This window comes from Populus nigra, chromosome 6 (genome assembly GCF_951802175.1).
Source record: "Populus nigra chromosome 6, ddPopNigr1.1, whole genome shotgun sequence".
In the NCBI taxonomy this organism is placed as follows: domain Eukaryota; kingdom Viridiplantae; phylum Streptophyta; class Magnoliopsida; order Malpighiales; family Salicaceae; genus Populus; species Populus nigra.
The window spans coordinates 18,546,362-18,618,450 of record NC_084857.1 but is presented as its reverse complement, the minus strand read 5'-3'; the positions used below and the strand labels follow the sequence as shown (position 1 = coordinate 18,618,450).

The window sequence follows — 72,089 nt, the reverse complement described above, 5'->3', positions numbered from 1 at the left end:
GAGTTATTACTCCATGTTTGTTGTCAGATCCCTAAAACCCATCACTGCACCAGATCGCTAAGACCCTACTATTTTTGGTACCAAAAGCTCGCTCACTCCCGTTCTCTTACCATCCCACACCCCCTTCATATAAGCGACTGATCTGGTAATCTTCCTTTTTATTTAAAAAGATTTTTATCTATCAGTAATAGTAACCCCTCTGTCTGAAGAATTTAGTTATGTGATTCTAGATCAGTAATATGGGATCTTGTATTCATTCCATTTGGTTGCTTGTTTGTTCAATGATTACCTTAGGCATTTTACAGGCTTTGATGAATTTAGTTATGTGCTTGTTTGTTCAATGTTTATCTCCTTTCTGTTATAGCCTGCAAACTGTTCATTCAACTCTCATACGGTTCTGAAGAATAATGAGCAGGCACCGACGTAAAAATTATGTGTATATTTTTCTTTGCACTCTGCATTTCTGAGACAGATTTTGAATTTTTGGGCATACACTGGTTGTTGTGTGGAATTTTGTTTAAGCGAGTCTTGAGGTGTTGAATTGAGAATTTGCTGCTGGTGTACTTTGTTTACTATTTATAGCACCATGTTATATCATTCAACGTTCTAAATTCTAAAGCTAATAAGAGTTTTCTGCAATTTTGTCTTCTTGGAGTGTATATCATTTGCAGTGTTGTTGTTCTACCAAAATGATATTAGTGGCAGTGGTTTTATGTATTAATTTACCTGGCTCAGCTATGTTGTTTACAATAAAATTGGTGCTTGTTTTGTCATATAACCAAGTAGCTTGTATTCATATTTTTAATGATAATATTTCATTGTTCATGTAGCTCTTTTCAATTTGTCAGTGTATGGTATATCTGGAGAGGTTATGTGTTTTTTATTGTTGATTTATAAACTGCAGTTTATTTATTACAGTAGCTATGAATTTAAAGATGTGGTTATGTCTTGTGTACCATGAATATACGGATAGGTATTTGAATCAGTTGCATTGCTGGCAGCATGCTCTCATTTTTTTAAATTGGAATTTTGATGAAATTCCTATGCATATAACATTTTGCTAGAAAAAAATATTTAATGGAAGGTGCTAAAAGCTCGGATAAAGCATCTTGGAGTAAAGAGATGCTGCATATATTTTGTGATATTTGTATTGTCGCTATTGAGAAAGGAATGAGGCCAAGCACTCATTTCGATAAGGCCGGATGGAAATTTGTTATGGCTGTCTTCAAAGAGAAAACTGGTCTTGCTTTTACTAAGACTCAACTAAAAAACAAATGGGATAGTGCAAAAAAGGAGTGGAGGATTTGGAAAAAATTGATTTCTGAAACAGGAATAGGATGGAATAGTGAACTTGGAACTATTAGTGCTAGTGATGAGTGGTGGAAGAAAAAAACTCAGGTTAGTTATTGATACCCTTGTTTCCTGGATTTGTTTTTGTCTTGTCCTATTTCTTAAACTATTTAGCACATTTTATATGGTTTATGCATGTGCTCTTTCATATTTGTTCCATATAGGAAATCAGAGGGTCCAAAGAGTTTAGACATGCTGGGATTGAACCTTCACTTTGCAGTAAGTTTGATAGAATGTTCAACAATGTTATGGCGACTGGACACTATGCTTGGGCTCCATCTTCCGGAATATTATTTGATGATGATGTTGTGAATCAAAACACTCAGGATGTTCATGTTAATGAATAAGAAAATCTAGAGGAAGGAAGTGGTGATTCCGAGGAGGATGTCATTCCCAATTATACAGATGATGTTTGCAATTTAGTTGCTGGAGTTAATATGGGAAATAACAGTACCACAAATAGCAGTGGAAAGAGAAAAGCAAGAGAGCAAGGGGGTGGGCAAAGTACAAAGAAAAGAAAAAAACCTCATGGAGTTGGAGCTCAAATGCTTTCATGTTGGGATAAACTAGTTGATGATGTTTCGACAAGGAATGATAGTAGGGATAAGATAGGGTGTAGTATTAGTGAGGTGATGACGGAGATCCATTCCATGCCCGACATTATTTTCAGTGATGACATATTACTTTGCTACGGAGTACTTGTCTAGGAGGAATAAAAGAGAGATATGGGCAGCAATAGGAGATCTTGATAGGAAGTACCAATGGCTGTAAAAAATGTACCAGAGAAGTCAAAAGCATTAATTGAAGGTTAATATTGCTTTAATGATGCTTTTAGTTTTTGTTGTTTCAAAACAACTGCATGTTATGAGAGTTTTGTTGTGCTACCAAATGATGTGTGGGTTTGCAATAATGGGATATACTCCTAAGGCTGATGTATTGAAGCATGAAGAGTAGTGCTAATTTCAGTAGAGAACCATCTTTTTTTTTTTTATGTTTGCGGATTACTAATCTAACTTGTTTACAATTTAATGGAATATTGGTAACACTTGTTATGTTATCTATTGTTATGTTTGACGACAATTTTTTATCAATGGTCTTTATTGTGTTTATGGATTGCCAATGTAACATGTTTTACATATAATAAAATATTGGTAAACTTCTTGTGATTTCTGTTGTGATGTTGAAGCACTCATTATTATGAATGTTGATGGAGAATTGTTGTCCTGGGTAATTGGTTTGCTATTAATATATAGAAAATTATGCTATATTTACTGAATATTATGTTAATTTTCCTCCTGGACCAACCGGATTGCACCATCTTAAGATAAACATATGTCAGACTTTTGTTTTTCCTTACTGTGTGCATTATTTGAAAATGTTAGATGAACTGTGTTCTTGTTGGCCGAAACAAACAAAATAATTATTATCAATTGCTATGGCTCCTAACGATAGATATAATTATATATTTGTAAGTGTTCAGCACAACACAATATTCCAGTTGCTTTAGTTTTCTTGATAGTAATTATATAAGGCTACAGGTTGAAAGGATATTGGGTACATACAACTGAAAAGCAAGTCAAACTGCATAGAAACATCACAATAAAGACACTGACACAGTGTATATAGTGCAGGAAAAGTAGGAAAAACATAACAGAAAGAGAATATATCAGGCATATTGTATAGGCATTCTGTCAACAATACGTGCGTAGAGGTTAGTAAACTTGTTACAGTTTGGTATAGTAAACTTGTGAGTGTATAAAGGTTAGTTTTTTGTCCCACAATACGTGCAACTCCCTATATAATATATGTTTTGTGCAATATGAGACATATCTTTAAACACTACAGCAAGAAAAACATTCAGTTTTGGGAGTTTCTACAAAAAATCACCTATAGTTGTAAGTTACTCTTATTTTAATCAACTGTTTGAATAGATTAATTGTTTTTACAGCTCTTATACGGCAAGGTGCATTTTTTTTTTTCAATCAACAGCCCTTGTGTAATATTTACTGAATATTCAAATGACCCCTTATATGTATTTTTTTTGTGTGGAAAGTTTCACCTTTTAAACATTTCTGTTGCTTTTGCCAAGAATTTGGCAAATAATTCTTACAGGAATTGTGTAGTTAATTTTGTACAGGCTGCTTCCTTCCTCGTATTGTGCAGTTAATTTTTCCAGGTTGCTTCCCTCTTCATTTCCTCATATAATTGTACTTGATGATTACACTTTAACAAAGCAGCATTTCAAAAAACTTTTGCTCTTTATGTGTTATAACAAATAATCAAACACGCTCACTGTTTTTGTACAATTCATAACAGGCATATGCCATAATATTACAATAATAAACATTTCTGAATTGTTGTTAATTGATATATATAAATTATCATGTTTGTTATTTATGGTACGAATTGGTATGAAGGCAAATGTTTGTAATTGAATTTGTGTAGGTAGATATGACAGATGAATGGGTTGATGCTATGTTTGGTGTTAACTATGACGACAATTATGATACCGTTATGAATCATGTGATTGATAATATTAATTACCATGGTAGTGGTACCGGTGGTAGTGGTGGAGCTGCCAACGATGATAATGGTGGTGGTAATGGTGGAGTTAATGATGATGGGGATGATTCGAACGGAACGGATGATGATGGTGACAGTGATGATGATAGTGATGAAAACGAAGACGAAAGTAGTTCTGATGATGAGGGTGAATCATTTTGGCGACGAGAAAATGATCGTAACAAGCTGTTGTTATGCACCGCTGGTGCTTTACACATGTATTATGTTACTTATGTACATAAGGAACCTTGTATGGTTTCATATAACACGGGGATAAGATGGCTAAATGAAGTCGTACAAGGACACCATCAACGGTGTGTCAACATGTTTAGGATGGATGCAACGACATTACAAACCCTTTGTTATGACTTGGAAGCACAGTATGGGTTAAAACCATCAAGAAGGACAAGTGTTATCGAAAAGGTGGCAATGTTTTTGTACACAATTGCATTAGGTGCAACAAATAGACAAGTACATGAAAGATTTCAGCATTCTGATGAAACTGTGAGTCGGAATTTTAATGAGGTGTTGAAGACAATTTGTTTGCTTGCGGTAGATATAATTAAACCACAGGACTCTGAATTTTTAAACACTCCACGGGAAATTGCGATGAATCCGAGATTTATGCCTCATTTTAAGGTGAGCCAGATGTTGTTTATAGCAACCAATGACAAAAAAAATTATTTAAGATATTGCTAGTCGTTATTTATGACATGTTGGTTAATGTTGTGTTTTGTCGTATTTTGTAGAATTGCATTGGTGCAATAGACGACACACATGTTCGTGCTTCTGTTTCTCAGGAAAATCAAGTGCCATTTATCAGTCGAAAAGGTGTGCCGACACAGAATGTAATGGCCGCATGCAGTTTTGATATGCAATTCATGTTTGTTTGGGCAGGATGGGAAGGTAGCGCTCATGATACTCGTATTTTTCTAGAGGCTATTGAGAATCCAAATATCAATTTTCCAAAACCTCCTGAAGGTAAATCTATTTAAATAATTAATTGTTATTTAAATTTAAAATATGTGTATTCTATATTTTTTGTTATTAAATTTGTTATAATTTTCTTCCTTGTTATTAGGAAAATATTATTTAGTTGATGTTGGGTACCCAAATGAGTATGGATATCTCGGTCCATATAAAGATGAGAGATATCACTTCTAAGAGTTTCGGCGTCGAGGGCAACCAACAAGCCGGGAAGAGCGATTCAATCGTGAACACTCGTCACTTCGCAATGTCATTAAACGTGCATTTGGAGTGTGGAAACAAAGGTGGAGAATTTTACAAAACATGCCGACATATCCGTACAAATCGCAAGTGCAGATTGTAGTGGCATCAATGGCACTACATAATTATATTAGGAGGAAGTCACAGGAAGATTTTGCATTTACAGAATATGATCGCAATCCTAATTTTATTCCTGATGATATTTTAGCCGATGTTTTTCCATGTTTGCAAAGCCAAGGCAACCAGCGGTCTTCTCAAATGAATTATGTCCGTGATGGAATAGCAGATAGTTTAATGAGATAATTGAAGAACAACAATAATGTAACATTGTTATTTCTTTTATGTATGAAAAAAAATGCTCACAAATGCTTCTAATAACTTGAAAAGTAACTCATGTCCTTCTTGGTAATTTTATTAACAAAAGTACTTTAAAAAACAACTTAACCAAACACATATCAATTGTTTATTAGACAACAATATTTTTAACTACAGTTTTAACCAAACATATCTTTTTATATACACACCACAAGAAAAAGTGATTTTTTAAAAACTTCTTTTATCAACCACAAATATAAAAGCCATCACTTTCCCAAACACACCCGTAGTGGGTGAGGTTGTGGGTGGCTCTAGGGAGGAGGGAGATGGAGAGTCCGTTTGTTTAAGCGGTTGCGGCTGCGTTTTAAGTAAACCGCAGATTTAAGCCGTTTGGTAAAGTAAAAAATGAAATTTACTGTTCATGGGCCCCATTGATTACTGCGTCTGCAACGCAGGGGGAGAAGAAGCAGCTCCAAGCTGCTTTTTACAGCACAGTAACTAGAGACGCACAACTTTCTTCTTCCAGTAACCAGAGGCGCGCAACTTCTTCTTCTTCTGCACTTCCATGTCTCCACTGTTCACGTGAACAGTGGAGAAATGAAAGTGCAGAAGAAGAAGAAGAAGGAGAATGAGGGGCTGGGAAAAACAGGGAAATAGTAGCTAGCTTTTTCACCCAACTCCAGCATGCAGATACGGAGGAACAGAACAGAGGAATAACTTGAGAGGAGAAGGAGCAGAACAGAGGAATAGCTAGAAAAGTGCTCGACTTTCATCCTCATTCCCTCCTGCTTTGCTTTTATCAACATTACACTGTTCAAGTGAATTTTAATTCACTTGAACAGTGTAGCAACACGCGTGAATTTAGTACACGCGTGTTGCTTTGCCCAACCGGGTCACTGGCTTGGGCTAGTGACCGGGCCGGGCCGGTTAAATATAGCCCATTCCATATGGGTCGGACCGGGTCCGATCCAAACCTAAATTCATTGACTCGGGTCCGTCCCAAACCTAAATGCATTGAACCGGGTGAATTAATTCATGGGTTACTGTACTACTTTTTGTTCAACCTCAATTTCAACCACAGTTTTAACCAAACATATATTTTTCCAAACCAACCTCAACTAAAAGTATTTTTTATAAAACAACTTTTTTCAAACCACAACCACAACAGCTACCACAATACCAAACACACTCGGAGTAAAAAGAAAGGAATAAAGAATAACGGGAGAGGAAAGGGGGGGGGGGGTCACTATCTATATAGTACATGCACCTAGAGCCATGATTATCCTGACTGTGCTAGAGTCTGTCATGGTGAAAGGGAGAGAGAGGGTTTTTTTACGATAAAGAAAGAGATCTAGTGGGTAGGGGGAGGTAATCATGCATAGAGTACATGCAAGATCCGTATATGTAGTATATGCACAGACAATGATCATCTATATAACACATGCACGTATTAGTAGGTCTTATAAATACTACATGCGTGATTACCGATTGTGCCAGATTAGAAAATATTTTCCCGATTATGTAACTTTTTGTCACTGTGTTAACGTGGGAAAAAACTCAAAGTAAGTGACCATAACTCAAGATAATACAAGATTATTCTACAAACTGCAGCATGATCCCACAAAGAATCTTGTCGGTAAAGATCATTAACTTGATTCTTTATTTGCAAAAACATATACATATGCATAAATATCATGTAGAGAAAAAAGAATCTCCTATAACTTGGCGCATTCATTTTCACACGACTACTTGTTTGGAACTTTCTGCTGCACAATTTTACCTGTCTTCCAGCAACTGCAATGCAGTTTCAACAAGTGAGTGAATAGTTGTGCTGTGGCGACTCAGCCCAGAAGTGCCAGAGAATATGTTGAAGCTTTCAACCTCAGCCGTGGATTCTAAAACCCCCTCCAATTCCTTCTCCAACCCCAGGTCCTTGAAAGTACGTACATTCGCCGTGTTGTTCCGCATCATCCAAATCGCCAACTCTATGGAAAACCTTCTTATTCTTGGAACCTTGACCGGTGGATTTTCGTTTTTTTTAAGAATCTGGAGTATTTTGTTGGCTAGTTCAGCCTCTTTTATACCAGTTCTTTCAAACATGATGTTGGATTCTTGAGGAGTCATGAATTTAAAAGCTTCGGCCGCTAGTCCTACCATTACTTCTTGTAGTTTGTTCTCTTCAGACATAACTGCCTCCAGCACCTGCAACACGAGGGGAAAGAGAGTTGAAAACTAAGTTTCTGTTCAGAAGTTCTTACAGTTTAGATCAGACTACAAAACGAAATCCTGTTTCCCATGCCTTTTCTAAACATAGAAACATAATTTAAAGAGAACTAGAAAGCACTTACCGTGGGTACAGCAGCTGCTACGCCCTTCAACTGGTCGAAGCAATCTACTCCGCTATAGGTGCACAAGTTCCGTAGAATTCTTGCCGCATTTACCCTGAGCAATGGGACCTCCAGTGCTCCAACTAGCCTTTCCAGTACTTTTAATTTCAAAATGCGAAGACAATTCCTTCTGCTTTCCAAGGCCAGCATTGCTAGAGCATCTCCTGCAGCTATTCTTGCATGATTCTGATTTTCAGGAATTCCTTGGCTGAAGAAAATGTTGAATAACTCCTTAAGAACTCCACCCGTGCCCCCAATCCTCTCCTTTGCATCCTCTTCTAGTGCAAGACTGGTTAATATCTCTATGCTGAGTTTTTGTAGCATTGGGTGTTTTTCGCCATGCCGTAGAATATCTCTAATATTGCTGATGGTGAAAACTATCTCTGAGATTTCTCTTCGAAGATTATTACCTGTTGTGCCTGTTGTGCTTGCCAGCATCTTCACCAGTTGCAGAGAACGTTTCACTGTCAAAATCTGAGATGGTGTTACATTTTCATCTTTCAGCAACCTCTCTTCTACATGTGTGAAATCAATGATCTTCGGTAGGAGGCCCCTTGTATTTCCAATCTTCCCACAGTTATCATGGTCACGAGCGAGCTTCTTCAGGATAAGAAGTCCTAAATGATTAAATGTCCAGAATCCATAATGTGCATGATCACAGATGATTGTTTTTTCACCAATTTCATCAGCTGTGGTGCTGCAACTTCTATTGGTTTGTAGCAGAGATGAAATTGACTTCAATGCGCCAGGTATTCCAGCAACCCGTAGGGAGTTTTGCTTCTTGCCGGCTAGTTTTGATAGTATCTCTGCAGCTGACCTCCTGATCTCTTCTTCCTGCGGGTCTTTCCAGTTCAATACCTCCACTAATCGGTCTATCATTGATATGTTTGTCCCAATGTTTTTGAGAGTATCATCAGAAAACTGAGGATTCATCACAAATTGACGAAGAATTCTAGCTCCAATGAGCTGTTCATCAGGGGAATTCGAAGCCAATAGATCCATAGCAAAAGTAACCATGTTCATTTTTAGGCCATCAAAGATACTGCCCTCAAGACACCTAGAGTAGGCATCGTAGAAGAACCTTCTGATCGAAACCATGCCTGAAAGCCCCAAATCACACTCTTTGCTCACCTCTTCCAGCAGTTTACAGTAGCTTGCCTTCCACTCCCAGTAAGCTCTCTCCATCAGAAACAACAGAGCTTCTGCCAAAGCCAAAGAATAGAAAATATTCAGTGCAGATTGTCGGTTCCTCTTGTCAGTATTCCCTTTCTCAACCTCACCATAGTTATGTTTGATGAGTTTCATCAATGATAAAACCACACAGGCTGATGCAGATGCAAGCTGGAGCCAATAGAGAAGCTTGCTGACATTTTTTGAAAGAAAAAACCATTGAGCATATGGTAGAATAGGAACATCTGAACTTGTCCATGTCCGAGTTAGCTTCCTCTGTACTCCCCAGTTCCCAGAGATTTCTGCATCAGGATTCTTCCTTATTTCTCTGGTATGCAGACTCTGCTTTTGAACCCGTGTTATTGGCCTAAAAAGTGCTTTCACAGTTTCAATAATGAAGTGGGAGCTGGATCTCAATGCCCGGAAACTGTTAATCCCAGCATCAGTAATTGACCAGGTGGCTTGGTGTTGCCATTCAAGCTCATGGCTCCTGCTGTATATTCGAGTCCCTTCAATCAACAGAATAATGGTGATAAACCAGAAATCTGTTTTATCCAAAGTAATCGCAAACCCTCCGAGAAGAACAACTGTTGCCCAGATGAACCCGAGGGTTCCGAGGCAAGTAGCTGCCTTCTCAAAAATGGCTAGGCGAAGAGCAAAGAGTGTGAGTTTCTTCTCCGGTGCAGGTAATGTTGGAGAAACCGAATTTCCAGTGCTACTGTCTCTCTTTCCTATATCACTCTGAGGCTCAAAAATGGTTGCAGAGCCATAGGTTTCGCTAAGCCTGCGAAGCTCGTCAACCGGAAAACGAATGCTGCCATCTTCTTCCGATACGCCACGATCCATACCACCGGATTAGACCGACCTTCAGTTGTGCAAAACTTGCCTTTGGAAATGCTAGAGTGGTTTGATTCTTAGACTATGGTGTTTGTGCAAGAAAAAAGAAGAGAAACTATGCTTATAAAACGAAGAGAAAAACTAGCTTAGGGAGCACGTTTAATTTGTGAAAATGTAGAGAAACGTTAAAAGTTGCTCTCTGTTTCTGCAGTTTTTCCTAGGAAGTCTTGCTCAGCTATAAAACTTTGCCGGCAAGGGTTGTCCACTCTACTATCCCTCTCTCTGGTCATGTGATGGCTTATTAAAGTCGGTTGTCTCTCGCCAATAAGTCTCCTCATGGGCCATCTAAACCAGCCAAAAGCTTCTTTTTCTCGCAAGCAAAACTAGAAAGTTAACAAACCCTTAATAAAGGGTATAACTGCAGCTGGAGAAGTTGCTTGCACTTTTCCATGTCCTTTGCTCTTACAATATTTTACGGTTCAATCTGTTTTTGTTTTTTTTTCCTGTTCTTGGGGGTACTAGAACAGGACCATTGAGCGTGCTCTGGCATGCACCCAAGTAGCCTTTGATTAATCCTGTTTTTCTTCTTCATGGGAACAAGTAGGAATAATTGCCAACTCCAGATTCCCGAGATGATTCCTATTTGAATGATTAAGATGATAGTGATGTACACTCCACCTTTTCATTTATGGCTTTATTATTATTATTATTAACGGAACCAACCCATAATTCACAATGATTCAATGAGGATAAACGGGGTTTTTTTCATCAAGTTGTTGTTCTTATTTCCTTCAAGAGGGAGGGACATCGTTAATTTCTTTTTCTTTTTTTTTGACTCATTCCATATCTGGATTCTTAAATTCGATGACGTAGTCAAGGTCTTTACAAGTGTGAATTTAGCAAATTTGGCTGGTTATCTATGGCTTGCAGAAATAGATTTACAGAAGGACTCTTCTCTTGTGTCAAGGCAAAGGCTCCTTTCAATGGGATGGGACACGAAACCCTACTTATCCCTTAAACTACACGAATAGCTCGGCTTTGATGGAGACCTTACTTTTGTCAGACCATAATTAATAAGGCATAAGCTAGGTTGGTTTGTAAATTGTAATGAACCGGATTGACAAAGTCTCCCTCACCATTCAGGAGCCTTGGCTTCCACTTGACGATGGTGCAAGATAGTCACTTTGCTGTTGCGCGTGGTCTTCATTAGTATGGATACTTGACGGGGGAAACCAGTTCAAATCTTTGCCGGAATAGAAAACGGAAGATTGGGGCAAGCAAAGTCTCAAGTAGGCCTGTGCAAAACAAAATTTTCAATAAATAAATTAACAGAGAGAGAGAACCAACACTAGTAGAGTGACTACCAATCACTATTTCTTTCAACATCCAACTTCCAATTCTTTGTGTTTTCCAATGGATTCTTCTTCGAAGAAATAGAGATTGATCCTTCAAACATCAAAATGCTTCTGCGAAGGAATAAGTCAGATTCAACTTAGCTGAGAGCTCCATCATCAGCTCACTGGGAATTCCAGCAATGGTCAATAGATCATTCCAACTACATGAAATTTGTAGACGGCATGCTGAATAGAAATGCTATCAAATTTAAGAGATTGAAATGGACACAACACTCCAGAAACAAGCAACTATAATAATCCAACACCTTAAACAATCTTTATCCCCACTTGGATTGATCATGGTAAAACTTAATTTCTACCAAAAAAAAATGAAATGTAAAAGTTGCATCGATGAACTTGAGGAGTTCCTTCTTGATGTGCTGAAATAAACTTTGAAATGTTAAAATAAGATTGTCCTATTCCTATGTTCTCCTCTCCCATTATTGCTCTATCCAACCACGCCTAAACCACAAACTAAGATGGGCTCCATTACACTTACACAGATCTATCCCCACTACCACTAGGTTGCTTCCCACAGATGGCAAACTTTGCAACTTCGATTCTGAACACTTGTCCATGTGCAAGATATCTACTGACGGCTAATTACCAGAGCCAATTTTCTAAAGTAACTCAGTCACCATTTTTTCGGTACTTTTGTTGTCCCGGATAAAAAAACAATAGTACGAGTGGATGAAAATACAAATCTTTGACAAGAAAGAAACTTTTTGCATGCATTTCCCATGATAAACCACCTAATTTCGAGGCAACAAAGACCAGATTCGGTTCAGGCATAGAGGAAGTTAGCAAAGGCAAGTAACAGAATCCAAACAGAGAATTTCTTTGGAAAAATGGGTCTTTTCTTCCAAATTTATGAAAGAAATTCAGAAACAATATCTGACTTTCTGGTAGGTTAGTTACATCTTGGCTATGCAATTCTGTTTCTCTTTTAACAAAATGCAATAAAAACTTAAGGACTAACACATTGTCTGATTGAAAAAAGAGTTTGTCAAAGAACACAAGGTTTCTCCATAGCATTTCTTCTCATTGTATAAAGTTTGTGGTACAAAGAAAGCCAATTATCAGTTAGATGACCACTTCACTAAACTTTATCAGAATAACAGGTTGATCGAATTTCACTAGAATCATTACAGTTAAAAACATTTCACTGGCCAGTTGATCAATCCGCCACCTGCACAACCAAATGACCTAACTTCTGGTATGCAACATTCAATGAGTTATAAGAATAGAGCATACAAAAAAAAAAAAAAAAAACTTCACAGATATAAGATGGCATTCCAGAAGTATATGGCATCAATGAATTTGTGTTTGCCTATTCCAAATGTTTGAGAGGAGAACGTCTTGTTGCAGGAAGCTTCTTGTGTTATCTAAGAACAGTTAAACTGATTACAACGCTCCATTCTATACATAAACATTGACACTAACCTCAACTGACTTGCAAGTTTTGAGACATTGGGACCTGGATAAACAAGTACACAGATACAAGACTGGGGGGTAAGCCTTACAGTTGCAATAAGAAGAATATATCTGAAATATGAGGGGAGAAACACATTAGAACAGCTTGGTTTGAACATTGACATGGATTTACAAAAAAAATGAATGAATATAGGACGAGGGATCGTGAAGCATTATAATCTCTTATTTCTTTAGGACGCCAATTCAATTTTAATGGTGCATCTATTACATTACAATACACTTAGCCATCCATCTGCAATCAGCATCCCGTTGCTGACCTCTGCTTAGTTTAGTTTGTACGAGTAAATAAACAAGTTGGTATGGGACACCAAGTCAAGTCAACTACGTTCAGGTTAATTCCAAAGCTTGGTTAGATTCACATGGAAAATCTATTAGTGTTTTACTGGATACAGAATCAGAATGCATCAAAACTAGGGGCAATCATTTTCGGTTCGGTTCGGTTTTTATCAAAAAAAAGTAACCAAACCGAATTTTTTTTTTTAAAAAAAAAACCAAAACCGAACCAAAACCTGGTCAAACCGACCGGTTTCGGTTTGGTTTGGTTTTTTAGGGCAAAAACCGGTTCAAACCGGTTTGGCTCGGTTTTCCGGTTTTGGCTCGGTTTTTTTCCAGTTTTTTTTTGGTTTTTTGCTTATAAAACCGAAACCGAACCAGCCGGTTTTTTTAAAATTTTAATCGGTTTAATTGGTTTTTTTTTCGGTTTTTTTTTTTTCCGATTTTCTCGGTTTAATCTGTTTTTCAGTTTTTTTGCTCACGCCTGATCAAAACCATAAATTGAATAATTGAACTCCATCCAATCCTAACATTCTAGCATACATTCAGATCATCACGTCATATAACTCACAATGATAACTTTCAAATGCACACATTCTTTGAATTTTTGTTTTAACTTATGTTATGCAACATTTAATCTGTTATGTGAGAAGTCATAAGGAAAAAATAACTTCACAGAATTAAAATAATGCCTCTAAAAATATGCAAAAATGACAGGTGCTTGCCTATTCCAAATGTACAAGGAGAGGTGATTGATATCTTATTGCAGGAAGTTCTTTCTGGTTATATAAAAGCACTAAAAATGAATGTGATTGTCCATGAAATAAAGGATGTGACCCACCCTTAACCAAACCAAAGCAAAATGCTTAAAAAGGCTTGCTGTTGTAAGACATAGGGACTCAGAGACTCAGGTGAGCAGTTATAAGACATCAGGATAGTCGTTACAGTTGCAATAAGAATGAACCTACAGATAACAGGAGAGAGAAATAAATAAAGCTGCCAGATTCAGACATCAACCTATGTACTCATATGGAAAATTTGACTATAGAACAAGAATCTGCAAAACATTGTAATCTCTTCTAAACTGTAATCCAAATACACTCCTCTCTCTAGAACAATCAATTCAACTATTATGGAGCATTTATGAAAAACAATGCAGTTTTTATATTACACTGCCTCTTTTCCAATACAATAGACTCATCCATCCATCACCTATCTGCATACTCACAGCTGACCTCCACTAGTTTGGGAACAAGGCTTTCTTGAGTTTGTGTCTATAATGAACAATTTAGTGTAGTTCCTAAGACAAGTCAATTAAAGCTGGGTTCACTCCTACGCCTGGTTAGATGCACAGTGGACCTCTGTCAGTGTTTTATCGCATACCAAAGTAGAAAACCAACAAGATTATTAACTGAACATAACGAGCTTTATCCAGTGCTGAACTTCTAACCTACGTTCAGATTCTCATGCCTTAAAATCCATAATTACAACCTTCAAATGCAATCATATCATTCAATTCCACAAAAATAAAAACTTAGAAAAGCATAACCACTGAAAGCACTGTCCATACCTCAAAAACAATACTTTGAGCCCTCAACTAAATCACAGCCCTCCTTTGCTGGACCTTGGCCTTCTCAGCATCAATGATTGATCCCACCAGCTTAACTGCATTATCCAACTTCCCTTCACCATTCACTACCACATAATCAAAATCCCTAACATGTTTCACCTCCTCTCTCGCAGTCGCAATCCTCACAAGCAAAGCCTCGCTAGTCTCAGTCTTCCTATCAATCAACCTCTCCACAAGTGCCAACTCACTCTCCGCCACTAAATATATAAAGACAGCAGAATTCCCCAAAATCTTCCTCAAAGTCTCAGCCCCTTGTACATCAACTCTTAAAACTATGTCATGCCCTTTTGCCATAAACTCCCTGATTTGCTTTTTTGGTATCCCTTTATAATCACCATAGACAAGTGCATACTCTAACAATTCATTTCTCTCTATCATTGATAAAAATTCTTCCTCTGACACAAAGTAATAATCTTTACCATCAACCTCACCTTCTCTCGTTGGCCTACTAGTTGCAGTCACAACAAAATGCAAACTTTCTCTAACTTGTCTCAATTTCTTGATAACAGCATCTTTACCAACCCCACTTGGACCACTTATCACAATGATTAAAGGGTTTGGAAGGGGGCAAATTGGGTTAGTACTAAAAGAAGAGCCCATTGAGAACTCAAGGGCACGTAGCATTTCAGGCTTTGAGGCTTTATCAGGAGGTGGAATAGTGAATTTAGGCTTCTGGGTATCGCTCGTTCTGGTGTAAGAAGCAAAGAATCTTGGTGGGGTTGAAGTGAAACGTTCATAGATAGAAGTGGGTTTGCTGTGATTTATGATAAGAGAGGTATTTTCGTGGTGAGAGATTGGAGAGAAGAGAGTTGGGTTAGGGCGAGAGAGGGAGAAATAGAGTCTGCGAAACATGAGGGGATTAGGGGTTTTGTACGTGGAGAACGGAAGGTGAAGGGGAAGGTGGAGCTTGGTTTTAGTATCTGAATAAAGGATTAAATTACTATCTCTGCTTATATAGAAGCATTGCAGCATCTTTGTAAAATTATTAGTTGATAACAATTTATCCACTAGGTTAATAAAGCAAGAACTCAATCAACACACAAAATTTAAAAAATTACAAATTTATTATTATTATTGATTTTATATTGAAAGTGAACTCACAAATTAAATATTACAATTTTAATATCAACTAATTGTCACAACCTTTTCTAAGAAAATAGTCGTTAAAAAGTTGGTATTTCTTCTTTTTTTTTAAAAACACAACAAAGCTTTTTTCTCCGGCCATCATTGTATCATCTTCATCCTCGTGATCTCGTCATCTTCTTTTCTACATCTATCAATATCATTTCCATAATCTTTTTAACCTCAATATCACCTAATAGTAAATACTATATTATTTGTCTGCATTTCACTACAAATAAAATATATAAATATTCAAGCGTTGTTAATGTTTTTCTAGTTAAAAAAAAATTTAAACCATGTGGAGGTTGATCCGATGTAACTTAATTAATTTGATGAATCTGAAAGCAACTTAGATGACTAATAAAAATATGGACCAAGAGGTTTGTTCCCTCTGTGGTCTCAGGTTCGAGCCTTGTGGTTGCTCATATGATGGCCACTAGAGGCTTACATGGTCGTTAACTTCAGGGTCCGTGGGATTAGTCGAGGTGCGCGCAAGCTGGCCCGGACATCCATGTTAAACTAAAAAAAATATTTTAATTAAAAAATTTCAAGATAACATCATTTAAAAAAAAAATATTGAGGCGACAACATATTGGATTATCTCGAGTTACATTGGGTTAATCTGTCAAATTCACAACTTGAATTATAAGATCATAATAACCCTATATAAAGAAAATCAAAATAAATTATGAAGCTTAATTCCCAACAATCTAATGTTGAAGGATGAAATTGAGAAAAAAAATAAAATTAAAAAAGGATTAAAAAATAACCTGATTTAACCCACCAAATCCACTACCTGAGTCATGAGACTAGTATAACCCCATAAAAAGTAAATCAAAACAAATTATGAAATTTAGTTCTCAATCAACCCAATGTTAAATGATGAAATTGAAGAAAAATCAATTAAAAAGACAAAAAATAACTCAAGTCAACTTGGATTAACTAGTCAAACCCATGATCCGAGTCATGATACCAGATAATCTCATAGAAAACATATCGAATAAACAACTTGAGTTCCACTAGACCCGCGACTTGAGTTATAAAAATAGGATGACCCTATATAAAACAAATCAAATAAAGTATAAAGTATAATTCCAAGTTCAACCCATTGTTAAAGAATGAAATTAGAGAAAAATTCAATCTAAAAAAAAACACAAAAAAACAACTCAAGTAAACCCAAGATAACCCGCAAATCTCGTGTTTCAAGTTATGAGATTGAGATAACCTAATAGAAAGTTAACTGAAACAAATCATGAAACTTAATTCGTAATCAACACATTGTTAAATGATGAAATTAAAAAAAAAATATATCAATTAAAAAAAATTGAGTCAATTGGATTAGCCTATTAAACCCATAAGACGAGTTATAAGACTGGATAATCACATAGAAAATAAGTTGCAACAAATCATGAAGTTCAATCTTTAATAAACTAAATTTTAAAAGAAAAAAATAGATCTAAAAAGGAAAAAAATACTATTACAATAAATAGTGTTATGTGAGGTGGTGCACAGTAAAAGTATCATCTCTTTAAGTTTTTGTTAATATATAAACACTTAGACATCATATCTATCAAATTATTCCTCTTACCATGAACACCATATAATCATTTTCTTTTCATTGCCATTATTTTTGCATTTGCAATTTTATTTTGTTCATCTCAAAATAATCAATATTCACTTAAATTTATAATCAGAGTATTGCTACCAGTACTATCATGAAAACTATATAAACACTTAATTTTTGGACTCTTTTTCTTTATGCTACAATAAGTGTTGCCACCATCTTTGTATATGTTTCTTCTTTATAATAACAACCAACAATCATACACACATATACCTCCATCTTCATCATAACATTATCACACATGTCTTTATCTGCATCAAATTTCAATAATATACAAGGTAGCAACTAAGTGGACTAGAGTTTAAGAATATAAAGTGTAAAAAGAAGATTATTGAAAAAATGGTTGTAACCTATAAAAATTAGCTCAAGATGCTTTCCTCCGCTCTTCACGTATATCAAACTTCAGTGAGAACATCCACAGGAACCACACCACATTCCCTAGTTTATGAAATGTAGGCAGTGATGCCTCTAGAAATAGGAATTCTTTCTTTGAGAGTTTTGATGAAGGTTAAATTAGAAGAGTCCAAGTGGGCTAAGTTACGATATGAATAGATGAACATGATTAACGAAAAGAGATTGGTTGTAATTTTTTAGAATCAGAGTTATTGAAGGGGTAGACTTATATGACCCAGTACGGGCAACAAAGATATGTTTGGTCCCAAATATGGTTATCTCGAAGAAGTTTTGTGTTCCTGAATTCATCAAATATAGTGAAACACAATGTCTTATGGCTCACCTCAAATCCTACTGCAATAAAATGACAAAAGTAGTACATGATGAAAAACTATTGATACATTTTTTTCAAGATAGCTTAAGTGGGGTAGCATTGAGCTGGTATATGAGATTAGACAACACAAAGATCCAGAGATGAAAAGATCTGATGGATGCTTTTGTCAAGCAGTATAAGTACAACATGGGCATTGCTCCTGACAGAACCAACTTGTTCAATCTAGAGAAAAGGGACAAAGAAAGTATAAGAGAATATGCTCAAAGATAGCGGGAATCAACTGTTTAAGTACATCCCTCACTTCTGAACAAAGAGATGGTCACTCTATTTGTTGACACGCTCAAGGCATCATACTACGAGCATGTGATGGGTAGTTCATCCCAGTAATTCACCGATGTTGTGATAATATGTGAGCGCATAGAGTAAGGCGTCAAGAGTGATAGAATTTCTGCACCCATCGTGAAAAAAGGCTATAGGGGTAAGAAAAACCCATTCCAAAACTATTACACTCCATCCCAAATTGCCAACATCAATCTTAACTCTCCACCTCCCACAAAAAAAACTAAGCCTCAAAACTTTTAAGCTAAAAACCAAATTGGAAATTTCCCAAAGAAAAATTACCAAAGGGTCCAAGAATAACTACTTCCATTACCGCTACCCTTAAATGAGACGTATCAAAAGCTATTAAGTATCAGGCATATAGCTCCCGAACCTCAGGCACCTCTACAACCACTTTACCCCAGTTGGTACAAGCTAGAGCTCACCTTCGAATACCACGCTGGTGTTGCTGGACGTAATATCAATACTTGCAACGCCTTCAAGAGAAAGCTTCTGCAATTAATCAAGGCATGATGTATAACATTTAAAGACATTTATAATATGAACACGAACCCTCTACCTAATCATGCTTGAAGAAATAGATCAGAAATGCAATAATGACAGAATGCCCGAGAAATCTAGAAGCACCAATGGTCAGAGTAGGGTGCGAAGAAGGCAACATAAATTTTTGAATGACTCAAATTTCTACCACAGTTTTATATCCACACCGTCAATGAGACCTCTATAAGAGCTATTATAGGGAGGCTGGCCTAAAAGAAGATTTACTGAAATGGAAGAATGAAACTTGCTCTATTATCGCCTTTTGTTTGATCAAGTCTGTTTCAACCTGTTTTAGTCTTGATGATATTTTAGCTCATAATGCCACAAGACTTTCTCTATCAAATGAGCCCTTCTTGTTAAAAATATTATGTGTTTTCTTATGTTCATAATGTGCCTTCATTTTCATTGATGTTTCCTACCTACACAAGCACACTTTTTACTCACGAAACCATTGCACTAAGAATTCTTCATTGTATTTCCAAAACTATGCATGAATTCACACGTTCACAAGGATTTTTGGAAATTTAAAGTTTTAGTACAAGACATAAATCATATTGGTGTTTGTCTAAACAAACAAGCTCTAGAAATTCAAGTAATGTCCTAGAAAGGTAAACATACACCTAGAAAACTTGAAGGACAACCTAAACACCATAAGATGACTCCAAAGCTTATTTTTAATTGAATGAATAATCAGAAATCATTTAGCATATTCGCATGAAAGCAAGGCTTACCAATCTTAAATGCATGTGCTTGAAATGAGAAAAGACCATCTTTGATAATCCTTTCACGTGGCTAAAATATATATTTTGCAGTCCCAATTAAGCCTAATGTTTTTCTTGAGAAAAATAACATTAACTAGGATCATACCCCACACTAGGGGGCAAGTGCATGAGATATACAAAAATCTTTAATAATTAAAGGTGCTGAAACAACACTAGAGCACATGAAAGAAAATTCTCAATTATCAAAGGTGCCCAAACAAAGTTGGGGGAGCATGAAAAAAATCCAAATGATCCAAAAGATTTGAGCTTTCTATAAAAATAACTGATATAATGATGCTTAAAACCAAATGAAGAAAAAACAAAGAGAAAAATCCTAAAGTTCAACACTAAAGGGCATAATAGACCAATTTTACAAAACAATTCAAAGGATAAAAAAGGTATAGAATAAGCACTAGTGACCCTTAGTCTTAAGATTCTATAAACACCTTTTGAGCCTATAAATATCATGTTCTTCCTAATCAAGAGCCAAAGCCTACATTAAGTGCTCAATCAAGCCCTTTATGATCAAAGGTAAGCAATTTAGATCGATAGGCAATGCTTTCTTATGCGAAACAAGTCATTATTCATACAAGAAAAATAAATGCTTTGAAGATTGATTCTCTGTAACCCTCAAATTAAAGTTTGAACCTCTTTGACCAATAAAATGTCACTTCGTATTTTCACCAAAACCAAAAGTTTTCATCACTTATAAAAACTTGTCCATAGGGATCACTTGAATTTCTTCATAAGGAGTTTGTTTTAAATCGATGTCAAAATGATTTCTGTGTTTGGAATAGCTTTGAAATTCCAAAACTTCTGCATGAAAACAACTCCTTTTAAATAACCAAATCTTCTTTCACATAGCCTCATCCCCAAAGAAAACCCAAATTGAACACTTGGGGGTATAATCAAGTTGGGGGCAATCCAAAAATACAAAATAGGGTTGGCTCCATGATTTCCTTTCTAAAACAACAGAATATATATGGCAAAGCTGGCAACCCTTGAGATAAAATTTTGTAGGCAAAGAAGTATGTTGGTGTCATACAATTCTTAGAAGTTAAGAACACAAGTGTGACTCGAGTAAGTAAGAGCGGAAAAGCAATCAAAGCTTATAATTAGAGACTCAAACTTTTAAGAAAAGGAAAACACCATGAAAAAATATAGATCTATATTTCTCAGGTAAGTATACCTGCATATTGATCATAGTGCATTGCTTTCATCATTAACATATCGATATTTCATCATCACCTATTGGGTAGTGCATTTTGTAACCCTACCTCCTTTCGAGTGCATCTTTTAGCCCTCACCTCTTTCGAGTGCGCCTTTGAGCCCCCATCTCTAGGGTAGTGCATTTTATAACCTTACCTCCTTCGAGTGCGCCTTTGAGCCCTCATCTCTCGGGTAATGCATTATCTAACCCTACTTTATTTCAAATGCACCTTTGAGTCCTCATCCCCCTTTAAGCCTATTATGTCGTCCCTTCAAGACATTTCATTTTTCCATCTTAATAGGTCACCTATTACAATGAGACCACTTTGAAAAACCTTTTCATTTTTCACCTTGGTAGGTCACCCATTATAATGAGACCATTCATGAAAAATCTTTGCATTTTTCAACTTCTGGAAAATCTTTGTATTTTTCCTGGGTAGGTTACCCATTACCATGAGACCATTCTTGAAAAATATCTACATTTTTCAACCTAGATAGATCTCCTATTATAATGAGACCATCTTGAGAACTCCTTTTCATTTTCCACCTGAATAGGTCACCCATTACAATGAGACCATCTTGAAAACTCTTTTTTATTTTTTCTTGGGTAGGTCACCTATGACAATTCAACCATTTCAAAAATATTTGAATTTCACCAGAAAAACCATTTTATTTTTCCACTGAGTGCGCTTTCTAGCCCTTACTTCAAATACTTTCAAAACAATTCATCATTTCTTAATATAGTGAGTCCGTTATCTCTCATTCTTTTTTTTACAAAGCTTACTATCTAAAGTCTCTTACGAGACTTTCTATCGTAAGCATTGTAAAGAGAGAGGCAACTGTTATAACCTATTTTAGGGTTATTTCCTAAATTCACTTCTTTTTCTTCCAAAACAAAAATAAAATAAATAAAATAAAGACTGGCGACGTAAAGAAAGTAGGTCGAGAAGGATCTCAAACATATGGGAAAATCAAGTTGTAATTTTGGATGAAATTCGAAGTCTAATTGTACCCTATTATACCCAAGACTAAAGAAACAATATAGATTCAAGGTCAAATTAAATGATTATTGGACAAATCTGCATAGAAATTAAGTCCAAGGGCATAATTAAATTTTGAATAGGCCAATTTGATTTAATCATAAGTCAAATTAAAGTTTAATTATGTTTAAGAATTAATTTGAGTCCAATTGAAGGATTTAATCAAGTGCAAGGACTTAATTATACTTTAAATAGGTCAAATTAATTTTATTTAGGGCTTAATTGGTGAAATATTAAGTTTAAGAGCCCAATTTGTGCTTAATTGAGAAGATTGAAATTTTAAGAGACCAAATTTATTTTTTACCAAGTTATTTAGTTGAAATCAAAGGCAAAACTGCAAGAAAATCAAAGTTTTGGGGTTAATTAAAGGCTAAATTAAAGAAATTCAAAACCAATGATCATTTTGCAAAAGGCGACAAACTTTAAGGACCCAATTGACGAGAATTAGGGTTCAAATTGAAAACATTTAAAAGTTTGATGGTCAATTAGGGGTTAAATTGCATAAATTCGAAACCAATGACTAAAGTGAAAAAGGTAGCCAACATCAGGGCTGACTTTTGAATTTGACAGGGATGCAATTGAATTGATTCTTAAAATTAAAATTGCAATTGAGAACTTGATTGAATAAATAAAAAATTGAGGGCTGATTTCGAAGTTGATGCATTTTGGCACCATTTTCATTTAAATGAAATGACGTATTTTGTACAAAACAGCGCCGTTTCATTCACTATTCACAAAACAAAGCCCAAAATAGTGTCGTTTATGTATCTTCTTCTTCCCCTAACACGCAAAGGCAGGGGAAGAAGGTTTTTCTTCCCCTTCTTTGCAGTATCTCTCTCCCACTTCCACTTGCCCAAAAACCTTGACATAACCCCCACCCCCTCATGGCCTACCACTATGATGAAGAAAAATATGAGAGTCATACCTTGCGAGCGTCTCTAGGGCGGTTGCACAAAGGCCGCCCCAACCACCTTACCCTGTCTCCCATGACTTGAAAGGGTAAGGTAGCTCCCGCTCCCCCTGTACCACAATTGGACAGGGTAGGGTGACTCTCTCCCCCTGCCCTTTATAAATACCAGGGGAAGATAAGGAGAAAAGGACGGAAAGGGGACGACATTTTGAGAGGATTTGAAGGAGACAAAGACGTCATTTTAAAGGAGGGGAAATAAAAAGAAAAAAAATAGATGAAAGAGAAAGGGAAGAGAGTAAAATAGAGAAGAGAAACAAAGAAAAAAAACAAAGTAAAACAGAGAAATAAGAAAAAAAAGAGAAAAGGAAGGAAAAGAAAAGAAAAAACCAAGAGCGGAGGAAGAATAAACAAAAATAGAAAAAGAGAAGGAAAGAAAACAGATATTTGTGCTTCTGCACAGCCACTCTAGTTGGAAGAAAAACAGCAGCAATCACCACCAACTTTTCCTCGTCACCGCCACAATAGCACCACCGTGAAGCTACCACCAAGTTAGTCTCCTTCCCCCTCTCTTCTTCTTGTGCTTCGCTTCCCCCATCTTCACTGTTCTGCAAAAGCATAGTTATTAAACCCGGATCGGCCCGGCTGGTCGACCTGGGACCCGGTCGACTAGACCGGTCCGGGTAAAACAAAAAATCGTCCAATTCAAAAACCTGGCTAGACCCGGCCACACCCAGACGAGACCCGAGTTTGTTTGTTTTTTTAACCTGTCTTGAAGGTTCGCATATACCATGCCATTCTACTTTGGCTATAAATACATGTCCATACTTTATGGAGTACTTTGCATGTGTCTCAAAACTTCCATCACTCACATATTACATTGAAAATGATATTTGTTTCCTTTTCTTATCTTCCCATTCCTTCAACTCACTCGGAGTGAGTACTATTAAAAAAAGTAACTTGAAATATCTTTTTATTTATTTTTGGTCACGTGTCTTACAAATTATAAAAAATAAGTAATTTTTCAAGTAATTCAGGTATTATTAAAAGAATTCAAGGCTACCTGAATTATATTATATATTATCTTTTTATTTATAACTTTTTTTTTTACTTAATCTAGGCTAGTCAAAACATTTGTTGGGCCTAATTTTAATTGATTATTTGTAATTTTTTTAATATTTAGGTAAAAAATTAATGAGATGGTGATGGCAAATCAGGTCTCCTCCAAGTGTTCGATTGGATAATACAAACTCGAGTAAATGAAAAAAAAAATCAGACTTGAATAAATAAAAAAAATTACGAATAGTTCAGATAATATCCTAAAATAGTTTTTTTTTTACTTGATAATACTCGCCTTTACCCAGGATTTCTCTCCTCCACTATTGAAAAGCTTCCCCTTCCATCAGCCGCTATTGGCACCAAGTCTTTTGTATTTTACAATGCCAGCAATGGTCCTTTCACCGTGTTCACTTATGTTTTAATTTAAAAAATACTTGAAAAATATTTTATATTAAGAAAATATTTTATTTTTCAATGTAAAATTTACAACCCTTTAATATATATATTATATGTTCTAAAAAAAATTATTTTTTCAATGTGAAATTTGAAATTTTTTCATATATATACTCTATGTTCACAAGAAAAAAAATTCAGTTTTTTTTTAAATGGGATAAAAAAAATTTATTTAAATACTTCAATTTAAAAGGATAACATAATATCTTTTCAATATAAAATTTGAAACCCTTTAATATATATACTCTATGTTCACAAGAAATAAATTATTTTTTCAATGTGGGATTTGAAGCTCTTTAATATATATACTTTATGTTCATAAGAAAAAAAATTGTATTTTTTCATTGTGGGATATTTTTGTTTAATTTAAATATTTCAACTTAAAAGGATAACATAGTATCTTTTCAATGTAAGATAAAAAATATTTTAAAATATTCTTTTAAACTTCACTATTTACAATATAAATTTTGTTAATTATTTACATGTAAGGCTTATATTCACATGAGTTGTTTCTTAATTTTTTCATATGAAATATTAAAATTTTAAATATATTTTTTTTATTGTCCGAGTTAATCCGGGATGACCCTGGTTGACCCGAGTTGACCCATGAAAGCCGGGACCCAACCCCTTAGTCGAGTCAACCCCCGGGTCGGGTTTGATAACTATGTGCAAAAGTGAACAGTGGAGAGTTCTCCACTGTTCACTGCGCCAGACTAGTGTCGACCCAAATTGAAATGGTCAGGTCTGGCCTAGCCTAGTCCAAAAAAAAAGAAAAGAAAAAATCTTTGGGTCGACACCGGCCCAATACTCTTCTGAGCCGACCTCGGCCCAAACCCAACTCCTTTAAGCTGACCTCAATCCAATTTTTTCTAGGTTGATTTTGGCTCAACTAGGACGGTTCAACCCATATATTTGGGCCAGCCCATCCCATTATATATTATAATATAATAATATTATATTATATAATATTGTATTTTAAATAAAAACAAAAAATTCAAAAAAGTATTAAAATCTTTTCAAAAAAATTTATGATTTTCCCACGTATTTTTCTACCAATTTTACTTAATATTAGTTTGTTTGTATTTTTATATTTTAAAGATACAAATCTTGTATTAAAATACTTGGTTTTATCTGAAATGTTGTAAAAAATATATAGAAAAGAACAAAAAAAAAAAAGTCTTGTTTTCGTCCATACGGCTAAGTCTCTAAAAAATATGAGAAAAATTCATATCGTATTTACATTAAAAATATATAGATGTATTTAGCATGCATTTTAAGTTTTAACAACCAGTTTATTAAAACCTTGAGAACTAGGCCAATATTTCAAAAATACCAAAAAATTTATTTTGTTTTCTTTTCATATCTGAGATTATGAACTTATACATAAGATATATTTATAATATTAAATAATAGTTAGTTCCTAATTTTATTGATGTTAGAACGGGTAAGATTTACCTGATAAGATAAGAATCTCTTTACCAAGAAAGACTTTTCTTGGACCTTAGACAAACCAATAATTAAAAATACAATAACACCTTAGCATATATCATATAATTAAACAATGTAGCTTACCTTAGGTAGGGTGTATTTAAGGTGCTAATACTTTTCCTTTACGCAATTAGCCATCGTGCCCGATCTCTGAGACCGGTTAGGGTTTCTAGTGACCAAAATACTAGGTGGTGACTCTCATTCTCTTTTTGCACTGAAAAGACAAGAAATCCTTGTCTCTCTCATTTCCCGACTACCTAGATATCCAAGAGTGGACACTCACCACGATGTCGCACATATGCAATATGTTTGAATGTTGTAACTTTGGAATTAAAGTGGTTAAGAAATGATTAAACAAATTGTGTTTAAATTGATATTTCAAATAGATATTTATGTTTAGAACAAGGATAGAAGGGGTGCTGAGTTAAATTATGACTAGGAAATAGGAATTTGAAAGTGTGGGTAAATAGTAATTAGTGGTGTATGATGTGATTAGCCAAGAAATTCAAATGTGAGTTTGATGGTTATAATGTGTAGAACATTACTTGGAAATTTTAGGATATATAGAGATATGAATTTTTATTAGTGGTGTGAATATTAATTATATTGTCTAGAAATTATAGGAGAAATGTCCAAAGAGGGATTTAATTTCTTAAGAGCTTAAGGTAAGCGTCATCCTCTTGTCTTTTTTAATTATTTAAAATACTTTCATAAATTGTTAGTTTGTAATGCAATTGAAATGTGACGTGTAAAATTATTATGACTAGAAATTATGTAGATGAGGCAAGGTACATATATGTGTGTGATATATATTCTATTGCAACAGTGATAATCAATAAATGAATGTGTTTGGCTAGATACATAGTTAAAAAAAGTTAATAAATTCATAACACCTCAAGAAATAGTTAGAGCATGTTTAAACAATTTGACTATCCCGCTAAACCCAAAAAAAAAAAACAAATTATTTTTAAAGCTCGCATCAAGAAAGTTTCTTTCTTTAAAATACAAAATAACCAAAACTGAAACTATGACCAAGAACTCAAGTGAGAAATTTACCATAAAATTAAGAAAGAAAAAAAAAGATATAATTGAGGAAGAATGATGAATTGCCAATCTTTAAGTATTAAATGGAAAAGGATAAGACTCACAAAACAATAGGCATGCGAGTATCACAAACTGGAGGGGGTAAAATTGTCACTCTCTAAGCAGTAGTTCATAGTGTTAAGACTCTCAAGATAACAAATGAAAAAGAAAAAAAAACTAGGACATGTCATAATTTCTTAGAAAACCTAGTCTCTCAAAATAACCTAAAATAGTATGGTGAGATCCTAGGCTTTGAGGCAAAAATAATATTATCCAAATAGTACTAGAGGATGCAAAGTATCTTTAAACAATGAGTGAGCAATAATCACAAGCAAGGGTTAATTTTCATTCATCATCCAATATGAAAAATAAGTTGATAATTTATTTTAGTAGCTCTAGTACAACAGTTTATTAAATGACTAGCAAATATCGAGATAGGAGTAGAAAACTTAATTTATAATATATGACCTATATTTATAGTAGGTAAGTATTCATTTAGTTTCTAACCCATAATATATAGTAATATCCAATGCTATGTAGAAAAGCATTACAAAGCATACATGAAAATTCTCTAGCAAGGTCACAACAAATTCAAGTTTAGCAAAGGGCTTGCAAACTCGAGTGTGTTTTGTATTGTGGTAACTATTGTGGTTGTGATTTGAAAAAAACTTGTTTTATAAAAAGTACTTTTAGTTGAGGTTAAGTTGGTATTTATGTATGTTTGGTTAAAATTGTGGTTGAAATTGAGGTTGAACAAAAAGTTGTTTAATGTGTTTGGTTAAGAATGTTTTTGAAATTGAGGTTATAAAATAATATATATATATATATATATATATATATTAATGGTTTTCAATTTAAATATTATAGATTTAACTATTGCTATTACATCATGAAATAAATAATACTTTATATAAAATATTTTTTATTATTCTATTAAACTATCTACAATTTGGGATTGCGATCAAATTCTGCAAATGCTACGTGTTCAAGCGCTCTCCGTCTAATTTATGTAGTGTCATTGAATAATGTTAAACACTAGTTTTTTGAATAAAATACAATTAAAAAATAAAAATAATTTTTTTTTATTTTACTAAGTCGAACTTGGTTCAATGCATTTTGAGCTTTGAACCGGACCCGGTCCGGCTGGAACAGTGGATGCATGCTCCACTGTTCCGTGAATAATGTAGCATGCTTCACTGTTCACTGAACAATGTAGCATGCTTCATCCGCGCAAAGCAGCCCTGTCATGCTTTCCCTCCCCCTGTGTTTCAAACACAAAAACACTGTGGGACTCATGAATAGTGAACTATGTTTTTTCCTTTACCAAACAGGTTGCATCTGCGTTTTAAACAAAACGCAGACACAATCTCATTACCAAACGACATTCTAACCTTGCAACTTTTTCATTAGAAAATTCAGTCTCATTACTAGGTAAAACTTTTCTCTTATTTTGAGCCCAACAAAGCTCCAACATATATGAGTCAAACCATCGTGAGGCTTTCATGTTTAAGGGCTATCACACAAATTTCTTTATACCCTTTTAGAAATGTTATCTTAAGTCTCTAGAATTCAAACCATTACTTATATTTCAAACTAGTACTAGGAATGTCACCTCGTATCATTGAAATTGAAACCAATGCCAAGAAGTTTAAGTCCAGCATTGGAATTTAAACCAACACCAAGAAATTTAAGTCTTAATCAATGGGACTCAAACCAGTACCATGAGTGTTACTTTGTATCACTAGAATTCAAACCAGTACTAAGAAGTTTGAGTTTGTATCAAATGAATTCAAACCAGCACTAGAAGTGTTATCTTGAGTTAGTGTAAATCAAACCAACACAAAAAATTTTGATTTTGATTCATAGATATTCAACCATGAGTCAAAGGTCCATTTATATTATAAAAAAATATCAATCCAACAATCATTATGTCTTTAAACTAATTATAAAGACCAAGTACATCGTAACTAAACTTTGAAACAACCAGTATTCTTATGATCATCTTTTGTTTTGACTTCTTGTAAACTATTCAGAAACACCATATTTTCTATACAAACTTATTATACAAAGACTATGAAAAATTATTTATGGATATTTGTACCATAAACATTGTAAAGATGGATAGTTGTCATAACCCAATTTTTACCTCTTCTTTTTTAAAACCAAAAAAATTACATCAAAATATTTTGTAGAAAAAATTGACAAATTTTTGAAATGAGAGAGAGTTGTTGAAAAATAATTAAAATATAAAAAAACAAATAAAAAAAGATAAATACAAGTAAGGATAAAATTAGATAAATAATAAATTTTTAAAACAAGATTTGAGCTAAAGTAGGTATAAAAAAAGTTAGGAATAGTTTTGAGACACTATAAGGGGTCTAATTAAAAAAAAATTGATAGCCAAATTGACCAAAAATAAAAGAATTAAAGGACCAAATACGAAAATAAAAAAGATAGTGAAAATTAAGGGTCTTATTAATTCAATTAGGGCTTTAATTGAAAAACATAAATTGAAATTAATAGTCAGTTGGGCTAAAAAATAAAAGAATTAAAGAACCAAATGCCAAAATAAAAAGGTATTGAAATTAAAAAGGTTCTATTAGTTTGATAAGCGATGTAATTGAAGAGAAATTTAAGATTAAGGGTCAATTTTGCAAAAATTACACAAATTATGGAACCAAGGATGACATTGCAAAACACATCAAAATACTAGGACCAAATCAAGTAGGATCAAATATGAAATTGAAAAGAGTTTCAAAGGGAAACAACCAATTTAGGGCCGAATTAAAAATCTATGAAGCCAAGGACTGAAATCAGTAAGGGGTTAAACTTTAAAGTACTAGGAACAAAAGTGAATGGTGTCGTTGAATTTTTTTTTGGTAAGTAATGGTGTCGTTGAATTGCTAGCTCATTAAGATTAAAAAAATAAATAAAACCTACCCCTTCAGGACCTTCCTAGGAGCCCTTCGGGTTATAATTTAAAGTATTTTTTTTTAAAATATATTAAAATTATTATTTTATTATTTTTTTAAAATTAATTTTTATATCATGACATTAAAAAAATCCATATATATATATATATATATATATAAACAAAAAATATTTTAAATTTAAAAAAACACGATTTACAACTACACCTTCTCAAGACACACGATTAAGAGTGTGTTTGATATTGTGTTAGTTGTTCTGATTTGAAAAAAATTATTTTATAAAAAATATTTTTAGTTGAGATTGATTTAAAATTCCTTACCAAACCTATTAAAAACACTCTAATACCTGCTGTCAAAATCTTTAAAACAATGTCTTAGTTATTGTTTCAGATAGAGGTGTTCATTTTTGGTTCGGTTCGGTTTATATAAAAAAAATAACCAAACCAAATTTTTTTTAAAAAAAACTGAAACCGAACCGAAACCAGTAAACCAGTTCAAACCGACTGGTTTCGGTTCGGTTCGGTTTTTTAGAGCAAAAACCGGTTCAAACCGGTTTGACTCGGTTTTTTCCGGTTTGGCTTGGTTTTTTTGGTTTGACTCAGTTTTGGCTCGGTTTTTTTTGGTTCGGTTCGGTTTTTCGATTCTAGGCTTAAAAAACTGAAACCGAACCGAACCGGACCGGTTAGTTTTTTCAAAATTTTAATCGGTTTAATCGGTTTTTTTCACGGTTCAGTTTTTTCAGTTATTTTTTTCTGGTTTTCTCGGTTTAATAGATTTTTTGATTTTTTTAAACACCTCTAGTTTCAGACACAATACTAAAATTAAAATGCTTACAAAAAAATATAATTTATTATTATTATTATCATTATTATTATCCTCAATCTTTCTTATCTACACAATTATTAAGAAAAAAATAATTTTAATTTTTAATTATTTTAATAGATTAATATTAAAAATAATTTTTTTAAAAAAAAAACATTAATTTTTTTATATTTCAAAAACAAAACTTTAAAAAAGAATCATTACTGTACTCCCACGTAGTCGCTACTCCACCAACACCTCCACCTCCACCACCACAAGCTTTTTTCTTCTTTTCACATCTTCCTATAAAAAAAACTCATCCAATCTTTTTTACCGTGGAAAACCCTAACTCTCCGTTAAAACACATAAATCTCTCTCAAAATCCAAAATTGAATCAGACCCATTTCAATTCCTTCATCAATATCCCTGAAAACACGAAAACCCAGGATACCCGGATACCCTTTTTCTCAATAGTTGATGGGCACAATCAGGTTTTCTAGCAGAGACCTCCCAGCAGCACCTCCCACATCAAACCCATCATCATCAATCCCAACAAAAACAACATCATCTTCTATAACGGAAACCGTAAATGGGTCTCATGAATTCAAGATCGGTGGCTATTCTCTCTCGAAAGGCATGGGGGTAGGCAAATACATCGCATCGGATACTTTTTATATTGGTGGATATGCATGGGCTATATATTTCTACCCAGATGGTAAGAGCCTTGAAGATAATGCCACTTATGTCTCCTTGTTCATTGCCCTTGCTAGCGAGGGGACGGATGTTAGGGCTTTGTTTGAATTGTCGTTGATGGATCAAAGTGGGAAAGAAAGACATAAGGTTCATAGCCATTTTGGGAGAGCCCTTGAGAGCGGGCCCTATACGCTTAAGTATCGTGGCAGTATGTGGTGAGTTTCTCTCTCTCTTTTTTAGATTGAAATGTCTGAATTCTGAATTTTTAGGGTTGTGTATTCTAGTTGATCAAATTGCTTGGACGGTTACGATTGATTGTTGTTTTTTGTCTAGTATTACTTTTGTTATGCATGACATTTTGGGTTTTGTGTGTGGTTTAACGCTAATTGTTTGATGTTTGGTGAGAATTTAGAATTTACTGATTTTTTTTAGAAATGATGGAAAATTGTAGTGTATATGGAAAAGAAATTAAGTATAGCTTTTTTTCTTTTTCTTTTTTTCAATTTTCAAGGCATATAGAGCACTTTTCACGTAGTTGAATGTCTGTTGTTATTATTGTATATTCCTGTATCTCACTATTTCATATATAATTGCATTCTATATAATAGAATTTTTTTTTTCCTCTTTTAAAATGTCTAAATGTCTGTTCATATACTGTGTGAATACCGATGTATTAATAGGCTTTACTATTAAGCGTCTTGTCGTCTTAAGTACATATTGATAGCGTCATTATTTATTGCCCCTTTGGATAATGCCATCCTTGCAGTGTGCAAGGATACTCTCTGGGAATCAGACTTTTTTTTTCTCAAACCAGAATTTTTCACCTCCAACATTATCGAAGTATATTTAAGCGTCTTGTCATCTTTAGTATGTATTAACATCATCATTATTTATTGCTCTTGGATTTGTCATCTGCAATGCCATCCTTGCAGTGCACAAGATGCTCTCTGGGAATCAACAATTTTTTTCTCAGACCAATTTTTTTCACCACCAACATTATCCAAGTATCTTTTATTCATTCTTTAAGTTTCAGTAGTTTTCATTACTGGTGGATGTTGTGGTGGATGAACAACACAATGTAATGGGTGCTGCTGTTGGATGCTGCAGGGGTTATAAACGATTTTATAGAAGGAATCAATTAGAGACATCAGACTATCTTAAGGATGATACCCTACTAGTTCGCTGCTGTGTTGGTGTTGTTAGGTCTCACACCGAGGGGCCTAAGACCTACACCATTTCCGTGCCACCTTCCAATATCGGTCAGCATTTTGGAAAGCTTTTAGACAGTGGAACGGGAACTGATGTAAATTTTGAAGTTGATGGAGAAACCTTTGCTTCTCACAAAATAGTTCTGGCTGCACGTTCACCAGTGTTTAGAGCACAGCTTTTTGGTCCAATGAAAGATCAAAACACTCAATGCATCAAAGTTGAAGACATGGAAGCCCCGGTTTTTAAGGTCCCCCCTCTCGCTCTTGCTCTCTCTTTTACATGCATGTGAGCATGCATGAATACACACACAGACAGAAACAAGCTGTGAAAACAAATCTGATAATATCTGACTGGAATGTTAATCTTAGTTGCAAAAGCCTTAATTCATTTTCTGCTGTCTGTTTTTATGGTTGTGCCTTGTTTCTTCCTGTTCAGATTGTTGAATGGAATATGCTGTCATATTTTCCCCTTTGTTTGATATGGTTACATTTTTAAAGTGTTTTAGGAAGCACAAGTAATGTGAGTGATTGTTAACTGTTAGTCGAGAAGCAGATAATCTTTTACTGCAAGTTTGGAGATGTCATTGTTTTGAACCTAGCATGTGCAAATTTTATGACATGCATTATAATTCAAGATTTGTTGCAAAAGTCTTGATTAAAGGGGTTTTTTTTTTTTTCATTTCCTTGCTATAAAATAAAAGTGGAAAGTAGCGGAAAGCATTGCATTCTGAAATGAGAACTCCCGAGTGAGGCACAATTTTAGACTGGAAAGGTGGAATTTGTCTGAAGCGGTGAACTTGCCAAGTTATTGTAATGTCTTGGCTGTAGCTGTAGCATATACTTGAGAGTTCAGGTGGTCCTTATTGTTCAAGTATTGGTCTGCACTTTAAGGTTTTAGTAATTTTAATGCATTAGTTATGAGATGTTATGCATTCCATGATAAGTTTCATGGGAAGAGGTAGCTTTATTGGCTGGTTGCCTTTGTTAGGTGAGTAATTGTGGTGTTGTGCAGGATATTTGTGGTGCCATACACAAATGTACATGTGGATTCATCTCCCAAGGCACTGCTCCTATCCTTATTCTTACTCACTCCGGTTAAGGTTTACTGTTTCTTGCTTCTCTTCCTGCTTGTCCTGTTATATATGCAGTTTGTCCATTACTAGTCAAGTAGGCTGCATATTTCATTGCATCAGCTTGAGAGTATCCTTGCTTAATTATACATAACACTCTAGTTGATTCACACCTCTTAACATCCTTTTGGCAAAAATTTTGAGCTGTGTTTCATCCATGTTCTGGCTTGATAAATCAGGTGATAAAATTGCAGTAGGATAACTACACTGTACCGTATCTATTCCTTGTAACAAATGCATTGATGATTTTCTAAAACAAGTCAGTTTTATCTTGTCTCGGTTCTTGTTGGAATTCAATAGTTTTTAGGCTTCTAAGTATATGCTGTTGTGGACAAAATGACACCAAACAATTCTACTATGTTCAACTTAGTCACAAAGATGATAGTAGTAACCGCATTTTCCCTAGGTGAAAATGGGCTGGACCTAAGAAAGGAAATGACTTTGTTGTGAGGTTAACTGAAGAATGGCCTAATTGTGCTTCCCTTTCACCCTGTCATTACCCCTGCTTCTTTATTTTTATTTAGCATGTTGGCTTTCTATTTAGTGTTGGTAATGTTCTGTTAACTAGATTCTTCTATTGAGCTTCGGATAATTGGATTGGAGCCAATATAAATCGTCATAAATGTTAAGGGTGCAAGTGTTACCAATTTAAAAACTGTTTAGAATTGAATGTTTATGGTGCCTGGATGTATAATGCAAAAGGTGTAATATTGGTGCAAAAGCTATGGAATATCGGGATGGCAGAGGTTGGTGACATTTTTATCACCATTTAACCTCCTATGAACCTAGCTCTGTTGGTTAGAAGGCATACTGGACAGGCTTAAAGGTGTTAAATGTTGCTGGAATAATATTTAAATCCCTTTAAACCTAAATTACAATCATCCTAAAGACTATAAACCAGGTTTTTAGCTTACCCAGTACCTTAATGATCATAAGGTTAATAAATAATCTTTCAAATAAGAGGAAAGGTGAATAGGTTAGCTTGCACAAATATAACTTGTTCTTCTCTCATGTTTGGGTGTTTGCAGGCGTTAATCCATTTTATGTACTGGGATGCCTTACCAGACATTGAGGAACTTGTTGGTTTGAACTCAAAATGGGTTTCCACACTGATGGCTCAGCATCTGCTTGCAGCAGCAGATCGCTATGCACTTGAGAGGCTCAGATTGCTCTGTGAGGCTAGACTTTGTGAAGATGTTGCAATAAACACCGTTGCGACAACACTAGCTCTAGCGGAGCAGCATCAGTGCATCCAACTAAAGTCCGTATGTCTCAAATTCATTGCTTTGCCTGAAAATTTGAAAGGTAAGGCTTTCATCCCTGTGCCTCCATTTGGATTTTTGATATGTTGTAGAAAATTGTCTTTTTTGATAAATGAGTTACGGCCATATTGTTCAATGTACAAGTATTGGACATGCAAGCATAAAGTTGCAGGTTCAAGTCTTGAAGTTGAAAACAGTTGATGCAAAAGTGCTGTATGTTAGGATTGTCCTTAATCTCTCCCCAGCAACCCGCTTTGATGGAGTCATGACTTGCTAATGGCTTTCTTTACTTCACACGAAAAAAAAGAAAAAAAAAAGGGCAATGGGCAAGCCAGCCAACCACCCTTTCCCATTTTTTGCACTGTAGATTTTGAATGGATTGATCCTCAAAAGATCCAGTGTGCAATTAACATTTTAAGATAGTTATTGATTGATGTGTTCACATGAATTTTAATATGTTCACATTTAGAAAGTTTTTTTTTTGTGTGTGTTTTATGTTGCTGCTTGCACTTGTTTTTAATTTTACTGCATTATAGTGCCCATGCCTTTCGTTGTTAGGAAACAGTGAACGAAGTCAATGAAAAGGTGATGCTGATTTATGCATGGCTTGATTAGGCTTTGACAGAGCTCAGTTTTTCATCTGTTTCCTCAGCCAACCCCCCCTGGTGTTTAAATTGTTATCAAACAGTAATTGCATTAGTCAACTCTTTATCATTTGAATGTGGTGTATGTTCATGTAATCAGATGGCCTCCCAAACTACCAAAAAACAAAGCTTTGTGTCATATTTGGTTGCCCTCTCCTCTCTCCTTTTGTTGGCTGAGTGTTATTGTTGGGGACGTATGGAACTAATGAATAAACATTTTTCTATACACATGATTGTTGTCCACCCTGATTTTCCAGCATGCTTGTTTGTGCATGGTATTTTAAGTTTTGATAGTGACTGTTGGTTGGAGACTTTCTTTATGAATGCATAACTAATGACCGTGTGCTGGTGATTCGTTTCAGCTGTGATGCAAACAGATGGGTTTGAATACTTAAAAGAAAGCTGCCCATCTGTCATCACGGAGCTACTGCAATATGTTGCCAAAAATGGTGAGCGTTCTGTCATCACTTGTACACATGGAAATGACAGCTTAGATAGCGATATGAATGGAAGGCGGGTGAAGCAAAGGATACATTGATATGGGAACAGCAGATGAGACCACTGGACAATAATCAGAGCTTTCTAGGCTTTAGACATTTTAGTGATTGTACTGACAGTTCACTGTAAGAGAAATTTAATACCAGCGGTTCATTTGTTGGTCTCGTGTGTGTTTTCTAGTACATTGGCTAGTTTATTCTATAATTTCTTGTCTGTCTAGTTGTTGTTGCATCATACCAACCAGACCCTTTTCTTCTCTGGCGCTTGTGTAGCTTTCTGGATGTACTTTGTTGTGTGCAAGTAAAGAACGTTTACGTGAATGTAATATAGAGGTCATTTGCAAGCATTTTGCCATAGCCATCGGCTCTATTGGAAATCAAACAGCCTATACGTGATGTTTAGCTTGGCAGCTGCCAAAAAAACGTTTCTACCCCGTTCTATTTGCTTCTTGGGATGTTTGTTGTTGTATAATATTTGTTGTATAAGTCCAGTTGCAGAGATTTTTTTTAGCTGATGAAGCTCACATTTTTTCACCTACACTGTTGTCAAACGATTTCAACCACCACACCACTGCAGCTTGCTACCGCCTGGCCATCAATATTATCATCATTTACTATCTTTTTATCACACACCACCATCATTCTATCACTACCGAACTTTTCATGTCATAACTTTTTTTTTAGTTTAATCTGGATGTCCGGATCAGTTTATGTGCATCTCGACTAATCCCACGGACCTTGAAGTTAACGACCATGTAAACCTCCAGTGGCCATCATATAAGTAACCACAGGGCTCGAACCTGAGACCACAGAGAGAGTAAATCTCTTGGTCCCAAGCTCTTACCACTGGGCCACCACCTAGATAATTTTTTCATATCATAACTTGAAAACATGGGACGAGAACATTTGTGAAGGCCTATGGTTTAAAAGGATTTGACGTGTAAAATATTTTATATTTATGAAGTATTTTACACAAAACAAGGGACATAAGTTTTAAGAGCAATCAATTACTAAGAAAAGAAAACCAATTACTAAGAAAAGAAAACTATTATTATATTTTAAAATATTTAAATGATATTTTTTTATTAGTTCAAGTTATTTTTGAATTGATAAAGTTTATTAAATTAAAAACAATTTAATTTAAATTTAAATTAGACAAGAAATTGGATTAATATATCTGTTAATTTTATTTTTCAAATATTTTTGACCGATCAGTCGAGTTAATTTTCGAGTTTCTAGAAATTTTTTAACCAATATGATTCTACATTCACAAAATCCATGGAAACCAGAAGCCTTCACTCATAAATTATGTTCATAATAAAATTACAAAAAATTTAATGGAATAATAAAACTAATTTTGTAATTCACATTACTTTTTTCAATATATTCATATTAATATAATTGAAAAATAAAAAATTAATACATGTTTTTTCTTGTTATTATATTAACATCAATTTCAACCATTGTTGAACCTAAACACCTTTAACATGTTTTTTGGTTCAACAATAATTTTAACCAAAATAAAAATATATTATAATAAACCTACTTTTTTTTCGGTAGCAAACTCAGCAATGCTGCTATACAAAAACTACCGAGTATTTACCAACTTTCTGCATGAAGGAAACAGATAACAAACAGCCAGATTAAGTAGGGAATTAAGTAGTGATAATGACAACAAATTTCATTGCATCCTAATCCTCCTTTTGATCAAGTTATGACCAAATATTCCAGTTGCTGAGACAAATATTCAAGATGAAAGAACAAGTATCCTTTTTCCGAATACAAAATAACAAACAGATTGATACAACCTTCAGATTGAAAACCCCAAAAGAGGGGAAAGAAATAGCTTATTTTTAAAAGAAGACAGTAAGACTCGGCTAGTCAACCAATCACTTTGCCTTCTCCACACTTGCGATATCAACCATTCTTTGTTATATTGGTTATTGAACTAAATCAGACTGAAACACGTCATGGATCCTAACCGCTGAAGAACCCGTTCAACCTTAAATCAGTGATATGAATGACAACTTGCAGCTCAACTTCTTTCAACAGAAGCCCCAGACATGTCTTTTGAAGAGCCTGAGCTGGTTGAAAGCACTGCTAAATTACAGCATTTGAATCTGATGTATTTTGCACTGGCAGAAGATCTATCTGTGGATGTTATTTGATAACCGCCTCCATGAGGTTGGACGTAGGCAGTCAACACTTTGAGCCGCCACAGAGAAAAGCACCATTAATACCAGTGATTTCCAGGTCCACCTCGGGCAGCAGCAACTTTCCTTGCCATATACTGTGGCTTTGGCTGCAATCCATTGGGACCTTCAACCCCCTCATCTTCTCCCCTCTCATTTTTACAGGCTGGGTTTCTTCTTGGATATGAACAGTTTGCAGTCGTGTATTGAGTTGAAATAGCTGGATTCCTGACCATCCTTTGCTGGTCAAGATTCTCTGCTGCTGCTGCTCCACAATTATTGTAACGCAGCACTGAACTTGCAACTTTCCCAGATCTTGCAGCACCTGCTGTAGAGAATGGCATTCAAATTACAGTCATTAGTATATCACATATGTCAATAGGTTAGCAAGCAGGTTTAAAAGGAAAGAGATGAGAAAGGTAGCAATCTACATAGGCATCAGCTCAACAGCACATTGCTTAAATGCATACATCCTGGTCCATGGATTTTCACCAAGAAAAGAAGAAAAAGATGCACATAATAGTTGCTACGCACTACATTTTTCAAAAATATTTCTACATGTCAAATAACAAGGTGAATAAATTGGATAATATAATCAAGTTGCACAAACATGCATGAAATTTTAAGCATGTTGATTGAATGATCAACTTCAAAACATCTGTGCTTCTGAACATTTGTCTCTTACCATATAGTAAATGCAAGTCACAACAGCAATACCCTGATAGAGCAAAAGGGAGTAAAATCAAACAATTTGATGACAGACGAGATCACATGTACGCATCAAACACTCAGTTCCTTGAGAACTTAAATAGCCACTATAATTTCTCATACTGAATTATGTATTTGCAAGTTGTGAATGCAAAATCTCGTTGACTTCCTAAAAGCTGTGTGCATTAACTCAAATATTTTATACCATGCCAACCAAATCACTTAAAAGACGTCAGGAAAACCCAAGTTAATTGGTCAGCTGATGAATCAGACAAGAGGGAAAGAGAAACACAAATGTAGTATAAAATATTTGATTTCCTAGAAATTCAGTAAGACATCAAAGAGAGCAGATGAGAATAGATGAAGCTAAACTAGATGCAATTATTGCAAACCTTGGATACTTTGAGGAACTTGAAGAGGAAGCCTTGTCATCGGCATCCCATCACTCCTGTCTACATGTGGCCTCTCAATTTCTTTGATAGAACACTTGGAGAGATCATTGGTGACTTCTGCTGAATTCTGTATTGTATTATCTGAATATAATACACATGGCCTGCATACATGAATTTTTATCAATTCAGTTGACAAAATCCCGAATATAAATGGGAGGCAGCACTGAAACACTTTATGAATTGGGATACCTGGGCAATGATGCATGCTGCCTCTCGGGTGGAGCAACAGGAGCACCATTTCCATAGTGCTCCTCGAGGTAAGCAAATTGCTTCTTGAAATGGTCAACAGCACTGCAATGGAAAAATTCACCACTTAATAATTTATTTCACAGGGACACTAAAACATCTTGAATCTAACAGGAATCTCAAATTTGCGCTGATACTTCAAGTATATGGAATACTGCATATGCTTTAACAAGTATGATGGTACAAACCAAGAATCTTAATTTTATAACACCAATACCTTGGATACATGAACCCAGTTGGCTCTGAACCATCTAAACACTCTTTCAACATTTTAGGATGATACTCAAGAATTTCTCGGTATATAAGCTCTCGTACATCTTCTTTAGTTATCCTTCGTCTCTCAAATTCAAATTCCATCTTGGTAACTGGTTGAGCAGTAGGCTCTCTCTCAACCTTGGCCAAGCCCTTAAAATATGGATCTGCGAGAGCCTGACAAAATGCAGTACAATACGCTCTTTTAGAAGAAGGGAGGCACATTATCAAGCTGAAGATGAAGAGGTATCAAAATTGACCTCTTCAGCAGTAGGTCGATCTTTTGGTTCAAATGCCAACATTCTTTCTAACAAACGAAGTGCAAGGGGGTCAGCATTAGGGAACTTTTGGGAGAATGGAATGGGCTTCTTCTTTCTCATGCTGCTCAGGTATCTTCGAGCTTTCTCATTGCGTACCTGTTCATATAATACCAATACTTCATCATACAGAGCAACTGCATGGATGAAGATAAGAAAAACACAGATTGTAAATGATAAAACAATCGGTTCTGTTTCAAGGAAAGCTTATCACATGAAATATACCCTTGCAATGGCTTCAGGCGATGGCGTTCCCAAGAGATCAGTCATCAGATCCAATTGATGGACTACATTCTTCCCAGGGAAAAGAGGTTTTCCTGTCAATAGTTCAGCAAATATGCATCCAATGCTCCATATGTCTATTGCTGGCGTATACTGAAAAAGAAAAACAGAAGTGATGACTAAAAGAACTGTTGCAGGAAGTAAGTTGGAATATGATAACATTAACTATTTACAACTCTCCAACTCCCAAAAGGAACCATGCAAGTAGTGATTATAATTTCGAGGTGTTCTGGAATAACCATGCAAGGGGAGAAGCAATTAAAGCCAGTATAGTCAAAGGAGATTCACAAAACTTTGTAACAAATTGGTGGTGGGAATGGTTATGGCACCTTTGAGAAAAATGATCCACACAATTCCGGAGCTCTGTACCATCTTGTTGCAACATAATCCTGAGACCACAAGAAAAGGAAATAATAAAACCCTAAATGAATGAAAATCAACGTTTGAAACCATCACAGGGACCCTCTTATATGGAAATTAAAATGCTATATCAAGCCAAGAGAAAACCTACTGTCCAGAAAATGGCAGTTGGGGTATCATTAAAGGCTACTCTTGCGAGACCAAAGTCACAGATCTTGAGCTTGCAGTCGGCATTTGCTAAGATATTTTTGGGTTTCAGATCCCGGTGAAAGACATTGGCTACAACACCATTAAAAAAATATACATTATGTTGGAATACTCATAATAATAAATCAGCAAATACCGGATCGTTATATTTCTACACATGCTGAGTGTCAGCATGTAGCAATACTGCACCACACAATGAGTGAACCCGTAAAAAAGTAGGGTACGAAAATAAATTCAATATTTTACAGTTAGAACTTCAAGAAACCAAGTCAATCACCTGTGTGCATGTATTTGAGGCCTCTAAGAAGCTGATAAAGGAAAAACTGATAATGTTCTGGAGTTAAATCATCATTTGCTTTGATAACTTGGTGTAAATCAGATTCCATTAGTTCAAAAACAACATATATGTCCTTAAATTCCCTTCTGGAAGGAGGCAACAAAATGTGCTTGATCTCCACAATATCTGGATGGCGCAGGAGTCTAAGAAGTTTAATTTCTCGAAGGATGCGGGTGGCATCAGAGACATGCTCAAAGATGTCATTGATTTTCTTGATTGCAACTTTTTCTCCAATATGCGTATCATATGCAGAGCACACAACACCATAGCTTCCTTTGCCGATCACTTCCTCTATTTTGTACCTGCTCCCCTCACCATATTCTGTGAAAAAGTCTACATCCACGGATGACTGCAATACCATGTTCAAATGCGCCAAATCATGGACACGAAAAAAAACACTCAAGAAGAAATTTATAATAACAATCAAACCGACTTGCAATATTATTTAAAGAGTATTCCAACCCCATTTTAGCTACACCAAGTGATTTTTTGCTGCGTATGCACACATAGCATAAGTAAACATGTTTGACATCATTAAAATAACATGCATCTTCCGAACACCATTGCAAGCATTTGAAAAGATCACTTCAAATTGCTTCATTCAACATCCTAATCTACTGCTGCTTACCCAACAATTAAATTGATCCACAACTCAATTATTGAGTGTAGAGCAATTATTTGGTCTACATTATATTAGACACCATTATGATTAGAAGAGTTCAAATATTAACGAAGAAAAACTGCTCCCTTAGTCTGTCAACAAGAATGTAAACTGCTGTAGATGATATTTATAAATCCGACCTCCAGTAAAAGTAAATTAGAAATAGAATTACTGCTCTGCATGCAAAATTAGAAAAAGAAAAAGGATAAGAACATGGTAATATCTTCATGAATTTAACCCCCTACCCACAAAACCCAAAAAGTGAAAAAAAAAAAAAAGGATAAGAACATGCGTACATGTGGTTGACACCTCCTCCTATTTCAAGACATGCAGCGCTTACAACATTTTTTTTTCTTAAAAAAAAATTAAGAATTGAATTACATGGAAATAGTATTCTAGTGGGACCTGCCACAATTTTGCAACAGGAAAACATAAGCATGTGTCAAAGAAACAGACATGAACATGATAGCTGTTCCTCCACACCTTGGTATGAAGAAACTATACACCCAATACAAATAAATATGGATCACAAAAATGATTAACAGGATCATGGTGGAAAATGAAACTAATCACAATCACAATCCCAACAAGACAGTAACCACAACAACCAATTTGATATTGTCCAAAAAGTGCACAGATATGGAAATTTATATTCATAAAAATTACTTGCAAAAGATGATGACTAGATTGCTTACCTTTTTGCGCTGATCGGGCTGCATCTTATTAGAAAGAATGCATCAACAATCTTCAAATTGATAAATCAACAAGAGAGAGCACGAACCCCAACTCCAATCACACAAAAAAACGAGGACCAGCCATTCTGAATTCTCAACCTCAGTATAAACAAAAAAAAAAGAGCACCAAGAAGCCAAAACTGATCAAATAACCTTAAACCAGAACTAATAGTTGGGATCACAAACTACCAGTAGAACAAAAGAGACCCAGAAGAGTAAACAGCCTAAAGAACATAAAATACACACTATTATGGCAAGATCAACAAAGAACGAAAAGGCGGGGTTAGTAAAGAAAAGAACTTTTGAGGCTTCGAAGCTAATGTAGCCAGATTTAAGTTAAAACAAAGAACAAAGACCAGATTTTTTAAACTGAAAGAAGCGAAGAGAGAGAAGAAGGGACAATATAAAGAGAATGTGTGGCCAAAAACTGGCGGAGGAGACTAAATATGTATTAGCTGGAAAAGAGAGACAACGGATCAAGGTGAAGCTGCTTTTAAAAAAAATATAGCGGATATAACTAAATTTTGAAGAATCTAAAGACAAGGAAGTATCTTTGTAGTTCAGAAACAAGATAAGTAATGTAAGAGAAGAGACTGATTGCAAAAGTTATGTTCTTTTGGAAAAGTGCTTTTGCATCTCGATCGACAGAAGAGGAGAGAAAATTTTAAGTAACTTCACCGTCCCAAAATATTTTTAAAATATTTTTTTTTGAAATTAATTTTTTTAAAATAGATTATTTTAATAAACTAATATAAAAAATATTTAAAAAATATTTTTTTAATATATTTTTTTAAAAAATCATTATTATAACAACACCAAATAAACTATAAAACAAAAATCAATGGAGTTTTGTTTATGAAACAAGGATGGAGATAAATAAAGAGCTAATAAAAATTGAAATTTTTCTTTTTTTGTTCTTCAACCTTGAGAAAGGTAATTTTGGATTGTAATTAGAAAAAATAAATAAAAATTAGTTTTTGTGCCTAATGTCATCTTTTCCACCCAACTTGTTCTAAAAAATTAAAAACTTATTTTTATATATATTTTTAATGTATGAGACTAGATAGGAGGCGTTGCGAATCAGTCTAATTTTTTACAACATAAAAAAAATGCCAAGATGATGCAAGTGTTAAAAAACAAAACAAAAATTAGATTTGGGTCATTAACTCGATTAGATTTAATAAGAACAACTAATTTAAATAATATAAAAAGAAACAATAATAATAAATAAACTCACAAAAAAATTGACAAGGTAAAAAATGCTAAAAGAAGAAAAAACCCAACCTGAGCCCATCTAGGTTAAACTCTTAAGTTCAATTAAAAAACAACTTAATGTTGAAGAATGAAATAAAAAAATTAATTAAGAAAAAAACAATAAAAAAACAATTAATGTAAACTCAGGTTACCACGCTAACCTGGTGATCATGGACACATGATTGGGAAAAGCTCATAGAAAAAAAAAGCATGAATGCCAATTTTCAATAAATTAAATGTTGAAAGATGAAATTAAAAATAAAAAATAAAAATAGTTCTAAAAAGACCAAATTCAACATCTGTTAACCTTCGAAATTCATAGCCTTGGCCATGAGCCCATGACAAGCCTCAAAGAAAGTCGACTCTAAAAAATAACAAAGCAAAATTATAAATTAATAAAATATTAGGGAATGAAATTAAAAAGAAAATGCAATAAAACAAGGCTCCTAAACAAAAGAATAACAATAAAAGGAATGTAGACTAAATTTGATATAAAAATAATTTGAAATCAAATGTTGCGAAAGGAAATTGAAAACAAAGTTCAATTAGAAAAGGGGTTAAAAAAAAAACAAAAATCAAAAGAATAGGGATCAAGTTTGATATACAAATTAATTAAAATCTAATGACGACGGAAAAAATTGAAGAGAAAAAATCACCAAAAAAATTAAAAGCAAAACAAATAACAATTAAAAAAAATAAGTACTAGTAAGGATACAAAAATTTAATGAAAAGACATGTTCATCTTTTAGTAAAGGGAAGAGTAAGAAAAAAGTTCATCGAAGCTTAAGCACTCCTCCGCCAGCTACACACCCAGCACTATTGGAAAGAACACATTAAGCCACTTCCAATGATAGTCAACTGGTGCGGGCATCACTTACTTGTTTGCACTTGTCGCGCACGCACAAGCAAAATGTTTTCTAATTGACATTAAAATTATTAAAAGACCAAGTCGCCATCAATCCAACCTGTTAATTATCAAAAACAAACACCTGAAAATATGCAAATGCCCTTGGTTGCAAGTTTTTTTTTTGTTTCTAAGGGTATTAAAGTCTTTATGTTGTTCCTTGAAAATATAAAAAGACCCAAAAAATTAAGAAATAAAAAAATATTATTTTAATATATTTCCAAATAAAATACACTTAAAAAATAAATACTATCATAATACCAAACAAGCTCTAAAACAAAAATCAATGGCATTTTGTATTTTGAGCAAATAGGGAGACAAATAAGGAACCAAAAATTGAAAATTGTTTTTTCAACCTAGAAAGAGGTAATTTTGGAGTGCATTTGGAAAGGATAAATAAAAATTAGTTTATGTCCAATGTCATCTTTTCCACTCAACTTGCCCTAAAATTGCGAAAAACAAATTATAGAATTCTTTGTTGTTGTTTTTTTCTTTGTATGGGACTAGATAGGGGCAGGGCGAACTAGCCTAACTTTTTATCAAGATAAAAAAATATGCTAAGATGACGCAAGTGTTAAAAAAACCAAAAAAATTTAGGGTTCGAGTCATTGACTCGATTAGGTTTAATAAGATCAACTAATTTAATTAATAATAAAAAATGCAACAGTATTAAATAAAAACTGACCTAAGCCCATTCGGGTTAAACTATTAAGCTCAATTATAAAACAACCCAATGTAAATGGGTGAAACCAAAAAAAATAATTAAGAAAAAAGCAAAAAAAAAAAATTCATGTCAACTCAGGTTAACCCACTGACTTGGTGACCATAGGCACATGATTGGAATAACTCCGTAAAAAAAAAGCAAAATAAAAATATAAAGACCAATTCTCAATAAATTAAATGTTGAAGGATGAAATTGAATTTTTTTTTTAAATCCTCAAAAAGACTAAACTCAACCAATGTTAATCTTCGAGACTCATGGTCTTGGTCATGAGGCCATGATAATCCTTAAAGAAAACATACTCTAAAAAACAATAAAGCAAAATTACAAATCAATAAATTGTTTGGGGATGAAATTGAAAAGAAAATGCAATAAAAAAAGGCTCTTAAACAAAATAAATTCTAATAAAAAGAATATGGACTAAATTTGAAATAAAATATTTTGGGGTGAAATTGAAAACAAAATTCAATTAGAAAAGGGGTTAAAAAATAAATAGAAATAAAAAAAATAGGGACCAAGTTTGATATAAAAATTAATTGAAATCAAATGATGAAGGACAAAATTGAAGAAAAAAATCAACCAAAAAACAAAACAAATAAGCACTAGAATGGATACAAAAAACTAATGAAAGGACATAATCATCTTTTAGTAAAAAGAAGAGAAGAAAAAGATCCATTGAAGCCCAAGCACTCCTCCGCCAGCCGCACGCCCAGCATCGTTGGAAAGAACACATTGAGTCGCTTCCAACGATGCCCGAAGGGTGCAGGCATCACTCACTCGTTGGCGTGTGTTGTGCACGTGCAAGAAAATTGTTTTTTTAATTAATATTAAAATTATTAAAAGACCAAGTCGCCATCAATTCAACCTGTTAATTACAAAAAAAACACAAAATACGCAAATACCCCTGGTTGCAAGTTTTTATTTTTTTTGTTTCTAAGGGTATTAAAGTCTTTATGTTGTTCCTTGAAAATATTAAAAGACCAAATTGACCTCAAACAACTTGTTAATTACAAAGAAAAAAAACAACCTGAAAAGACACAAATACCCTTGGTTGCAAGTTTTTTTTTTTTTTTTTGCTTTAACGGATATGTAAGTCTTTACATTTTTTCTAAAGAATAATAAAAAGACCAAATTGACCTCGATCAACCTTTAAACAAAATTTGCTTTTAAGGTTAATATAGTCTTTATATTGTGTTCTTAAAAGGGAAAAAGATTGAATTGCCCCTAAAAAATTGAATGGTGGCTAATGTCTCCTATGAAAAAAACTAAATTACCCCTAAAAGCAAGTTAACCTATTTTTATATTGGAAGAACAAAAATGTAATTATAATATTCCAATGAATAGTGATTTGTGTCTATATACAATTTGTGCAATATGTTTCATCAATGGCTTTTAGTTTTTTTTTTTTAATTTTAAGTTTAGGGTTAACTAAGCTTGAACATTTTTGGCAAATACATCAATTTCAAAATTTCAGTTCAATATTTGAATATGTTTATGCATAGTGTCCACTTTATTATTTTTGTATATGTATTTAAAAAATTATATAATAAATTATTTTTCATCAATAACTTTAAATTGACAGTAATAAAATAAGAAAAAAAATATAATGTTTAGTTCAGTTTGGTAGAACACGGGTCTCTAATACTTGAAGTCATGGATTCAAATTCTATAATGATAAAAGTGGTGGTTCTTATGATTATGATGGTAGCTTTGGTGATAATTGTGGTTATAATAGTAATAATATTAATGGCAATGGTGTTAGCCTAACATTCTAAACTAGAATTTGTTGTTGAGCTAGTGATATAGTAGAAATAGGGATAAAATAATTATTGTTATAATAGTTATTTAAGAATAAGGCATCGATAGTAAAGACCACAATGGTGATTGTGGCAATAATAATAAAAAGGTGGTAAATGATGATGACAACAACAATAATGAAGTAGTTGTAAACTAATAATAATTATGATAGCTAAAGTGGTTAAATGTTGGTGTTGAAGAATATTGTGATCAATTGGTAGTCTATGAAAAAAAATTCAAGACTTCATAAATTTAAAATATTTTTCTTTATATTAGCATTGTTTAGGGTTTGATTAAAAAAAAATTAGTCAACTAAATTTTTATGTTTGTTTTGTATTGGAAAATGAGAGAAACTATTTTCTTGAAAAATACTTTTTACAAAAAAAATAAAAGACCTATTGCGTCAAGAAAAGCCTGACATGTAGCATCTTAAATTTCAGGATTTTTGGGTGACAAATAGTCGTCAAATAGATTTTACAAGAGTTTAGATTATTACAAATTGATTGAGATGAATATGAATTTCCTTGTCGATTTAATAAAACATCAGGTGATAACCATTGCCACCCCTTAAAAGACGAACCCGTATTCAATTTACCTTATCTTTTTTCGCATGCATATCATATTTATCAGCTTCGCAACATTGCATGTCATTCATTTGTAGAAGAACTATAAGCCCACCCCTAAATGTCAACCCCTAACAAGATTTACAAGAAGCAAATACAAGAGCTCAGTCTAGACAAAAGCAAGATAACTTCTTGAGAAAGGAGATGGCTTAGTTAACCGATATGATAAGATAAGCCATCCACTCTGGAAGGAAGCCCCCATACATGAAAGTCAATATTGAGAAGCTCACTATGAATATTCCTCCTAGTCCATTTTCACACCCTCATTGAAAGATTTGTTTCTGATACTTATATGGTTAATCAAAGTTTGCAAATTATTGCCTTCAACGACACGAGTTCTTCAAAGATTTTTGTTGTCTTGCCACAGAATTCATTGTGATTTGCTGCAAACCAGATACATCAAACATCTTCACCTTGTCTAAAACCACATAACTAAAAATCACAAGAATTTTATAATATCAAGTTTGTAAGCTGATGAAAGGGACAAATTGAGTTTGTGAAAGATAATGTCATCTACCATATTGCCACCGGATCATCTTTAGCATAACAAGTGGTTGGTAAATGTTGACGAGACATAGATATTGTTGGGAAAGCTAATCTAAGAAGGGTGTTGCATTATCAATCATTTTGTTATGGAACTTTGTTATTCTATACTTTTGTTTTGGGATTGCATCTCATCTTTTTTGTGAAACATGCCTTTTCAATCTCTTTATTTTTTCGAAATCAAAAGATTTTTTTTTTGGTGAAAGTAATAACTTGGTATTATATTATTTTCCATAATTGGATAAATATAACGATAAAACGCGTCGAACCCCAAGGTGTGTTACGTAAAACACTAAGAGACAACCCCTTTGAAACTTATAAAATTAGCCCTTGTGATTGATCCCATTGCTTTATTAAAAATATTTTGACCACATCAGTTTTCTAAAAATCCTCTTTTGCCAAAATAATTTTGAAAAAACTGCTTTTGCTTTTTTATTTGAAAAATAATTTGATGTTTGCTTAAAACAGTGTTTAGAAACCTTTTTGTAAGGTGACAAACGAATCATTCAAGCAACTTTTATTTGGAGATGACCAAAAAAATTTGAACTAAGACATGAAAATAAAAAACTCACGTCCCATGTCTCTTGGGCTATTTTTAGCTATATACATAATCACATATAGTTCGATTTGCTAGTCATTGATTCATAAAAACATAGGTCTTATGCAAGTTTCAAACCATTACACGGGAAGAGAACAAAATTTATTAGTTCTAATCATTTGCACTTGAAATGATGCAAGGCTATCTTTGTTATCCATTCATGTTCTAAAAATATATCCTTTATGGTCCCTACTTGAGCCTAAATAAAGTTTTCTTTGTAAAAACTCTAATTAGGATCACACCCTACACTGAGAGGCAAATGAAAATTCCAATGATCAAGAACTAATCCTAACTAAGATCACATTCCACATTGGGAGGCAAATGAAAATTCCAAAAGTCAAAGGTCGATCTTGACTGAGATCACACCCCACACTAGGGGCAAGTAGAAATTTAAAGATCAAATGCTAAAAAGAGGTAATGAAAAAGCCAAAGAGCTCGATAAATCTGAATGTTGGGGGGTATGCTAAAATGAAAGACAAATATGACCAAGCCAAGATCAAAATAAAATAAAGATGCCCCATCAAAGCAATAAAAAAGGGTGAATCAAAGAAATACGATAAAAAAGACATTGTGGTAATGATCTTAAGTCTTTTGAACCTTTAAACACTTTTTGAGCCTATAAATCCTTTTATTTTATAGCCAATAGCCATAACTTGCATTATGTGTCTTTTAAAAGTCCTTTCTAATCAAGTAAGCAAGCAAATTGAACCAATAAATGGTATTCTCAAAATACAAAAGAACTTTTTTTTATAAAAATCATGACATTGTAAACAAAGTTATTCGTTATTATTTATGCTCATAAAATAGGTGCTAAAAATAGATAATTTTTTTCTCAAATAAAACTCGAGTTTTTAATCAGGCCTCTTGCTTTGAAACTTAAAAAACAAAAGGTTACCTCATCATGTACCTTTTACCAATTTCAATCTTGCCTTAATAAATGATCAAATTATCCTTTTCCTAAAGATTAAATCCCCTATGAATTGTAAGAAATTCAAAACAATTTTTTTTAAGCTTACATCAGATAAATTTATGTCTTTAAAAATAAAAAACTTCATTTGAACTATAGACAACCCAATTTTAAGCTAACACTTCATCTCAAACTTTACCTTGTCAATTTTCAACCAAAAGTGCACAAAAGATGCACCTTAGTATTGAATGGCATGTCCTATGGTTACAATTAAAGAAACACTTTCAAATTTACATCTCATGATTTATTTATAACAATTAGACTTGAATGAATATGATCCTTAAAATTTACGAGTTGATTCCAAAACAAGAAAGTTATTTTCAAACAAAAAAAATCGTTGACTGAATTCGTAAAAGCTTTAATAGAAATGAAATTGTCACTTCTTGTGAGTTCTCCTTGAAAGTTGAGCAGTTGGGGGTGTAGTAAGTCATGGGAGGGATAATAGATAATGAGGGGGGGGGGGAGCCATTGTGATAACAATAACCAAATGATGATTAAACAAAATTAATTAAAGCTATGAATGACATCTAATAATGACAAGTGCTTTTAATGATAATTAGAAGAATGAGCACAACTAGATTAGATAAAGACAACTTTTCTCAAAGATAGTAGACTACTTGATGAACTCCATAAGCAATTGAGAGTAACGCTATACTTTGGGGAAATCTTCATGGCTAAAAGTCTAGTTTACCATTTGAAAGATGGTTATGATATAATAAAATGCTATCACAAGAGTGCATTTTGATAGATGCTAAAAGCTGCACACAAATAGATTGGCTAGGGGAAATTTGCAATAACCATTGGCAATACATGATTTGATAAACTCTTTTAGAGAAGTAGGAATAATAGAGGCTTCTCAATCAAAATAAAATGAGTGGGCAATTGTGCAAGCATACCATTATTTGGGGTGCATCGTTTGATTAGAGGGCAACATAATGGCTACGAAAGTTTGTCATTTCTCAAAGAATGGTTAACTGAGCAAATCTTTTTTATTCCTTAAAGGTCCAGGCTGTACGACAAAGAAACAATCAAACACATTAACTACATGGGTAATACCCATATGGGCTAAAGAGTCGAAAGACCAAATCTAAAAAATTCAAAACCTTATCCATCAAGCAATAAAGATATAGCAAGAAAGGGGGGCTATATTTCCAACTAGGTAAGGATGCATGCATGTCATTTAATCCCAAATCATTGCATAATGTTTTTGCATAAATTTTCTGAGGGAAAATCCCTAATGAAGTCCAACCCTGCCATTAAAAAGGATAGGTGTCAACCTTGCAAATATAAAAACTCCAAAAAATTTAACCTTATCATCAGGAATTTCCAATTTTAACCCTGTTATCAGGAATCCCACATTCAACCCTATCATCAGGAATTTCATATTAAATCTTGTCATTATGAAAACCATTTCAACCCTATCATCAATCTCAAATTCAACCATATCATCAAGATCTTCAATTTCAATTCTGTTATCAGGAATTTTTAGTTTTCACCTTATCATCAAAAATCTCAAATTTCAACCTAACATCAGGAATCTCAAATTTGAACCTTATTATCAGGAAATCTCTATTTTTAACCCTATTATCAGAAACTCTCAATTAACCCTATAATCAGGAAGTCCAACTCTACCATAAAAAAAGGACAAGTGCCAGCCTTGTCATCAGGAAGTGCCAAGAAAATCACACCACACACAGGTTACCCGATCACGAACCATGGGTTGGTCGCTCGAGCAGAGACCATCCATGAAAAATCCTAGTTATTTTTCACATCACGGGAAGGTTACTCAATCACGAACCATAAGCTGGTAGCCTGAACAGAGACCATCCATGAAAAACCCCAGATATTTTTCACGTCACGGACAAGTTACTCAATCACAAACCACAAGCTAGTCGTCCAAACAGAGACCATCTATGAAAAATCCTAGATATTTTTAACATTCTAAGCAGGTTACCCAATCATGAACCATGGGTTGGTCGCCTGAACAGAAACCATCCATGAAAAATCTTAGATATTTTTCACACAATGGATAGGTTATGTGATCATGAACCACAAGTTGGTCGCCTGAAAAGAGACCATCCATAAAAAATCTAAATATTTTTCTCATCACAAGCAAGTTATCAGATCATAAACCACCTGCTGGTCACCTGAATAGAGACCATCCATGAAAAATTCTAGTTATTTTTCACACCACGGGCAGGTTACGTGATGCCAACCATGGACTAGTCGCCTGAGTAAAGATCATTCGTAAAAAATCCTAGATATTGTTTTCACCACGAATAGGTTCCCCAATCACAAACCACAAGCTAGCTGCTCAAACAAAGAACATCCATGAAAACTCATAGTTATTTGTCACACCACGGGCATGTTACTCAAACACGAACAACGAGTTGGTTGCCTGAATAGAGACCATCCATGAAAAATCCTAGATATTTTTCATATCATAAACAGGTTACCCGAACACAAACCATATGCAAGTCATCCAATCAGAGACCACGAGCAAGTCACTCAATCAAAGATCACATACATGTTATCCAAACACAAACCACAGGCAAGTCACTCGAACATAGACCATTTATGAAAAATCTTAGATATTTTCATACAGCAAGCTGACGCTCTAGTACATAACACCATTTTCTTTTCTTTACAAACTTACTTTCTAAAGTCCCTTACAAGACTTTATACCATAAGTATTGTAAAGAGGGGGCAATTTTCATAACTTGATTTTAACCCATTTTTTCTTACTTTTTTGAAAAAATTAAAAAGAAAAAGAAAAAAGCAATAAAAATCCAAGAAAATATATTTTTAACGTATTTGCATCATTTTTAGCATTTTCAGCATCTTTTTAAAAGAATTAAAGATTCAAAAACAAAAACAAAGACTCCTATCTCAAGACAATCAACCTCTCCTCCATCTCTCCCTTATGGTCCCCTAAACAAACACACTACATTATCCCTTTGTTTTCAATCTATCTCCTAGTTGGAAACCCATCTTACGACAATAACAACGCCACCTCTTTCTCTCATCTCTTGGGCAAAATTCACTAGCCATCCATTCCATCTTCTTCTACCTCAGCTCCCTTCTAGCCAAAGTAGCTAAAGAGCACTAGTCCAACAAGAACCTCCAATAACCTCCTTCTCGGCCAAATCAGGTCACTCCTTAAGAAAACAAACCACACCAACACCATTAATAACTACCACTAGCTAGTGTGGTTTGTTTCCTCCTTTACAATTAAACCAAGCCACTTCACCTCTCTTTCTCACAACAAGACCCACCGCTATTTTCACCAAAAAAAACCTTCAACCAACCAACACTAATAGCTTTAATGACTTGTCAGCCATCATTGACAGCTTCAAAGACCAAACAGCAGCCATAAATACTAGCAGCAGAAGAAGCTTCTTCATCGGTCACAGCTGAAAGCCACTAAAACAATAACAGTTTCCAAACTATGAGCTCTTTCCACAACAGCACCACCAGAGCAATCGGTGTCCTATTATCCCATTTACTTGTGACAACTCATAACATCGTAACCCATCTTATAAAAACGACACCAACCACCACCAGATCTCCATCTCCAATACTATTCCTTGGATCTTTATTAGTTAGCTCATATTCGTCTCTCAAAACGATATAAAATTTGTGAAGAGATAAATAAATATTAAAACATAAAACTAATTATTTGTGTGGGTTGTGCTTCTTTTGCATGTGATGTTGGTCTTCACCAAGAAAGAGAGGGAACCACTCCATATCCATTAGTTTTTAGCCTTCCAAAAGCAATGACGTGTGAACCCACGCGCTGCTAGTGGCAAAGGCGAGTGGAGATCACGCGCCGCCACTATTCCACCATTTTTGAAAACTTTCTATCACTGTTTATGTACCTCCAACAGTCTTCAGGCTTGATTCTAGTAGTTCTTGGACACCCTTAAACACCTTATAAGGTTGATTTATAACCTCAAATATTTTTTGAAAAAATTACTATAATGTTGTGAAATTTGGGACAATGTTTATTGTTGTGTATAAATTTGGGACAATGGTGCTTTTTTGATATTAAATAAATCAGTTTCCTTCCATAAAAACAACAAAAATCTTTCTTCAAAAAATACAATTTTTATTTTAATTTATATATGACTAAGTCTCTCAAAAATAAAAATAAAAATAAAATCATATTTGCATAAATAATAAAAACAAAAAATACATGGCATTATTTAGCATCTTTAAATATAAAATTCAAGAAAAATAGTTTTGTTGATATCTTTGCATGTATGTTTTGGATTTAAAAATCCATGAGAACTTGACCTACATTTTAAAAATACCAAAAAAAATATTTTTTTTGTTTGAATATCAAGGATTATGAACTTATACGTAAGATGTATTCCCGATATTAAAATAAAAATGCAAAAAATATGTTTTGACATTAGAAATGTTAGGTTTTAGCCTGATAAGATAAGGATCTCCTTATCGATGATGACTTTTCTTAAAATCTTAGACAGACCAAAGATTAGAAAATACAACAATACCTTAGTTTATATCAAACAAATAAACAATGCAACTTATCTTATATAAGAAGTACTAGGGCTGATACGTCTTCCCTGTACACAATCGGTTCCCTAATCAAGACTCTAAGACCAGTTAGGGTTCCTAGTGACCAAAATACGAAGTGACGACTCCATCAATTCTTTACTAATAAAAAACAAGAATTCCTTATTCTTTTCACTCATCACCATGAAGATTTCGGTCCAGGAAAATGATTGTCGTGACCCGTACACGTGAGACATTAACAATTTAGAAAAATTATGGAATGAAACAAAATTGGATAAAGGACATGGGTTTCTTAAATTATAAGCGTACAACCAAGTATGGAATTTAAGAACTTTTTCCATTTTAATGATCAATTATCAACATGGTATGTGTATTATATATTTGGCATTGGAATTAACATATTTAAGAAAGATATAGGGGAAAATATGGTAAATTATGAGTTTTACTTTAATTAGTAAAAAAATTTATTTAGAGAATTTAGAAAGATTTAAGAAGTTGACTATGGTTAATAGATTTAATTTGTATTTTTGTAAATATTTGATGTGCGATGGTAATTATGAATGGGATTGAATTAAATTAAATGTATGAGTTAGAGAAATTGCATGCTAAGTTGATTAATTGTGTTAGAGTTGAAGTTGGTATGTATTGAATAAAGAAAATGTTTGAATATGGATGTTATTGTTTGCATGGTCATGAATTCATGGAATGAGTGAATTCATGAATTCATGGAATGAGTTTACTATTATATTGATAAGGATACCTCTCGTTAATGTCAGGAAAGTCATTCGTAGTTAGGACTTCTATGAGGGAGCTCTCATGACAGGAGTACTAGGTAGATGTCTGACACTTTACTCCTTTAATTTAAAGTACATTTCTGTTAATGTTTCATTTATTTGTGAAATTGTGTTCAGAAAAAAAAAGAATTATTTAATTTAAATGGAAATATAAGTCAGTCATTTGGACAAGAACATGATTTATGAATTTTAAGATAATAAGATACGATAGCTAAGTTGGATGGGGACTTGATCGAAATAAATATCTAAATCAGCTATCTAGATAAAGATAAATGTATTGTTTGCTGTTATAATTTATTTTGGGTTGTGTGTGTGTGTGTAATTTTTATGCCTTCGAGGCGAAACTAAATGTGAGATTTGAATTAACTGTAACAACATAATTTATTACGTGACCTTGAATTTGTCTGGAATGACAAAATTTATTATATGAGAAATTAAGGGACTACAATGGCAAATTTTAAAAAGAAAAATTGAATAGACGACAATAGCCATAAATAGGGATATTATATTTTGAAGTGGGAGTTATGTATAATTAAAAATGATTGGAAATCATGGATAATTTAAATTAGCCATAAATAGGCTTAAAGAATTTTTGAGATTTTAAAATAATACAAATGAGCCATGTTGGGTAGGATTAATGTTTGGAATTGAAGATTTCTACTAGTAAGCCGTAAATGAGACAATGGGAGTCAAAACGGATTAATAAAATTTTAGATGGTAAAAAAAAAAATGATGTAATAAGTGTTGAATGAAATAAATATAGTTAGTAAAGTAAAGTTGAGATAAAGTATAATTCAAGGTATAAAATGGGATATAAATGGGATCAGTGATGGTTATATATATATATATATATATGAGATTTTATATGTTGTTAAAAAGAAAAAAGAAGGTATTAAACTAAGGAGTTGTCAAATATTTACTATGTCTTTAACATGTTAAAGATGTGAGGATTTTTTTTTTTGTTTTGACAAGTATTAGTGATTGTAATGGTATAATTTTGTATAATAATTGTGCGATCTTATTTGTACTATAAGTATCTTTTTTTGAAGAACTCAATCCTAAATATCTGACTTTTTATATTGAATAATAGCCTGTAATGTCCAATAAAAAGTTGTAAATGAATTTTTATGTATATTATTAACAAGTGTTGTAATTTTTGTATATCAAAAATGTGTTTTAATGTAATTGAGGGTGAAATTAATAAAAGGTAAACTAGAAACAATTTTCATGAAAAAAATACTCTTAAATTTCATATACACGATAAATAAAAAGAAAATAACTGCACAAGAAGTTCGGGTCATTACACCAACCTTAAATTTTTTTGATATTAAATAATAAATACTTTGATGAATTCTTGATTGTATTTGATATTATTGATCGACTCACTAACAAGTTAATTTTTTTTGACACCAACCATTGTTAGATGCAAATTGAATTTTCTATGTTATACTCACATAATGCTTATCTATTTTGTCCATCAATCTTGATGTTTTGTTTTATAAATATGATATTGTATATTCTTTTTATTTATAGTTTTGTTTGACTTAATAAAAATATATAGTCAAATTACCATATCAAACCGTAAGTTAGTTGTACACAACCGCCACCGCCACCGCATCCGCACCGCAACCGCCGAAAAGTGCTTGTTAGCATATATTGGTCTGTTGGCAGTCAGAGCATGGTGTGGTGGAAATTGTTTATTGCCATGGCATTGTTGTTTTGCTGCTTCATCATCACTGTCCACACGCCTCGTTTTGCTTTCCGCCACTCAAAGCTGGTCACCGATGACCGACTTTAAATCATACTAAAAAGGGGTAGGACAAAGGAGTTAATGTTAATGTATTTTTTTGTCAAGTAAAAACATAGACGTTTCTATTTTATACACACACACGTATGATAACACCCAATTATCCATGCATTGCGTGTTTTGTTACTAAAAAAGTAAAAATAATTAAACATAAAAAATATAAAGATATTGATAATATGTTTTCTAGTAAAAAAAATATTTAATCATGAACTCAAAACCTAATACATATTATACAACACATATTTTAAATATTGGGTTGGTGATATATTAGACAATATATTTTTTAAAAAAAATATTGAGACGATAATATATTGAATTGAATTAGACAAACATTAGTTAACCTGCGAAACTCGCGATTTAGATCATAAAACCATGATAACCCTATAAAAAATAAATTGAAATAAATTGTGAAATTCAATTCCTAATCAATTAAATTTTGAAGGATAAAAATAAAAATAAATATTCAATTTAAAAAAAAGAAAAAAATAATAATTTAAGTCAACACATGTAAACCTTAACTCACGACCTTAGTCATGGGAACATAATTACCTCATAGAAAGAAATGTGAAAGAAAAGTCACAATTCTTAATAAATCAAATATTGAAGGATAAAATTAAAAAGAAAAATCACTACTAGATAAACAAAAAAAAGCTTGAATCAAACCAACCAAACCTATGACTCAGGTCATAATAACACCATCGAAAGAAAAAAAAATGAAATTCAATTCCCAACCAACTAAATATTGAATGATAAAATTGAGAAAAAAATAAATTTTAAAAAAGAAAAAAAACGATCCAGGTCAACCCAAGCTAAACTTCCAAACTCGCAACCCGGGTTATGAGACCAAGATTACCTCTTAAGAATCAAACAAAAAAAAATTACAAAACTCAATTCTCACTCAATATTAAAGGTTGTAATTGAAAAGAAAAACAAATAATCACAATAAAAAGAATGAAGACCACATTTGACATAAGAAAAATTTGACAGTCTACCTACTGTTTTGGACAAAGCTAAATGGGAAAACCAAGATGAGGATAGAGAGAGGAGAGAGGAGAAGAAAGGAAAGAAGAGTGAGTTATTGGAGCCACACCGTTGCTGCTCCACCAACATGCGTTGTCAAAAAATAAAGAACTCCTTTGGAGTTTAGGGGAAATTACATTCGCTACCATAACATGAAAATTTTCCTTGCACGTTCATTGTATGCGTCAACTAATTTTTCCTATACATTCAATTTTATCCCTAATCTGGTAAAGAAATTGGGGTTGAATCTTTTTCTCAATTTCAAATTCAATCCTCAAAGCTTTAATTGCTTTAAGTAAATAATATTTTTATTTTATTATGTCAAATCAAGCATTATTATTATTATTTCTCGACATCGTGAAATCCCTGTATCTAGACAACCAAAACAAATCATCAAGTTTAATTCTGAATAAACTCAATAAAAAAGAATCTAATTAAAAAATAAAGGTTGGCGATAGAAAGAAAATCAAAGGACCCCAAAAAAAGGGCAAGACATTTTTCTTTACCAATTCAATTTAGTTCCTAGTCTAGCAAAAGAAAACGAGCTGAATATTTATCTTTGATTAAAATTCCATTCCCAAAACTTTAATTATTTTAAATCAATGAAACTGAATTTTATTTTACTAAATTGAGTATTAACCAAGTATTGAAATATTTTCTCAACATCACAAGATCCATATATCTAAGCAACTGAAACAAATTATTATGATTAATCTCAAATCATTGCAATATGAAAGGATCCAATTGAAGAAGAAAAATCAAGTAATCAGAATAAAAAATCAAAGGAAAAAAAAGAAAAGAAAACACCATGAAACACTGCTACAATCCTTTTTATTTCATCTCATTTCAAGGGCGACTGGAACTTCATCCCAAATCAGCAATGATTTAGCAGCAATTAGCTAGCTAACCAAGGGTTCGATCATTCACAATTAAAAAAAAAAATGGTTCGTAATCAAGACAAATTTGGAAAAATAAAATCCCAAGCAATCCGTAATTGGAATTAAAAAATAGTATTGCAAAAAATTAGAATAAATAAAATAAAAGTTAGAAATCCGAAAAAGGCATGGAAGAGGAGATATTCTTTAGCTAAATCGCACAAGAGTCTAAAAATACATCTAAGAAATTACAATTAGATTTTGAGATTTGAAATGGCCTTTTGCCGACTACCGACCAGGAGTCCATGAAATTCCATCATTGCACGTGCACTTATTTTAGTTATATACAAGATATTTAACCCGCGCTTACCTTACCACAGGTTAGATATTTTTTCTTAATAAAAAAATTCATACACAAACTTTTTCAATATATTTTTATATTTAAAAAAATTCTAAATGAAAATCAGAAAGTTTATACATACATATAATCAAATAAATTAAGCAAGTTTTATAAATAAACTGATGATTTTTTGATCATTTCCCATAGACTATGATACTAATAAGGTCTTCAAAACTTGAAGTAATTTAGGAGTAAGGTTTATGTGTTGGATAATTGGTTAATTTATTGGTTCTAGTAATATAATTCATTCTCCTTAGTCAAAGTGGTTGGTAGCTTGTACCTGATACTTGATAAGCCAAAGTGACTAGTATCTGTAAAAAATCATTTTTTGTATGTTTAGGGATTTTTAGATAGTCAAGAAAATATCTTTATAGATAGAAAAAGTGTAATAATATTTTAGAAAGATATACTCTGAAAATATATATGCTAAGAATATTGATAATGAAGAGATTATGAACCCTTAACCTGAGTGGTTCAGTAGGTATTTATAGCCCCTGAACCTTGTTCTTTTATTGGAGTAGAGAAGTTAGGGAATCATTCTACTTTTATAAATCAATTTTACATTGTGAACTATGTTTCACTCATTTTATTCAATTAAGATATGGAGATACGATGAGTCATAAGAGATTTTAATACAGTTAATGATGTTGGTGGAATGTAAACTTATATAATTAAGTCTATTTATTAAAAAATAATTGCTCTAGAATTTATGTAAATTTTATGGAGGTGTGATGTTAGATTTAGACATTATATTTGAATCTATGAGTGTAGTGAATTCGGCTACGTATTGAACCTAAGCAAACATGGAGTGCCCAACCACACCCGAGGTGCAATGGCAAAAAGCCTTGGGCTCAACACCTGTGGAGATGCGTGTTAGGCCCACCTCGTTGGCCTGACAGAGTGCTAGGCAAAGCTGTTAGGCCTATCAGCACCTGTGAGGCCAAGGATGCCTGTGCATGTTAGTGTGTCAAGCCCAATGCTATTGTGTAGGGGGCATTTTAGGTAGGTGCGTGGCAGCTCAATGCGCCCGAGAGTTTGAGAAAATTATAGCCATGTGTTTTCCTCGATCATGTATTTTTTGGGATACATATATAAAAAATCTTGGTTCATCATATTTATATATTACATTTTTCTAAATCATGCCATTTTATAAAAAATCAATTAATTGTAATTATTAATTTATCTTATTCTTTAATATACCTCTCTCCAAATATTTTCAATAAAATTAATGATCATGTGTGCATGATTTTACTAATTTCAATGTAAATTGATTAAAATATTCATGAAGTCAATATAACACAAAACAAATATATGTTTGTGAAAAAGATTTAAATTTCAATAAACTTGGTTATATAATGAAATTAATATATGCTATTTTTTTTGTTTTATCTAAATAGGTGTTTTTTTATCATTTAATTTTAAAACTATCATGCATTGTTCGCTTGACATTAATTAAAAAAAAAACAAATAATCCATAGGGGATGAATTGGAATAAGCTAAAGTTTATGATTTATTAATTTTTTTTTCAATAAAGGGTATAAGTAGAAAATTAGATAATATATAAAAGTATATCGATACATTTACTTTTTTTTTTATTTTAATTTAACTAGAGTACGAAATTGGATCTTATGCCCTATTTATCCTTTTGGAGACAATTGTCGTAAATTTCCCAGAGTATGCTAGCTTGGTTCAATTAAGGAAATATCACCATCTATCGATATCCATTGATAATAAATAAATAAATAAATAAATAAATAAGAGAATAAAAGTTTTATTCTCACTTAAAAATAAAATTTCATATTTTTCTCTCTCTCATAGTATTATATTATATACGCTGGTGAGTTTCTAATCTCATGAATTTATTAGAAACTCACCGCTGAATGGCATACTTGTAGTAATCCAATACAATATGGGCACAATACAAAGTCATTAATAAATTGAAAAGGAATAAAATAAATTAGTTTTTGTAGATTGTCGATTTCACGCGCTTTTCCATGATGCAAGCAAGTGATAAATAAAATATAAGAATAATTCTTGTAGATTGTCTGTTCCACGCGCTTGTCCACAAATGCAAATAGCCATACTTGTTAAATTAATACGAAATCACGATATTTATTATTTTTTTAAAGTATTTTTATTTAAAAATTTATTAAAATAATTCTTTTTTATTTTTAAATTTTATTATTAATATTAGTGCATCCAAATAATAAAAAAATTAAAGCAAAAAAATAAAAATTTTAATTTTTTTAAAACAATAATGTGGTCACAATACCAAATACTCTAAAAATTTAGCCTAATAAGTTGATTTATAAACCATGACTTGAGACTTAATACGAGTAAAGTTTTAAATGATATAAAAAAAATATATTAAACAGTATCAATTCAAATTCAATCTAGTCAATATCTTAAACATTTTAAACAAATATTAAACAACATATAATTGATATGAGCTAACTATTCATTTATTTGACCTAATAATTTAATTATCTAGACTCTTTTAGATTAATCTTTCAATTGGAATATATAACTTTGATGGTTTTTAATATTGTGATGCAAAGTATTTTTAAAAATAATTTTTTATTAAAAAATATATTAAAATATTTTTTTCATTTTTGGTATTAACATGTTGAATTTATAAAAAAAATATTAATTTAATATTTTTTTATATCACATTTAAAACAAAATACAATTCCAAACACACCGGATAACGCTCCATGGCGTGATTGAGATTGACAGTAGTGGCCGAGCGTGTTCCCATTTTCTTTGGAAGCGTACGAGAGACCCCACCTCCGCGTGATTAAAACGAGCAGCAGGAGTGCATGGAACTTCTCTTAGAGATTGGGTATATTGTCTCTTATCACCCTACATAATGGACCCTGGTCAAATAGAGAACAAATGGCGAACTTCAATAAAAATTATTTCTGAAAATCAATTAACAATCTATAAACAAATTAGATGGCAACATCCTGTCACGAGTTTATAAAATAAATATATTTAACAGTATTATAACTATAAATTAATATTAAATAAGTAATAAAAAATAAAAATATGATGAAATGAATATTTTATGATGAAAAAAAAAATTATATTGATGATCAAAAATTTAGAGACTGAATAGAATGATTTGTATCAATTCACAATATTTTGCGAGGAAAGAGACAATATTTTCCCTATATGATTTAGCTTTTTTGTTAATAAAAAGAAAAAAAATTACAAAGCTAAACTCTCTACTAGCTCAATGTTAAAAAAAAATCAGCAAAGATAATTTTGAAAAAAAAAATCTATGAGGAGAAATACTGTAGCAATCCACTGTTTTGTTTTGTGAGGAAAGCTACAATATTTTTCCCAGTAAAATCAACAAAGATAATTTTAGAAAAAATTGTAATTAAAAAAAATCTTGTACGGAAATATTGTAGCAATCCACAGTGTTTTGTGAGGAAAGCTATAGTGCTTTCTCCACATGATTTAGCTTTATTGTAATTGTAATTCTCAACCAACTCAATATTAAAAAAAAATAAAATCGACAAAGATAATTTTGAAAAAAATCATAATAAAAAAACAAAAAAAACCATATGGGGAAACACTCCAACAATCCACAGTGTTTTAAAGAAAAAAATTACAATGCTAAATTTTCAACCAAATCAATATTAAAAATAAAATCAACAAAGACAATTTAAAAAAAAAACACAACAAAAAAAACACAAAACATAGAAAAAAAACATGTTGGAAATACTATAGCAATCCACAGTGTTTTGCGAGGAAAACTATAGTGCTTCTCTACATGATTTAGCCTTACTTGTAATTATATTACTCAACCAGCTTAATATTAAAAAAAAAAATCGACAAAGACAATTTAAAAAAAATCATGAAAAAACATGTGGGGAGATTGTAGCAATCCACAATGTTTTGTGAGGAAAACTACAGTGTTTTCCCTAAATGATTTAGTTTTATTGTAATTTTAATTCTCAACCAACTCAATATTAAAAAAAAAAAAAATTAACAAAGATAATTTTGGAAAAAATCATAACAAAAAAAACCATGTGGGGAAAACCTGTAGCAATCCACAGTGTTTTAAAGAAAAAAAATTAAAAGTTAAATTTTAACCAACTCAATATTAAAAAAATAAATTGACAAAGATAATTTTTTTAAAAAATCATAACAAAAAAGAAAACAAAAAAAGGGGAAAAAACCATGTGGGAAAACACTGTAGCAATCTATATTGTTTTGTGAGGAAAACTACAATGCTTTTCCCACATGATTTAGCCTTACCTGTATTACTTATAATTGTAATTCTCAATCAGCTCAATATTAAAAAAATAAAATCGACAAAGATAATTTTAGAAAAAAATATAAAAAATGAAAAAACAAAAACATGTAGGGAAAACACTATTGCAATCCACAGTAATTTGTGAGGAAAGCTATAGTGCTTTCCCCACATATTGTAATTATAATTCTCAACTAGCTTAATATTAAAAAAATAAAATCGACAAAGATAATTTTGAAAAAAATCATAAAAAAACAAAAACAAAAACAAAAAAAACTATGTGGGGAAACATTGTAGCAATCCACAATGTTTTAAAGAAAAAAATTACAAAGCTAAATTCTCAACCAGCTCAATATTAAAAAAATAAAATCGACAAATATAATTTTAAAAACAATCATAAAAAAACATAAAAAAAATATGTGGGGAAACACTGTAGTAATCCATAGTATTTTGTGAGAAAAGCTACAACTATAATTCCTAACCAGCTCAATATTAAAAAAATAAAATCGACAAAGAATTTTGAAAAATATTATAACAAAAAAAACTATATGGAGAAACACTGTAGTAATTCACGGTGTTTTAAATAAAAATATTATAAAGCTAAATTCTTAACCAGCTCAATACTAAAAAAATAAAATCGACAAAGATAATTTTAGAAAAAATAAAAAAACAAAAAAAAAACAATGTCTTGATTATTTTAAAGCGACATTGTTTTTTAATATTGTTTAATTATCATTTTAATAATTTTATTTTTAAAAAATAAAAAATAAAAAATAAACCGATATGAACCAAGTTAGGTTTGAATTTTTTCTTAAAATACCTATCGATCAGTTTTGTAAGATCAAGCATAATTCTCAAACTATATATCGTATCGAGCCGAAAGTTTACATTAAGATATTAGACACATGGAACTACATCGTGGTAAAATTTTAGGTCAAGTAGAGTTTCAAAACATATTATTTAAATTGTCCGGATTTGTTGTTATTGTTTTGACATATTTGTTGACAAAGATTTTTTTCTTGGCTATTTTCATCCCAATCAGTCCAAGCTTATAATAGATTAAATTTGGACAGAAAAAAGAGAGAGATTAAATGAAGTTTATTTAGGCTCTAAATTTGTGCATGGATTTAAAATACAAGGATTCTTAATATGACTTGAATTCCTTGAAGATTGGAGTCCTTTTTTTCATAGAATATATGTGGCAGCAACGGGCTTTATAAAGTTCTAATTGCCTTTTATTTTTTTTGTCCTTTTTAAGTTTTGGTAGCTTATAGAGTACTTTAACACTTATTTTTCCATTATTAATTTATGTTTCTAGGTTTGATTAATTAGCTAAGCCCAAGACTAATTTGGGTTTAATTATTAATTACTTTTCAACTATAAGCCAAGGCTTATTTGGGTCCGTACTTTCGAGTTTATTAGTATATGTTTTGGATCAGTTTTGTAAATATGTCAATTTAGCCTACAAGGATAAATCTATTAGGGTTTTTATTTTCAAGAGTATAAATATTCTTTGTAAGGAATAAATATTCAGACTTGATAATACTATTTATGTTGAATTTTATTTAGCTTGTGTGAAAAAGATTCTCGTATTCTTTGGTTCTCTAACTAACCAAATTGACTTATCAAAGATTAATTGGCTTCATGACGTCTTACTTATACTTCTCGTTCGTAAATTTGTATTCATAGGATAGGGGTTGTTATTCCAATAATGCTAATATCTTGGGACAAGTTTTCATTGTGTCACACTCCTATCAAACCTGTTTCGGTTTTTTTAGGATTCGTTGTCAATCTTTTTGTAGGTTGCGTGACCACATGATCAAAAGGTTCATGTCAGTTGATATTAGAGCTAAACTCTAAAATAAGGTCATATCTTTATGAAAATTTCATTTTCTTTGTGTTACATAAATTGAGTTATGTTTTTTAGTCTTGTTTTTCTCTTTGTGTTTTTAGCATCTTAGTACCAAAAAAAATGTTATTTCATTTTGTTATTGTCCCTAAACATACCAGTAGCATAAAAAGCCAAAAAAGAAAAAGAAAAGGAATATACTAGTTATTTAGGGTGAAATAACACTATATATTAAATTTGGGTTCTTTTTTTTTATCGTTTGATTGGGGTTTCAATTTTGAGTTAAATTTTACTGTAAAATAATCGTACACAGGTGTTCGATACTTAGGTATAAGAGAACGATCTATAAATTGCGATATATTGTTTAGAGGGTATAAGGGTATTACATATTAAATATGAGGTTGTTCCAATATTGTTTGATATGAGTTTCAATTCTGATGTTTAAAATTGCGTAATAGGTTAGATTTGCATCAAGTTATAAAAATGTGTTTGTTACTACTTGTTTCAACCTATTAAGTTTATTTCTATTATATTTGGGTTATTTAGAAGTCAAATAAGTTTTTTTTTCATTATTTTGAGTCTTTGTATCATCCATATTTCGTACGAATTTGCTTTGCTACTCATAAAATTAAACCATTTTATTAATTCTTGAGTCATATTATATATATATATATATATATATATATATATATATATATATATATATATATATATTTGGATTGTGTTATGATAGCCATTGACTTTGGTTTGTTGATTTGCAGTTTCAAAAGAACCACAAGAAGATGAGATGAGAGATAAAAGATGTATTGAAAACAATTGAGTGAAAAGCCTATAATTATGTGAAACACGAGAGTTGTGAAAAATATTTTTATTTATACTAATCAATTTTTATAGATTCGAAGATGTCTGAAAATAACGAGTCTACGACACCGAAAGTTTAGACTAAAATATTTTATGTATTTTAGATGCAAACTTTCGCCTAACAACTTGAATTGTTGATTAGGGTGATGAAGGATCTGAAAGATGAGACAGATTCAATGAGACAACAAAATAGGAGGGCAAATGGTTTGGGGATAGGGGCTTATCAGAGATCAAATATTATTTCAAAGGCCGTACAAAATGTTAAAATTGTCTTAATTGATTTTGTGGATGAAAACACATATGTAGATAATGATGACCATGACTTTGCATCCGTGAGTAATAAAGTTCAATTTAGGTAGAATTGAAGCCAATAGAATGTTAGTTTCAGTTAGGGTAAAACATTCAACCAGAGGGAGAATTCCCGAGATTTTGGGCTTCGTGATGATGCATAGGGAGAATTAGGGTTAATTAAGATGAAAATACCTTATTTCCAAGGAACAAATGATCCAGAAGCATATTTAGATTGGAAAAATAATGTTGAATGGATTTTTTATTGTTATCACCACACAGATTTGAAAAAGGTAAAACTCATTGTCTTGAGTTTACTTATTATACCTTAATATGGCGGGATCAACTTGTTTTGAGCAAGAAAAGTAATGGAGAAAAGGCATATTGATATATGGGATGACATGGAAAACCAAAATGAGGAAATGATTTGTTCATAACTTCTATTATAAGGAGCTCTTTCATAAATTACAGAGTTTGCGTCAAGGGTAAAAAAGTGTAAAAGATTACCACAAAGAGATAGAGATTGCAATGATTAGGGCTGATGTGGTTGAAGATAAAAAAGCTATCATGGTGAGGTTTTTTAATGGGTTGAATAGAGAGATAACTAATGATGTTGAGCTACAACATTATGTGGAGCTAAATGACATGATTCATATGGCTATGAAAGTGAAGATGCAACTTAAAAGGAAAAGGGAATGTACGTCTATCTTACAATTCAGGTTCTTTATCATCATGAAAGCCTAATTCCAAGAGAGAAGGGGTTGCCTAACCGAAACCCTTCACGAGCACCAAAGCTAAACCACCCAAGCCAAGGTTGATGTCTTTACAGGTTTTGAAGGCAAATATAATACTCAACCTAAACGTACTCGTGGTGTTAAATGATTTAAGTGTTAGGAGCTTAGGCATTACACTTCAGAGTGTTCGAACAAGAGAATAATGATTATTAAAGACAATAGAGACATGGAGTCTGAAAGTGACAGATCTAATTGTGAAGACATGCCACCATTGAAGGGTTTTACTAATAAGAAGGTTGTATACCTAATTGGAGGTGAGACCTTGGTTATAAGTTGTACAGTTCAGGTTGAGGTTAAGGAAGATGATATTGAATATCTATTATACGCATTGTCATGTATAAAATAAGGTGTGTAGTTTTATTATAGATAGTGAAAATTATGTTAACATAGCTAATATTACCCTTGTTAATAAATTGAACTTGTGTGCTATTAAGCATCACAAACTTTATAGATTGTAATGGTTGAATGATTATAGTGAGGTGAAAGTAATTAAGCAGGTCTTGGTTCTGTTTTTAATTAGGGAGTATGTTGATAAGGTTATGTGTGATGTGGTTCCAATGCATGCAAGTCACATCTTGTTAGGGAGACCATAACAGTTCGATTGGAAGACAACATATGATAGGGTTAGAAAAAAGTATATTATTGTAAAAGATGGTAAAATCATCACTCTTGTACCTTTGACACCAAAAAAGGTGTATGATGATAAAATAAAGTTAAAAAAGGAACATGATCACATGGGTAGAGAAAATCAAAGTGACAAATAAGATGAGAGAAGACCATTAGATTAGACCACAACCTAAAACACTTTTTCCACTACCAAAAACCATTTAACTAATAATCTAAACCATTCAGTCATTTATAAAACAAACCCAAATTTAGCTGAGAGTGAAGATAAGACTCTAGGAGTGAAAAAAGTAAGTGAACAAAATGTGAATTGTGTGGAAAAACTAAAGAAACAACCCGATTTTTATGCTAGAGAGGGTGATATTAAATCTTCTAATTATTCAAACCATTTGATAATCCTACTTATTTACAAGGAAGTTTATTTTAATATCAATGAACTTGACCCTTTTATTCCTAGTGTTTGTGATTCATTGTTGTAGGAGTTTGATGATATGTTTCCTAATGAGATTCCTAGTGGATTACTACACACAAGAGGAATCAAACATCAAATTAATCTTTCAGGTTTTTATTTGAGGATGAATCCTTTCAAAGAGAGAGAAGATGATACGAACCAAGTTAGGTTTGAATTTTGCCTTAAAATACCTACTAGCTAGTTTTACAATATTAGGTGTATATCTCAAACTATACATCATATCAAGCTTAAGTTTATAGGAAGATACTAGACACATGAAAATATATTGTGGTAAAATTTTAGGTCAATCAGAGTTTGGAAACATATTATTTAAATTGATAGAAGTTGTTGTTACTGTTTTGAAAAATTTATTGACAAAGTGTCCTTTCTTGGTTATTGTTCCAATCAGTATAGATCTGTAAAGGGTCAGTTTTGGAAAGAAAATAAAGATGAAATGAGGATTATTTAGTCCCTAAACTTGTGCATGAGTTTAGATTACAAGGATTTCTAATGTGACTTGGATTCATTGAAGAATAGGAGTCCTTTCTTTTCTAGGATATTTGTAGTGAGGCTCTATAAATACTTTAATTCAAGTTTTCTTTTATTTCTTTGGTTTTATTTAAGTTTAGATAGCTTAGAGAGTATTTTAACACTTAATTTTTCCATTATTAATTTATCCTTTTGGGTTTGATTAATTAGCGAAGGTACAAGGCTTGTTGGGGCTTAATTATTAATTAGTTTTTAGTTATGACCCAAAGCTTCTAGAGCTTGTCACACAAAACATTGATGTTATGTGTAAAGTTCTTTCAACAACATTTCATGGATCTGTAGATGTATGATATCACATTTTAAAGACTAGTTCTATTCTACACTTTCGTGATTTCAGCTTGAAACTACTCACTCGCTTCAACATAAGTATTCCTGCCAAAAAAAGTACTATAAAACTCTTTACACACGCAACGAAAAGATGCGAATACGAGGGCCTATCTTTAACATTTCAATGAAGAGATGTTTAATGTGGAAAGACTTCTTGAACCTATGGTTACTCAAGCTATGATCAGTGGAGTATACAATTGTTCCCTCTGGGAAAAGTTATACACCATCCTAGATAAAAATCTCCTTAGCATCAAACACGTGATGGAACATAATATCATGGTAGAAAAAGCTAGCATGATCAAACAAGGTCACCTACACTTCCACTCACAAGAAGAGTTTTTACCACTCTATCAATCTTTAATGAGAGCATCTAAAAAAAAAAACAAAGAGGAACATCCATGATTGTCTGACATTTCTTGAGCTCATGACCACACCTTTCTCAATGACATATGCTAATAAGTTGGCTGCTATAAAGAGAAAAGACTTTATGAAATACCCACATCTAATAAAAAATGGTTCGAACATAAGGAACATTAACAAATTCTGTCTCTTTCACCATGATCATGGACACGACATAGAAACGTGTTATGCACTCACAAAAGAGATAGAAAGATTGATCTCCAAATGGTACTTTCAAGAATTTATAGAGGAGATAAACTATAAACAAACAGGAAATCATCCTCGTAATGTACTACTCCATATAAGATAAAAATCTCAGAAATTGTATCTTCATCATCTTTTGAATATATATAAAATTCATCTCCATGTCTCCAAACACAAAGGGTGTCCATGAAATTCCTATGGAGAAGTCTCCATTAATCTCTATTCTATCGCCAGGTTTCTGCGACCAATTTTCTCTACGTTCCCGTGACCACTTGTCTCCAGGTCTCAATGACCATTGACCACTATCTCCAGGTCTCCATGATCATTCGTCTCTAGGTCCCAATGACCTTTTTCTTTATGTACTTATGACCAACTTTCTCCAAGTCCTTGCCATTACTGTCTTCAAAAAGATCATGAATCTTTATCCATAAAACATTGGCAATATATCTCACGAATTCAAAAAACTGGCAAAACATTCAAAGGCATGCCTATAAGGTAACATTTTAATACAAGCACACATTGTAAGTATTTTCTCCCCTTCTTTAGCATGTTAAAATCTTCCAAACATATATGTTTATAAGACTTCAAGGGGGGTGGGGAGCAAATGATAATACAATAACAAAAAAAGAAGGATGTTGAAGCTCGGTTGGGTCCTTTTTTGTCTTGGTTAGGCCGCAACCCAACTAAGCTACCATTCTCTCTCTCTCTCTCTCCTCCTTTTCTCTCTCTTACCTTGATCAAGCTCCATAAAGCTTGGTTAGGATGAGGCTCTACCGAGCTTGAGCTCTAGTTTGACAAAGTTGTTTTTAGCTCATCTTGATTTACTATTCATGAATAGTAATATGCATGTCATTATTTTATTCATGATTAGTAATATGCATGGTACTATTTATAAATAGTGCTTTTCACCAGTATTTCTCCAGATATTTTTTAGATATTTTCCAAGCTATATATTCTCAGATTTTGAGAGAGATAAGAAGAGGGATTGATCTGAACAAGACAGAGAACACATATCTTTTCTATACACAAAAAAAATAATCATTTTCATCTTCTTGATTTTTTTACCTGCTTGTCACTTGATAAAACAAAATCAAATATTGGCTTAAACATTGAAGCATCTCTTGTTTTACAGGTATAACTCAGGCCTAGATCTCATCATCTAGAAAAAGTCAATATTTTTCTGTGAAATTTTTCGCGACTTCATGAATTTTCTTTTCTTGACTACATAACTAATTGTTGTTGTAATCTAAAGAGAATAATTTCAAAACCATACCAATACAAATACTTGGTTGTGTTTCTTTAAAAAAATTAAGAAAATAGTGAAACAAACAATAACAATATCGTGTTTGGTTGTTGTAGAAGGAATTATTGAAGGTGCAACTTTTATTTTTCAAACATTCAACATGTAAATGTTTTATTAGAAGAAAAGATACGATCAATTGAAAAATTATTGAAGTTACAAATTAACAAAAAAAGATCAAATCCTTCTTTTGTGTGTGTGTGTGTGTGTGTTGAATGTAAACTTTGTTTCTAGAAGAAAAAAGACACGATAAAGGAAATTAGTTTTTTCTTGAAGGGTATCAAGAAAATTTAGTTGAAATAAGGACTATGCTTTGTGAACCCTTGTTGAAATATCTCACAAAATTACGACTAGAGGTGTTAAAAAAGATCGATCAACCGAGAAAAAAAAAAACCAATGAAAAATTAACCAAAAAAACCGAACCGAGATAAAA

The 72,089-nt window shown here is 32.8% G+C and overlaps 4 protein-coding genes across 14 annotated transcripts; 1 reads left to right on the top strand and 3 right to left on the bottom strand.

The window, feature by feature from the left end:
• Positions 1-7,084: 7,084 nt before the first annotated feature.
• Positions 7,085-10,518, bottom strand: LOC133697414 (uncharacterized). Its single transcript, XM_062119935.1, has 2 exons — positions 7,803-10,518; positions 7,085-7,656 (listed from the first exon to the last, which is right to left on the bottom strand). Exons 1-2 carry the CDS (start codon positions 9,855-9,857, stop codon positions 7,231-7,233), a joined length of 2,481 nt encoding a protein of 826 aa, XP_061975919.1. The 5' UTR covers positions 9,858-10,518; the 3' UTR covers positions 7,085-7,230.
• A 132-nt stretch (positions 10,519-10,650) lies between these two features.
• Positions 10,651-15,625, bottom strand: LOC133697415 (guanylate kinase 3, chloroplastic-like). Of its 8 annotated transcripts, XR_009842870.1 has the most exons (3): positions 14,580-15,625; positions 13,851-13,973; positions 12,516-12,719 (listed from the first exon to the last, which is right to left on the bottom strand). XR_009842870.1 is itself a non-coding variant. In XM_062119938.1 (2 exons), the coding sequence occupies exon 1, from the start codon at positions 15,609-15,611 to the stop codon at positions 14,607-14,609; it is 1,005 nt and encodes a 334-aa protein (XP_061975922.1). In that variant the 5' UTR covers positions 15,612-15,625; the 3' UTR covers positions 10,651-11,143; positions 14,580-14,606. The 8 variants fall into 8 exon arrangements, 7 of the variants coding, with proteins under 7 accessions (XP_061975922.1, XP_061975924.1, XP_061975927.1 ...); XM_062119938.1 differs by lacking the exons at positions 12,516-12,719; positions 13,851-13,973 and adding an exon at positions 10,651-11,143; XM_062119940.1 differs by lacking the exons at positions 12,516-12,719; positions 13,851-13,973 and adding an exon at positions 11,147-11,314.
• A 15,334-nt stretch (positions 15,626-30,959) lies between these two features.
• On the top strand, positions 30,960-36,503 carry LOC133697497 (BTB/POZ and MATH domain-containing protein 2-like). The gene is made up of 4 exons (XM_062120096.1): positions 30,960-31,630; positions 32,523-32,871; positions 34,782-35,058; positions 36,022-36,503. Exons 1-4 carry the CDS (start codon positions 31,200-31,202, stop codon positions 36,195-36,197), a joined length of 1,233 nt encoding a protein of 410 aa, XP_061976080.1. The 5' UTR covers positions 30,960-31,199; the 3' UTR covers positions 36,198-36,503.
• A 1,313-nt stretch (positions 36,504-37,816) lies between these two features.
• Positions 37,817-43,543, bottom strand: LOC133697496 (mitogen-activated protein kinase 15-like). Of its 4 annotated transcripts, none has more exons than XM_062120092.1 (11): positions 42,866-43,543; positions 41,450-41,858; positions 41,117-41,244; positions 40,935-40,994; positions 40,549-40,698; positions 40,267-40,422; positions 39,972-40,183; positions 39,698-39,799; positions 39,449-39,609; positions 39,034-39,066; positions 37,817-38,676 (listed from the first exon to the last, which is right to left on the bottom strand). In XM_062120092.1, exons 1-11 carry the CDS (start codon positions 42,887-42,889, stop codon positions 38,390-38,392), a joined length of 1,722 nt encoding a protein of 573 aa, XP_061976076.1. In that variant the 5' UTR covers positions 42,890-43,543; the 3' UTR covers positions 37,817-38,389. The 4 variants fall into 4 exon arrangements, with proteins under 4 accessions (XP_061976076.1, XP_061976077.1, XP_061976078.1 ...); XM_062120093.1 differs by having other exon boundaries at positions 37,817-38,673; XM_062120094.1 differs by lacking the exon at positions 39,034-39,066 and having other exon boundaries at positions 42,866-43,542.
• Positions 43,544-72,089: the final 28,546 nt, after the last annotated feature.

Coding starts and splice junctions, on each gene's coding strand:
- LOC133697414 (XM_062119935.1), bottom strand. CDS start 9,857: ATGGATCGTGGCGTATCGGAAGAAGATGGCAGCATTCGTTTTCCGGTT. Junction 7,657..7,802: donor TAGCAGCTGCTGTACCCACG/GTAAGTGCTTTC, acceptor CTCGTGTTGCAG/GTGCTGGAGGCAGTTATGTC.
- LOC133697415 (XM_062119938.1), bottom strand. CDS start 15,611: ATGCTGCAATGCTTCTATATAAGCAGAGATAGTAATTTAATCCTTTAT.
- LOC133697497 (XM_062120096.1), top strand. CDS start 31,200: ATGGGCACAATCAGGTTTTCTAGCAGAGACCTCCCAGCAGCACCTCCC. Junction 32,872..34,781: donor TGGAAGCCCCGGTTTTTAAG/GTCCCCCCTCTC, acceptor GGGTGTTTGCAG/GCGTTAATCCATTTTATGTA. Junction 35,059..36,021: donor TTTGCCTGAAAATTTGAAAG/GTAAGGCTTTCA, acceptor GATTCGTTTCAG/CTGTGATGCAAACAGATGGG.
- LOC133697496 (XM_062120092.1), bottom strand. CDS start 42,889: ATGCAGCCCGATCAGCGCAAAAAG. Junction 40,184..40,266: donor ATCGACCTACTGCTGAAGAG/GTCAATTTTGAT, acceptor GCATTTTGTCAG/GCTCTCGCAGATCCATATTT. Junction 39,067..39,448: donor AGTTCCTCAAAGTATCCAAG/GTTTGCAATAAT, acceptor TTGCTCTATCAG/GGTATTGCTGTTGTGACTTG.